This window comes from Amphiura filiformis, chromosome 7, assembly GCF_039555335.1.
Source record: "Amphiura filiformis chromosome 7, Afil_fr2py, whole genome shotgun sequence".
NCBI lineage: Eukaryota > Metazoa > Echinodermata > Ophiuroidea > Amphilepidida > Amphiuridae > Amphiura > Amphiura filiformis.
In genome coordinates, this window is record NC_092634.1 from 67,641,847 (window position 1) to 67,713,935 (window position 72,089).

Below are 72,089 nucleotides of genomic sequence, written 5' to 3' on the forward strand. Positions count from 1 at the left end.
GTGCTGTTTCTGGATCTTGTAGGTGTGTCCTCTTGTGCCAGTCTTGCTATCGTCCATCCTAAATAGGGTTTCTTTGTCTATGTCGTTGATACCGTGCATGATCTTGAAAACTTGTATCATGTCTCCTCTTATCCTTCTGTATGCTATAGAGTTGGTAGATTCAATTTCTTTAATCGCTCTTCATAAGTCATCTCCTTCAAACTTGGAACAATCTTGGTAGCTCTTCGTTGAACCTTCTCTATTAATTGGGCGTCCTTATTGTAAATTAGATTCCATATGCTATTGGCGTACTCAAGATGTGGTCTTACCAATGACTTGTAGAGTATCCTTAGAATCTCCTCATCCATGAAGTCAAAAGTTCGGCGGATGATTCCTACCATTCTATTGGCTTTATTTGCTACCATGGCTGCATGCTTACTGAAGGACAGAGAGGGATCAAATTTCACGCCAATGTCTTTCTCTTCCTTTATGACTTCAAGATCACGTTTTGTACCTTCCTCTGACATTGAATAAGTGTGATTCTCTGACTGGCTTCCATAGTGCATAACTCCGCACTTGGATACATTAAACTTGAGTTGCCAAGTATCCGACCATTCACTAAGTCTATCCAGGTCTTCTTGGAGCTGCTTCCAGTCATCATCTCTTAATATCTGGGTGAATACCTTAGTGTCATCTGCAAAAATCTTCACAAAACTTTCCACTACATCAGGCAGGTCATTTATAAAGATGATGAAGAGGATTGGGCCCAGCACACTTCCTTGAGGAATACCACTCTGTACATTAACCCATGTTGACTGTCTTCCATTTACATTTACTCTTTGCTTCCTGCCTGTTAGAAAACTTTCAACCCATTTCAGCAAATTGCCATCAATACCATATGCCTTAGCCTTTTTGAGCAGACGCTGGTGAGGTACACTATCAAAGGCTTTACTGAAGTCAAGGTAAACGACATCAATGCCTCCCCCTTCATCTAGCAGCCTTGTCCAAATTTCCATTATCTCCAAGAGCTGGGTGACACAAGATCTTCCAGATCTGAAACCATGCTGGTCATTACTAAGCAAGCGGTGGTCATTTAAGAACTTCATAACTTGATCTCTGATAATCGATTCCAACAGTTTGCATACAATTGATGTCAGGCTCACCGGCCTATAATTACCGGGACTGGTTACATTTCCCTTCTTGAAAATGGCAGTGACATTTGCAATTTTCCACTCATCTGGTACAACGCCTTCATTCAATGACTTATTGAATACAATGGAGAGGGGTGATGCAATAACATTAGCTGCTTCTTTCAAAATTCTGGGGTGTATTCCGTCTGGACCTGGAGACTTGGCAGCATTAAGTTTACTCAGCTTCTTCTTCACATCCTCTTCCGTAACGAATAGACTGTCTAGCTTACTCCCATGATACTTCTGCTCTGGTTCAGGAATCTCATCCTTATTTTCAGCAGTAAATACGCTGGCAAAAAACTTATTAAGTTCCTCTGCTTTCTCTTGGTCGCTGTGTGCGTAGGACCCATCTTCCCTCACCAGATCACTCACTCCTTGCTTCACCTTTGTTTTTGTCCTGACATACTTCCAGAAGCTTTTTGGATTTTCTTTAATTTCATTCGCCAACTTCTTCTCAAACATCTTCTTTGCCTTCCTCACTTCATTGGTTGCTTGGTTTCTGATTTTACAATACTGCTGATAGTCATGATATTGCTTGGTGTTTGTGTATCTCTTCCAGGCATGATACTTCTTTTTCACTTTCTGCATTGCTTCATTGTTCATCCACAGAGGCTTCTTCTTCTTCTTTGCTTTATCGTCTGATGCAGGCTTACTTTTTGGTATGTTTCTCCCCATAGCAGTCTGAAGTTTGTTCCATGAATCATTGGCATTTAAATTTCTCATTCCATCTTCCCAGTTTACTGAGTTTAATTCATCTCTCAAAGTCTCGTAGTCTCCTTTGTCGTACTTGAATTTCTCTGGTTGGTTGTCAATATCAACATCCATGTAGCACTGTAGTTTGAATGAAATTACCACATGATCGCTCTTGCCCAGCGGGTTCCGTGCTTCAACTTCACTAATCACCCCGTCTTCATTGACAAAGATGAGATCATCCCGGGTAGGTTTCTGCCCTTCTCTGAATCTGGTTTTGAAATCCACCATCTGATAAAGGAAGTTATCCTGGGCACAATCTATCAGTAGCCAGCTTGGATGTGATCCACTTCCTATACTCGAGCAAGAGAGCCAGTCAATTTCTGGGTAGTTAAAGTCTCCCATAATGAGCAAATGTGAATTACCACGGTTGCATGCTTCATTAACGAGATTACATAACCTGTTATTATTGTCACTAGTAGAGCTGGGGCTTCTATAAATACATCCCACCAGTAGTTTGTCATTAGGCCTATTCTTCAAGCGCAGCTCACACCATGTACTTTCCTTAAAAACATGTGTTGATAAGTCTGTAATAGGAATTGCCTTGAATTTCTTCCTTACATAGATACATAGGCCTACACCTCTGCCTCCGGAACTGGCAAAACAGTCAAAATCCTCCAGCTCTAGCTCCGACTTCTGCACTTCCACAAGTGTATGCTTCGGAAACACCTCTGTGATGCCTATAACATCTGGTTCTAAGACTGCAATGGTGGCTTCCAATTCTTTACTCTTATTCATAACACTATCGGCATTTGTAGGCCTATAGATGCACTTCAACTGAATCACCCCGGCTATTGTCAGTATAGCCTTATTCAGGTCACTTCGCTAATTATGCATCTCATAAGGTCCGAATAAAATGGCCATGGGTGGCTGTGGATTCAACCTACCATGGCGATTCCTACCATGAAGATATCGTGGCGATGACATGGGCCGGCGGCCGCGACGAAAAAAAAAAGCTGAAGTCGCGCAAATAAATTATTTGGTGGCGTGCGCCCTTCAATTAAACTTCACTGCACAGAGAGCTCGTAGCCCCAATATTACTTTTCACTATTTAGCAAATTTCAGTCCCCGATTTTAGTATAAATTGTGGTTCACACTCACTGTCACAACCCTTCTACTGAGTTGCACTTGTAGGAGTGCATAATATCAGAAACTGCACCCAATTCAAAATCGAATGGATGCCTGGAGCCTCACTATTAATGCACTGCAGTTATTTGGCTGAAATTAGTTGGCCCTAACACTACATGTGGACAGGTAAGCTTAAATGAGAAATATATTTACGATGCACTTGCTCGAGAATTCTACTTTTCTAGCCACGAATTTGCTCACCGAGCTCTTCACATTCGAGGCTAGAGACCATTAAATCTAGCCGGTTTCGCGAGCACCGTGTGTAAAAGCAATCACTGGCAATGGACGTTCAGAAGTACAGCCGATCACGATTAGTCGGGATTTTACGTTGTCAATATTACTTTCGCATGGACGGACATTTTTTGCGGGCTCGCTAGGATTCTAGCGAGTAGATTTCTTGCAATATTTGGCTTATTTACCATCCAATTCATATCCTTCAATGTGTATATCGTTAGCATATCAAGCGCAGAAAAAAAAAGTTTTTTGATGTTTCTGATCATCACGATGAAACATTTAAAAAAAAACACGACTTTCTCAGTTCTCCCAGCCATTTTGTTTACTCGTTGTTATCGACGTCACCAATTAGTCTCGACCTCACTTTTGCATGTGCATGTATCGCGAACACGACTTGACGACAGAAACCGGCTGTCAAAATGTCAACGCTGTCCGACCGAAAAATGACAGCAATGTACTCTAGCATCGAATGCGTAACTATCATGTACAAATTTGAAGCTAGAGTTCTCGAGTAACGAGTTGAAAATTAAATTCCCTACAGGCCTACCGTACTTTAACACATATCTCAACCGTAGGATCCTCCACCCCTGACTTCACATTGTTTGAATTGCAATCTCCATTCTCAAGAAGTAAATAAAGTGCGAAGATAAATAAGCAACAATATGAGACCAAGTCTATTTCAGCATCATCCCTCTTTAACAAAATGTTGTGAATTTTTTTTTAATGTAACGCCTCACAGTGTAATTTACCCATTACCAACTTCAAAGTAATGCGCCATATTGCCTTAGCTCCAAAGCTGCAGCACCTTTATCCAACAGTCCAATATGTTGTAAAATCACTCATGAACTTTCATGTTCATTTATTTTTCATATTCAAATTATTGTTAAATTATTCAAATACTTATATTTACCCCATAACGTATTTGAGATTAAACATTGACTTTGTTGTATATTTTACACCCTGCTACGATGGTACACTCAGTCAGCAGTACTAGTGTTTATGCATGCAGCGCGTGCATAGCTGAACCCCGTTCCCACACACACACACACACCCCCAGCGGCCATGCGAAAGATGGATTTTTAATGTCACAAAAAACAAAAGATCCGCCAAATTTGCAAAGGATCCGCCTCACAAGCTTCAGCGCATTCAACGCTACGATATTACACAATGTTAATTTGAGATAGACAGTGACATTCATACCTACAAAAATTAAATATTTGTAATCAAAAATTCGTGTTTTTGAACGATTCTGAATTTTATCAATGAAAATGCAGCGATGACGTCATTGGGTTAACGATTTTCCAACTGCTGATTGGTTGATTGCTTCAATGTCTGTGATCTGTGCACGGTACGGTCCGTACAGAATGATTTTTCGTATGAGTAAAATACACTGTGCGCCTCCACCCATTTCTATACATTTGTTTCATGAGACACGATCTTTTAGAATTATGGAAAAATTAAGGAAGGGATGCCCCCCCCCCCTGCACAGTGTCAACACAAGTTAATAATTATAATTTTGTACAGGCGGAAAACTAACCAAATACGCCCTGGAGCGAAATACATGGCTCTGCTATCTACACCACCAGACGCCAGTTACTAAATAAGCTGCATTTCCGCCGCTGAGTGATGAGCGATTGGTAGCCCGCTTTTTCCCAACGCAACAAAAGGAGCTCTAAAAACTAATTGCTCAGCGCTTGAGGGTACTCAAGTTTGGTTTGGGTAGGGGTATACTACTGAGCATTTGAAAGAGTACCCCCCGGGGAGTACCCATCAATATATAGAAATTTGGACCAATGCGTCGATATACCAAACTTCTAAACTTTCGGCAAATTTAACACAATTGTCTTAATTTTTACAAATTCTGGGCAAATTTCAATATATATTTTGACAAGAGGACGTGTCGAAACGTTTTGATAAAACAATTCAAATAAAGATAGGATTGCACAATCTAGGATGTTTTGTTACCTAGGTAACGTAGCAAAATAGGTAAAGTGCCATTAAGGCTATTGCAGGGATGCCAACTAGCACGATTTTGCCGTATTTTGTATACGATTTTGTTTAAAATACGATTTTACGTTTCCACCTCAAAAAAATCGAAAAAAATAAAAAAGATTTATTAACCACCTAATGCTATGTCTTCTGAAGGTATTTAGTTAACTATTTAGCTCTATTGGTGCAAAAGAATAAGCATACAAGGTTTCCGACCTCCTTTTACTTCCGACTTTCGCACCATGCATGCACATTAAAGAAATATTTAATAGGCCTACAAGATAGCTTCCGAAATAATTTTCTTCTGACTTGCAGATTTTTCATGCACATTAATATTTTTATTAACCACCGAATTCTATGTCTTCTTAAGGTATTTAGTTAACTATTTAGCTCTATTGGTGCAAAAGAATAACCCTACAAGAAGGTTTCCGACCTCCTTTTACTTCCGACTTTCGCACGATGCATGCACATTAAAGAAATATCTAATAGGCCTGCAAGCAGGGGTAGCGTTAACCCCCAATCGGGAGTGAATGACCCCCTAAATTTAAAAAATATTAATTTTCACCCTCCATATATTGGGAATGTGCAAGCTCGGGGGTGAACTCTGACCCTCTACTTTTGAACCTTACTCCTACGCCTGACTACACTGCAAAATATTTTTCACCCCCAAGATTTAATTTTCACCCCATGTATTTGGATTTTCTGCAAGCTCGGCAGTGAAAAACACAGGAAAACAACCTCCGACTTTCGGGCCTTAATGCTACCCCTGCCTGCAAGATGGTTTCGAAATAATTTTCTCCTGACTTATGGATTTTTCATGCACATTAATATTTTTTATTAAGCATCTTCATCTAACTGCTACACATGATACGTCTTCTGGAGGTATTTAGTTAACTATTTAGGTCTGCAAAATAATAAGCCTGCAAGATGCTTTCCGACACAGTGGCACATTAATATTTTTAATATTTTTAATATTTTTCTTTAACCATGCATAGACAATTACTATAAGCCTATACTCATCTTCTCTGGCCTACCCAGATACAGTCTTCTAATGGACATTGACATTACACTGTTTAATTTTTTTTGGAAAACATGTGAACAAAACCCGATGTTAGGCCTATGATACTATAATAATAATAATCAATGATGATGATGATGATGATGATGATGATGATGATTGATGATGATTGATATGATGATGATGATGATGATGATGATGATGATTTTCTGAGCTTGAAAGTTTTAACAAAGCATTCTTCTATACATTAGAAGTAACAAAACCCCATATTAAATATCTCAAATTGTTTTCTCTACATATTTTATCCAATTTCGTGAGGTCAAAGGTCACATACAAGGTCAAAGGTCGACTGAGGTCACCAAATAATTAGTTTTTAACTGTGCATCACATATCCGAAAAATCAGCTTGATCAGTCATGTGATTAAGGAAATATGACGACATTAAGATGGCCGCCTTCCATGTAAAGTATAGCAAAGTAGCACTTTCAATGAGTGATAACTCGTAAAGGAAGCATCTTTCTGTATTGATTTATTACTTTGATGGAATGGTTCTTTGGCATTGCCAAATTTGATTGCAAGTTCATAAGGCGGGCCCCTGGACCACCGGCCGTAGTCGCGAGCCCTACGCTCGCTACGCTTCACAAGTGTCCCTATTTCTAGTTTTCAAAAGTTGGCAGGTATGCAGCGGGTCATTTTAGCTGACAAACTTGAAAACAAGTTAGTTTTTAATGTTTATAGCTAGTTACAAGTAAAATTACACATGATCTCAAAAAATACAGTTTTGTATGGCAAAATACAGTTTTTGGGGTCTGTGAGTACAGTTTCTTGAGTTGCAAGGTTGGCATCTTGCTATTGACCTTGACCTGTTTTGATGCATTATATAGGCAACGAAACATCATAGATTGTGCAATTCTGATTGTATTATATTTTCTTTTTCATTTCAGAGCCATGAAGACTAGACTCAAATTTCAGCATTTACGGGACAGGACATATCAAGTACAACTTGAGTCAAATTATGCAAACAGTTTTCAACCATACAGATGTATCTACTGCAGACGGTTTTACAGTAGTTTGACATATTATGTAAAACATGTGATAAGACATAGAGCAAAATTATACAGGTATTGGTACAAAAGCAAACAGGCTATACATAAAAGGATTTGTAGAGTGAAACCATACCAACGTAAATATTACAACGAGAGTTTCTCCTTCCCAAATGCACAGAATACACATGAAAGGATTTGGACCAAAGAGAAACCATATCAATGTAAATTTTGTGAAAAGACATTCTCTCAGGCAGGAGAAAAGACTGCACATGAAAGGATTCACACCAAAGAGAAACCATACCAATGTAAATATTGTGAAAAGAGTTTCTCAAATGAAAGTAACAAGACTGCACATGAAAGGATACACACCAAAGAAAAACCGCACCATTGTAAATATACTGAAAAGACTTTCTCACACGCAGGATCCAAGACCAGACATGAAAGAAGGATTCACAGCAAAGAGAAGTCATACCAATGTAAATATTGTGAAAAGACTTTCTCTTATGCAAGAAGCAAGACTGCACATGAAAGGATTCATATCAAAGAAAACCCATACCGATGTAAATATTGTAAAAAGGGTTTCTCACAGGCAGGACATAAGATTGATCATGAAAGGATTCACACTAAAGAGAAACCATACCAATGTAAATATTGTGAAAAGAGTTTCTCAATTGCCAGTAACAAGACTAAACATGAAAGGATTCACACTAAAGAAAAACCATACCAATGTAAATATTGTGAAATGACTTTCTCACACGTAGGATCCAAGACTAGACATGAAAGAAGGATTCACACCAAAGAGAAGTCATACCAATGTAATTATTGTGAAAAGTCTTTCTCACATGCAAGTGACAAGACTGCACATAAAAGGATTCACACCAAAGAAAACCCATACCAATGTAAATATTGTGAAAAGACTTTCTTACAGGCAGAACACAAGACTGATCATGAACGGATTCACACCAAAGAGAAACCATACCAATGTAAATATTGTGAAAAGACTTTCTTACAGGCAGGACACAAGACTGCACATGAAAGGATTCATACAAAAGAGAAACCATACCAATGTAAATATTGTGATAAGAGTTTCTCAAATGCAGGTAACAAGAATGTACATGAAAGGATTCATACCAAAGAGAAACCATACCAATGTAAATATTGTGAAATGACTTTCTCACAGGCAGGACCCAAGACTAGACATGAAAGAAGGATTCACACCAAAGAGAAGTCATACCAATGTAAATATTGTGATAAGACTTTCTCACAGGCAAGTGACAAGACTGCACATGAAAGGATTCACACCAAAGAAAAACCATACCAATGTAAATATTGTCAAAAGAGTTTCTCACAGACAAGACACAAGATTGATCATGAACGGATTCACACAAAAGAGAAACCATACCAATGTAAATATTGTGATAAGAGTTTCTCAATTGCAAGTAACAAGAATGTACATGAAAGGATTCATACCAAAGAGAAACCATACCAATGTAAATATTGTGAAATGACTTTCTCACAGGCAGGACCCAAGACTAGACATGAAAGAAGGATTCACACCAAAGAGAAACCATACCAATGTAAATATTGTGAAATGACTTTCTCAGACGTAGGATCCAAGACTAGGCATGAAAGAAGGATTCACACCAAAGAGAAGTCATACCAATGTAATTATTGTGAAAAGTCTTTCTCACAGGCAAGTGACAAGACTGCACATGAAAGGATTCACACCAAAGAAAAACCATACCAATGTAAATATTGTCAAAAGAGTTTCTCACAGGCAAGACACAAGACTGATCATGAACGGATTCACACCAAAGAGAAACCATACCAATGTAAATATTGTGAAAAGACTTTCTCAAATGCAAGTAACAAGAATGTACATGAAAGGATTCATACCAAAGAAAAACCGTACCAATGTAAATATTGTGAAATGACTTTCTCACGGGCACGACGCAAGATTAAACATGAAAGAAGGATTCACACCAAAGAGAAGCCATACCAATGTAAATATTGTGAAAAGAGTTTCTTACAGGCAGGGCACAAGACTGCACACGAAAGGATTCACACAAAAGAGAAACCATACCAATGTAAATATTGTGAAAAGACTTTCTCAAATGCAAGTAACAAGAATGTACATGAAAGGATTCATACCAAAGAAAAACCGCACCATTGTAAATATTGTGAAATGACTTTCTCACAGGCAGGAACCAAGGCTAGACATGAAAGAAGGATTCACACCAAAGAGAAGTCATGCCAATGTAAATATTGTGAAAAGACTTTCTCACAGGCAAGTGACAAGACTGCACATGAAAGGATTCACACCAAAGAAAATCCATACCAATGTAAATATTGTTATAAGACTTTCTCACATGCAGGACACAAGACTGATCATGAACGGATTCACACCAAAGAGAAACCATACCAATGTAAATATTGTGATAAGAGTTTCTCAATTGCAGGTAACAAGTCTAAACATGAAAGGATTCACACCAAAGAGAAACCATACCAATGTAAATATTGTGAAATTACTTTCTCACAAGTAGGGTCCAAGACTAGACATGAAAGAAGGATTCACATCAAAGAGAAATCATACCAATGTAAATATTGTGACAAGAAGTTCTCAGATGCAAGTAACAAGGTTGCACATGAAAGGATTCACACCAAAGAAAACCCATACCAATGTACATATTGTGAAAAGAGTTTCTCAGATGCAAGTAACAAGACTGTACATGAAAGGGTTCATACCAAAGAAAAACCATACCAATGTAAATATTGTGAAAAGACTTTCTCACGGGCACGACCCAAGATTAAACATGAAAAGAGGATCCATGCTAAAGAGAAGTCATACCAATGTACACATTGTGAAAAGAGTTTCTCAAATGAAAGTAACAAAACTGTACATGAAAGGATTCACACCAAAGAAAAACCGCACCATTGTAAATATTGTGAAAAGACGTTCTCACAGGCAGGACGCAAGATTAAACATGAAAGCATTCACACCAAAGAGAAGCCATACCAATGTAAATATTGTGATAAGACTTTCTTACAGGCAGGACACAAGACTGATCATGAACGGATTCACACCAAAGAGAAACCATACCAATGTAAATATTGCGATAAGAGTTTCTCAATTGCAAGTAACAAGACTGCACATGAAAGGATTCATACAAAAGAAAAACCGTACCAATGTAAATATTGTGAAATGACTTTCTCACAGGCAGGACGCAAAATTAAACATGAAAGGATTCACACCAAAGAGAAGCCATACCAATGTAAATATTGTGATAAGTCTTTCTTACAGGCAGGACACAAGACTGATCATGAACGGATTCACACCAAAGAGAAACCACACCAATGTAAATTTTGCGATAAGAGTTTCTCAATTGCAAGTAACAAGAATGTACATGAAAGGATTCATACCAAAGAAAAACCGTAACAATGTAAATATTGTGAAAAGACTTTCTCGCAGGCAGGATCCAAGACTAAACATGAAAGAAGGATTCACACCAAAGAGATTTAGTCATACCGCGGTGTAAATATTGTGAAAAGACTTTCTCACAGGCAGGAGACTAGACTAAACATGAAAGAAGGATTCACACCAAAGAGAAATCACACCAATGTAACTAATTGTGAAAAGACTTTCTCACAGGTAAGTAGCAAGACTGTACATGAAAGAGAAAGCATACCAATGTAAATGTTGTGAAAAGAGTTTCGCAGATGCAAGTAACAAGACTCCCGGGACAAGACTACATGAAAGGATTCGCAGCAAAGAGAAACCACAAGCAATGTATAAAAATAGTGTACAAAGAGTTCTTAGATTCAACTAAATGAAAGGACTCACACCAAAGGGAACCCTTAATTACCAATGAATTAGACTTTCTGTAATGCAAGTAAAGGCTACAAGGAATCACCTTGTACACCACATTTCGTGATGAAAGCGTAACCTTTTGTGGAATACCCCTCCAAATGGGACAACTTAAATCACAATGATCCCAGCAAACACAAAACGTTTTCAAAACGTTTTAAATTGGTTTTAGTTTGGTTTCGGTTTTGTGAAACGTTTATAAAACGTTTTAAAAACGCTGCCATGTAACATGATATAACAGTTCAATTCTTGATTGCTGAATGTTTGCACCAAAACGTTTTAATAACGAAATAATAACGTATACAACGGCTCTTAAGACAATCATGATGGAACGCAATCATAGCGTTTATAAAACGTTCTAATACAACCAATTAGTATAAAGCATAATTTGTCATCATTAAATCGTGTGTCGTCTTCTTTAACATCATCATCTTCATATCAACATCATCATCATCATGCATCATTATCAGCATCATCATTCCATCATATCAAAGAACACATTTTCATAACATGTTTTATAAAAGTTCGGGGAACATGTTAAAATTAATTTCTGATGATATTTTTGGTAATTTGTAAAAATGTACAATTGAAAGTTATTTCCTCAACCACTATTTTTTAATGTTGTGTAAATATTTACATCACATGTAGGCCTATCTTGAAAAGACTTTCTTTTTAGCTCCTTTTATTAGGAAAACATACTGCATTATATTGTACTCCCTGCAAAATGAACTTTTGAACCTTTGGCCGTAAACGATCATAAATTTGAAATATTCAGCCTCATACCATGTTGCTTTGACCTCTGCCTATGACTGCGCAGTGCAAGGTGATACTATAGTATGCAGACAGTTCGCGTACTGGAAATGAGACTGCGTACTTGACCTGTGGTATATGCCAGGGCAGGTATTATTTTAACGGTCATTATACATCATGTACATGTTTTTGCCGAGCCGGACAATGTTGATTTTAGTATTAATACATGAATATAGCATTTTTAAAATCAACAAGCCGCCAATCCAATGCAGGTGTATGGAGAAATGACTATGCAGACCTACACCATGGGACCTACACATCAGCCAAGTATCGTTTTGGAATATAATTAATGTATACACTCTCATGACTGTAGGATAGCTGTTGGGATATTACTTCACTATTTTCCAAAAGGTGACATTTGCGGTTGAGTTTTCTTCCATCGGTAATTTGCTATAGGATTATATTGAACGGTGTCTTTACAAAATGCGAGTCTATGAATATGGATAGTATTCTATGCGGTCGCATAATCCAAACAGGTAGGCCTAGATGTTTGATACTGCAGCCAGTAAGAAGAAACATGGAAACTAACACAACGGCTAAAAGCTATAGCTTTCATAGTTTGGTTGATCCGAATCATTCCTGCCGGCAAGAAGAACCGCCAAGAGCATGAAGCACGGAAGCCTTTGAGATATGCATTATCTCATGATGTGAGCTTAATCAATCATAGTTAATGTACCTCTTTATCGGCCATGTCTTATACTACACAAGAGATCGAGAAGTTTTAACGTCATAATGATTCTATGGAAACGTTATTAAAACGGTTACGAAACGGTTTATGAAGGTGGGAAAAACGCTATGATAACGTTTTTAATACGTTTCATGCAAACGTTATTTAAACGTATAATTAAAACTCCACACAATTGCGTTTTTTAAACGTAATACTGAAACGTTTTTAAAACAAAACTGAAACGTATTATATCGTGAAAAAAACGTGAAATGGCTAGCTGGGATGGGTTCTATCTTCCCATTGCATTTTGTAATAAGCCTCCTGCCATATTACAGTATTATGTTAGTGTTTGTGTAGTGAAAGCCCAGGGGGCACTCGACTTTGGAAGTGACGGGGATGTGCAGACAGTACCCTTGTTCGAAACTAGGGGTCTTTCGGTGAGAGCCTAGACACTGTAAAAGGGTCTTTTAGTGAGAAGGCCCAAAAAGGGGGGTCTTTCCTTTAGACTGGGGAAAATCTTATTACAAAAGGGGTAATTCCCCTGGGTATTCAGTTAGACTGGGAAAACCTTTTGAAAAGTTTGAACAATTTTGAGAAATTGGAAGAAAAATAATGAAAAAACGGGGTCATTCAGTGAGAGATCAGAAATTTTCCCAAAAGTTTGGAAAAAAGGAGGTCTTTTGGTGACACTTCCGGTAGTGATGTTAGTCTTACTTGCAGTCTCCAAAAGTGGATCATAAACATGACTCAGATTGTAGACCCCTCGTCTCTGCTCATCACTCTTCGCCCCCTCCTGATCTGAATTGAATCTTTGAAAAGTTTCTTCACTGGTTTTGACAAATTAAAAACCTGTTTATTTCGTTATTACCTAACCTGATGAACCTAGCTGTTTTTACATCCATCATGTTTCATGAGTGCCAGTTCACCAAACCATCAATGATGAGAACATGCACCGTAAAACTGAAACAGCAAACCAACCATTATAATTTTCATAACTTCCTGACAACTCTAAATTCATTACTCCAAATTGTTCTTTTTGTCTTTTCTGCCTTTTACCCATACTTATTATTAATTCTAAGAACGCTGCAGTTTTTAGTTAATCGTGTCAAGTAAAATATAGAGTAGGCCTACAGCATACACTTCTACAACAATGGTGATTGAGTTCATTACTGCACAAATGGAGGAAGTTGTTTTTTAACTTCTTATAAAAGGGTGTCAAAAATTTTGTATGTTTAAGGGGGGTCAAAAAGTTTCATGTTCTGTGGAGGGGGGTCAAAAAGTTTTGACTCCAAAAAATGTCCAAGTCCCCCCCCCCACCAAAGTAGGCCTATTTATGAACACTCTCTAATGTCAGCTTTTCTTTTGATACCAAATTTATTCATATTAAGGGATGTATAGATTGGAGTGGAAGAAAATCTCAAAGGTTGCCGGTTGTCACTGACCATGAAGTGGTGGTACGGTTCAGTGAATAATACTAATTTAAGGGTATTGATTCCTAAATATTTGAATACTGTGCTGAGAATTGTCATACAATATTGGCAATATGTTTGTTATCTACAATAACATAAATGTTTTAAACAAAAAATAGCAGATTTTAATGATGAAATTATGCAAATTAATATGATAATTAACTAATTAATTGGTTTGGTGTTTCATTTACCCCACAACAAATCCACTTGAGGTAAATGGAACACGGTTGACTAACCTTAAATATAATAACATGTTAATACTTTTTTGCTAATTGCTTTAAATATTATAAAATTATATACTAGAAATAACAGATTAATGGTAGATTAGGTCCTGATTAGGCCACTTTTAAAATCTGAAAACCATTTTTTCTGTTATGTAGACCTACCAAGAGAGAGAGAGTGCATTTTTACGAGGTAGGCTTATTTTACCATGTTATAAAAATTCATGAAAACAAAATTATTGTTCTTATTCTTTTGTTTATCACAAAATATAATGTTAAATAAAATATTCTGATGTCTATGCAATGTAGATATAGCTATGAATATAGGCTCCCGGAGGGGGGTGGCACCTCAATTTGAAATGGAAATAGATGTAGGGCTGACACTTTCGCATGTACTAAGGGGCATTCGGTGAGAGCAAAATGTAAAAAATATGGGGTCATTGGGTGAGAGAATGATTTTTGGCATTCGGTGAGAGCAAAATATAAAATATACAGAAACCTCGAAAATCGAATTTCTAGTTCTAAATGGCTTCAAATTTCTTTGTTTTTTCAAAATAAGTAACAAAATCCGTGATAAATGAAAGTTGCTGTTTAAATTGAACTTGTAAGGGTCTTTGGGTGACAGGTCAAATGGAAAAATAGGGGGTCTTCGGGTGACTGAGCATGTGTTCGTAAAAAAAATATGGGGTCTTTGGGTGACAGCGATGCTGACAAAGGGGGTCTTAACAGCTAGCCCTACACCCGGGGTCTTAACAGCTAGCCCTACACCCGGCCCTGCATACGCTTCACCTCCAATGTTGGAGTACCCCCCCCCCCCGGGTAGGCTCCAAGTAATGTCCCTTGTTGACCCACGTTCCATTTACCCCAATTTGGTGATTTGGTGGGGTAACTGGCATACCACGACCATGTATGTTTTTGGACTGAGTACAAGAAACAAAGCATAAAATGGGACTTAATCTGTTAAAACAAGTTGTAAAACCATAATTATTATTTTCTTCCTGAAACAAAAAATATCCCGACCACAGAAATTGATTTATTGCTTAAGCGTTCCATTCCTATTAAACAAACATGTACGCCTATAAGGGACCGTTCACAAACACTTGTTGGGGGGGGGTTCAGATGCAAAAAAAATCATTGCGGATGATTTTTTTCGCGCCGGAGCCCCCCTTTACTGAGACCTCAACAATTTCAGGGCCCCCCCTCTCGTTCTGGTGCACCAGTTTCAAATTTCACGATATCTTTGCAAAACGAATTAATCTGCAAGAAATATTTTGTACATAAACATTTTGTAGCCAGAGGTTTCCAGTGATATAAAAATCTCAACTTTTTTTGAGAAAAGTGGGGGGATGAGGCTGTGGATCACGAAATGCCCCTTTAAAGTCCGGGCTGTTTCTGAGTAGCGGCAAGTGCCAAGTAGCCCAATTTAGGCACCTAAGGCGTGGGGCTAGCAACACTGTTCATGGGATTACACAACCATATTATTAACCACCGTGCATTTGATGATTGTTTACATCCAACTCGTAAACCAATATACACAGACAATACGACAATACAACAACGGATCGATCTGAGCGTTAAGAGTGAAAGTGGTGGTTGCTGTGGCAGCGATTATCGATGTAATGGGATTCCTGCTGTATCACTATCACATGTCCTTTTACTATGCTGGTAAACCCTGATTGGTAGCAACCGACCACACCTCACACAATTTTAGAACGTATTTGTGTATGACGTAGGACCTCGTCAATACAGTCGATTTTCTCTAGACTGTCAAGCTACGTTTGTTGTTATTTAGATACTACTTTGAAGCTGGCATTTGGTAAGTCTTATTTCTTTACCCAACCGCATGCAATTAAAAAAAAATTTCCATGTATTATTTATGTGGCTATAGCCTGCACGCATATTGTGTGTATCACTGACTCTGACTGTGTATAAGCAGCAGAGATCTAGGTTAACGTTGACAGCGCTCAAGGTCAGTCATTTATGCATAGCCAAGTACGATCGCTTTCATGCACATTTTACGCTGGTTTGACCAGATTTTAACAAAAATTATTCTGAAATGTCCCATCATCTAGTGGTGAATACTATGTAGAATATTTAACTTTATATTTTGTGAAAACAACAAACCAGTTTTAAAAATTTTAATTTACCAGGCACTGCTCCGGAAAATTGCTTAATTAACCTATATATATAAATATATTAATGATCTCATCATATCGTGTAAGAGTATTAAGTGGGTCGACAAAAAAGTCTACAAAAGCGTAGGCCTATGTTCAAATATTAATAGGCCTATAGAGCAAAGGTAAATTAATGTGTATACCACTGGCCTTTTTAGGCTACATATGTGCAATTGTGCATGCATACCGTATTGTATACACGGGATTGAATATTGTTGTTCGAAATATTTTAACAACATAATAAAGCTGCAATTTATAAGCGGCAATTTTTGTCAGGCCGAGGGAGGGGTGGGAAGCATATGGGAGGTGGCGGGTGGGAAGATTCTTCTGTGTTGCTTCAATGATTATGAAAGCAGCACAGTTGGTTTTAGGCTTTAATAATAGCTAATATTAAATAGCCCTCTGATTAATATAGTTCAGACCTACTTCTACTAAGGGGTGGGGGGGGGGTAATTCAGTTGTGAAATTTATAAAAAGTAGACCTATTTATTAAGACGGACTTTCGTGAGAGTAAAAAAACATGGGGGCCTCTGGATGGTAATTTGGGCTTGATTATTTATTTATTCCGTACAAGGACATAATAATAGAGTAAAAATAACTTGCAATTAGGACCAAGTTTTAGTTCAATTGCCAAGGGTCAAGTAAAAGGGAAAATATTTTCAGCAAAAGTGAAAATAGGCCTAAAAGCCTACAGGTAGAACATAGACAGTAAAGGAATGTATGGCTTTGTAGTTAAAAATGAGTAGGCCCTAATAGGCTTACTGGCTACGAATAGAATTGAAGTTGCCATTAGTCGAAAAAAATGGTGATAGATCCAGGGAGTAATTTCGGCTGAAATTGAAAAAAAATTGTCCACAATTCAGTCTTAAAAGGGCATTTCGTGATCCACAGCCTCATCCCCCCACTTTTCTCAAAAAAAATTGAAATTTTTATATCACTGGAATTCTCTGGCTACATAATGTTTATGTACAAAATATTTCTTGCAGATTAATTCGTTTAGCAAAGATATCGCGAAATTTGAATTTGAATAAACACCCCTGACATTTTATCAAAAAGTTATGAACTTAAATAAGGCCGTGTAAAATTAATATTTTGGTTCTCGTCCCCTCCCTCCTCAATTTCTGGGATTTGTCAGATTTTTTATTTTTTTTAAAGATTTTTCAATTTTTTAGACTTTGGAATGATTTATGAAATCTTCATACACATAAATAAGTTTATTAGAGAACAAGCATCACTTCCAAGTCTTTTGTGGTACTCTAGGGGTTTATCCTCAGAATCTCACATTTGAAAAAAAAAAAAAAAGGGCCATCGTTTCCTCGAGCACTGTTGGAGAAGACCGAAAACTACTGACAATGCTAATTTTACATTGAAAAAAAAAAACAAAAAAAAAACACCTCCCTCCCTCATCAATTCATGAAAATCCTCTGGACGAGAACCAAAACATTAATTTTATACGGCCTAATTATGAAACTAATTTATGGTAATCTCTTTTTTTTTTACTTTACATGATAAGTCGTTTGACCAAACTCGTGTAGTTTCATATCCGTGGTAATCTATATGCTAACTTTCGTATGTCTTAATTAATAAATAGTTAGTAAGAAATTGTCTAATTTATTTAAAAAGTCTTATATGGTTGAACTGAGAACTTGTGCACTCAACTATTGTATAATCCATGGGCTGGCATTTTCTTCGGAAAGGAGGGAAGGGGGAGGTCCAAAATTTACAAAAAGTCGCTGTCAATAAAATTGCGACCCCTTATTTCAGTAACAAAAATGTTATAACCCCCCTCCCCCACCACCGATACACCTTACCCCTATACACAAGCTAAAATTGTATTGAAATCAGGCTTTTTGAATAAAATTAACACACCATCTGTGGTCATCTTATGAATCCCTACATTTTGGTAATTAACATTTTTATGACCCTCAATATTTTTCTTCCCAAAAATTGATGACCCCGGTATATTTGGGTCCCCTTCCGAAGAAAATGTCAGCCCCCTTAAAGGGGCTGTGAAATTTATTCCTTTAAAGAGTGATAGAGAACGGAATCTGCTTTTTATGTACATGTATCTACTAGTAGGCCTATATGTTAAACCTTTTATAGAAACACGACGGATCTAGTTTTTGTTGTAGGCCTACCTGGTTGAAATAACGTTGGCCTATAGGGCATTAAAGGGCAATATCTCACATCACTTTTCATCTTTGCTTTTTGCAAAGCATAGCGCATAGATAGGGGCTATACACATTGATGTCTGATGCGATCAAAATTCAACCGTGGCAAAGTGGGAATATCAAATACACGTTGCACCCCGGTTCCCACAGTAAAAACCCAAAATAATGAAAATATCCACTTTTTGCATGCTGCAATTTTGCAAAAAAAATATGTTGGCCCCCCCCCGAAATTCACTTTTCCCCAATGCCCACCCCCCCCCCCCCGAAAAAAATTCCTCGCGCGCCACTGTAAAAATAATTTTTAAGAAACTATAATTGGAAGATATTGTTTGTTGTAGCTATTTTGGGAATAATATTGGTTAGCTGAGTGGAATTTTAAATAGCATGTCATACTCGGTATCAGGCCTCAACGTCAACGTGCATGTTTTGACGTGTGAAAGTGCACCAACATATTTACTTACTTAAAGGAGTATTTCTTGATCCTAGCATCCTCTTTTTATGACATTTATCCTTATTCCCAAAATTTCAGCCGATTCCGATTTTGCGTAACTTGCGAGTTATGCATGATTATGTTATTACACTGCTCCATAGACCATGGTCTATGCCCGGGGGCACTCCAACTTTGGAGGTGACGCGTATGTAGGGCTGTTAAGACCCCTTTTCAGCATCGCTGTCACCCAAAGACCCCATATTTTTTTACGAACACATGTTCTGTCACCCGAAGACCCCTTATTTTTTCATTTGATCTGTCACCCAAAGACCATTACTTGTTCAATTTTAACAGCAACTTTCATTTATCACTGATTTTGTCACTTATTTTGATAAAACAAAGAAATTTGAAGCCATTTAGAGCTAGAAATTCAATTTTCGAGGTTTCTTTTGCGCTGTTTCGGCTCTCACCCAAAGATTCCATTTAAAAAAAGGTCATGTTCTCACCCAATGACCCCATATTTTTTACATTTGCTCTCACCGAATGCCACAAATCATGCTCTCACCCAATGACCCCATATTTTTTACATTTTGCTCTCACCGAATGCCCCTTAGTGCGAAAGTGTCAGCCCTACACCTATATCCATTTCAAATTGAAGTGCCCCCCCGGGGGTCTATGCATAGACAATGTGTTGTAATTTCGTTCTGGTATACCAGAACGAAATTCCCCCACCCCTTGTACTTGGCTATACGGATACCGATTATTTTGGGAACTCATATTTGCAACCTCACACTAAAAACTACGGGGTTATATTTTCCATGGTCATTTTGAATTGACCACGTTTGAGGTTGTTTTGACCCTTCAAGGGGGGTTGTACTGTTTTAATTTGACCACATTCACGAGGTCATTTTAGCCACGACGAACGTGGTCAAAAACTTAGTGGTCATTTTGCCGATACCGTCGCGCATTGATATCAGTTTCAATCTTCCGCTTTGAAAATCTCAATTCATAAATGAGTTTAAACATGAGCTGCAATTAATGTTTGTTGATTAATAAATAAAACTAATTTTTTGACCGAAGTTACCCAATTTGTCAACTTTATAATGACTTGCATTTCGGAACTATTTGCACACATGTGTGCATCGGCTCACGTGGTCACATCAGCGCCATATTTGTTCTGATTGTGCAGCTCAGCGGATTGTCGTGTGTGCTTGTCTGCATGATGGAATATGAAAAGTTAGTTGAAAAGTGAGACTGCAAGGATGCATAGACCCTTGTCTATGCACGCAGATTCATTCCAATTTCATGCTGTCGTGGCTGGTGTCTTGGCTGCAGTTGTTATAAGCTTATATCATGTAAGCTTTAAATACGTGAACTGTCATATGCGATGACTGACTGTGTGTGAGTGTGATACACAGACGCATTTTGCAGTTTGCTGTTTATGTAATGCTTTCTCTGTGCAGAAACACACTTATGTCCTGGTGGGACCAGCATGACCATAGGCCTACTAAAAAATCCAAACAACCCCTAAATGTGGTTATTGAGTAACCCTATAAAACAACCCTTTCAAATGGGTCATTTCATTTGACCCCGAAATGAGGTCATTAAGTAATCCAATAAGGCAACCCTTTTGAAGGGGTCATTTCATTTGACCCCGAAATGTGGTAATATTTTGACCCCAATGGGGTTACTATTTGACCCAAATACGTAGTCATTGCAATGACCCCGACCAATGGGGTCAAAATAACCCCGTTAGTGGTATGGTGTTTAGTTGATAACTATGCTGGGGTCAAAAATGACCCCGTTTGGGTCATTTTTTGACCCCGTAGTTTTAAGTGTGCTGATGATCTTGAATGCCCCTCTATGATGCGAGCGTATAGCGAGCATGTTAAGTTTGCACTGTCTCCGCACTGTTTTCCTTTTTAGAGCGTTTTAGAAGGTATACGGATACCCCATGAATGTATATGCCAAAAATCCCAATTTTGTTGACTTGCGAAAAAATCTTTTCCCCCTTTCAACCGGCCAAAATTGCTTGCCCCATCATTTTCCCGTGCCAAAACTTGCTTGACACCTCTTTTTGCCGGGAGGCAGATTATTATTACATATAGCCCCTAAATCTTAGTCATCAACGATGTTTTAGGTGCGAGTTAATGTGGATGTGAAGCCTACATGAAATACTCCCTTCCGCAGCCAATATTTAAAAGGGCATTTCGTGATCCACAGCATCAATTGCATCATCCCCCACTTTTCAAAAAAAAGTTGAGATTTTTATATCACTGGAAACCTCTGGCTACATAATGTTTATGTACAAAATATTTCTTGCAGATTAATTCGTTTAGCAAAGATATCGTGAAATTTGAATTTCGTTCTGGTGCACCAGAACTAAATTACAACGCATTGTCTATGGAGCAGTGTAATACACAAAATCATGCATAACTCGCGAACGCAAAATCGGAATCAACTGAAATTTTGGGAATAGGTTTTTTTCGTATCTAATGAAAAATGACATAAATAGAGGATGCTAGGATCACGAAATACTCCTTTAAAGTGGGTTTTCGACTGTCATGACTTGGAAATGCTACTTTATTTCCTATTTGTGGGTAAAGAATTATTGGCACGTGATTTCAGCGTGTCCAAAATTTAACCTTGATTTTGATTCTTTACCGTTTTTTTTTATATAACGTTTTGGATTCAATAGATTTTTTTTTAATTTTCCACTTGGCTGAGTCAGTATTGTTCCGGGCATGTACGTCAACTTCATATTGCAAATCTGGGCTGCCAATAGACTGCTCTGTGGCAGTGCAAAAGGGTATATTTTCATTACACCATGTTTGAAAACCTTTTCCATAACTTTCCGCCCTTTTTCATTAATAGTTCTTCTTGCCGCCCATTCTGCCTCGCCCTTTTTTCTTTAATAATTCGTATTGCCGCTACTTCATCTTCCTCCGCCCTTCTTTTTGCCGCCCCTGATTTTACCCCGATCGCGCCCCCAAAGCCCCCCTCCCCTAAAATAAATACTCGCATGTTTCCAGTGGGGACTCGACTTTGGAAGTGACGAGGATGTCCGGACAGCAGTTCAAAACTAAGAGTCTTTCGGTGAGAGCCTAGACACTACTGTTCAAAAAACATAATAATAAGTGGTCGATAGAATGATAGAATCACACAATGATATTAGATTGAAAAGATTCAAATATATTCAAGGCTTAATAATTTTGACTTTCAAACCGCGGACGTCACGTTTTTTTTGATGACTTATTGCAATTATTTATGTAATTCATGGTATGTTTGGAATTTCTGTGGATGACTTATTTTTGGGTATTAGTACTGTTACCTTTAATCTACCTTCATGACCTTGTATAGCGTCACGTGAAGCATGTTGATATGACCATACCTATTGTTTGCTGACGTTTAATAATATGCATGTGATGTTAAAATCAATTTTCATCATAATCATAGGATTATAATGATGACGGTGGTACTGGTGATGATCTTGTTCTTTGTTGTAATTATGGAAATTTATGGAAAGAGTTTCATCGGGGGGGCACTTCAACTTTGGAGGTGGCGCGTATGTAGGGCTGTTAAGACCCCCTTTTCAGCATCGCTGTCACCCAAAGACCCCATATTTTTTAACGAACACATGCTCTGTCCCGGCTCTGTCACCCGAAGACCCCTATTTTTCCATTTGATCTGTCACCCAAAGACCCTTACAAGTTCAATTTGAACAGCAACTTTCATTTATCACTGATTTTGTTAATTGAAGCCATTTAGAACTAAAAATTCGATTTTCGAGGTTTCTGTGGGGCTGTTTCGGTTCTCACCCAAAGATTCCATTTCAAAAAAGGTCATGTTCTCACCCAATGACCCCATATTTTTTACATTTTGCTCTCAATGAATGCCAAAATCATGCTCTCACCCAATGACCCCATATTTTTTACATTTTGCTCTCACCGAATGCCCCTTAGTGCGGAAGTGCCAGCCCTACACCTATATCCATTTCAAATTGAAGTGCCCCCCGGAGTTTCATTACAGCGTCAACATTCACTCACTGTGCTAACAATAAGAAAAATGTCTATGTAAATTTTTGTCACTTTTGAAATGCTCTCTTTTCCATTTAAATTGGTATAAGATTGGCAAATAAAGTCGCATTGTGCCATGCCAAAATGTGCAGAATGAAATTATTGACTACTTCATTTGGTATTTTAGTTTAGATATTGCTTTTGTTTAGGCGACGAAAAACCATGGGAATTCTGTGAGCGGAAAGATCGATATTTGAAATAGGCCCTTATTAAAAAAATAACAATGTGTAAAATTTTTTATGTTTTATGTACTCGTTTTTAATCTACTTTTGCAAACAAGAAAACGCCGTTCATATAGCCAGAAAATCCCCCCCTTCAAAAAAAGAAGAAAAAAAACCCTGGAAAATGTTGTTCGGTCGGTCCCGTCCATACACACTGCAGGTACGGGTTTTTTTTTTTTAACTGGTCACAATATTTCGCGGATAAGGAGTTCCGTGTACTCAAAAATTGTTTTTTCTTTTTTCTGAGTACAAATATATCGCAAGGGCCGTCTTTGTTACCAATATAATTATTATACGGTCCTTATTAAAAGTAGTACCTTTGACTTCATCACATTGCCGATGAATGTTCTTGTCTTCTTTACATTTACAGCATTCCTCATCAGGTGAAAACACGAGAGGTTTACCATGGCTACCAATCCTGTTGTTGTAAGTATACTCTCGGGACCAGTGTTACCTGCTGATTGGTTAAAAGAAGCCTATTTATCATGATAATGATTTATTGTGCCATGATCAGCAACATAATAAGAATGTCGGTAGGGCTGATTCCGGCTGAAGAGGAGTTAGCTTACATATTTAGAAGCCGCATTTTAATTGGTCATTCAGATGAATAGTATCATGTCATTAACCAATCAGAAACACTGTTCAAGACACGTTCTCAGGAGATCAATTTGAGCTAGTTCCGGATTATGCATGACCTTTTCATATTCCCGATCAACATTTATTTTGAGTCACAATTTCACACAGAATAATATAATTTGGGTTTTGATTTTGATAAACACGAAAGAACTTTAAATGTCGGGTTACATAAAGGTCATGAAAAAACACTGCAGCAACATTTCTAAAATTTTGTCAAAATGTTACGTAAAAATATTTGTTGCAAACATTTTTGTCAAATATTTCGTCCACACTTAAAATAAAATTGTTAGAATATTGTTTCTGAACGTTGTGAAAACGTGGTAAACCCTTTATGGCCTACCCTTATAAACCAGATATTTGGATGTGTTCAAGTAACCTTTTCTAACCCTTCGCGAATAATGTCAAAAACGATCTGCATTTGCTGGGTATGACTCTGTTTGACCGGTTGAGATAAATATTGAGTTCCAGGGCTCCAGATAATATAAAATGATCCAAATTAATCAATCAATTTATCAAACGTAGGCCTATATCCAATAAATCAATCAATCAACCGTTCATTCAATTAATAATTGGTTGATCAATTAATTAATATCTCAATTAATCAAACATCCAATCCATCAATTAATTAACTATTTTGATCCGGATCAGTTTGACACTATGCTCAATGTGAGTATTTTTATTAGAATTTTCTCATATAAAATCGTAGACCGTGACATTATATGCACGACATGTCTGCAGTGATTAAAACATCGTTCCTTCATCAGAGTCAATATTAATTTCTTGTTTCTTTCAATAGGGTTTCGCACCTGGTACCCAGGTGATGTCCAAGCCTGCCAGTGGAGCCCCAAACTGCCCACCAGGTCTAGAGTATCTCACTCAACTGGACCAGTTAATAGTACATCAACAACTTGAAGTCATGGAGAGTAAGTATTGAATAAGCATGATGAGTATGAACAAGGGAAGAGGTACATACGCATCATACACTGGAACATGGAAACATTACAACTAGCGCACGAGATCAAATTAATGATGCTTAATCTGAATATATTAGAGACCATTCACAAACACTAAGGGGGGGGGGGCTGATGTAAAAAAAAAATTATCACAAACATTTTTCGGGGCCCCCTTTACAGACCTCGAAAATTTCAGGGCCCCTTTTTGACATGAAAATTATGGGTCAACCCCATAGAAAAGCATATAGGCCCTAAACTCAATTTTTCCAGGAAAATTTGTGGTCATTTTTTTCAGGCCCCCCCTTAGGATGGTCAAAAATTTCTGCCCCCCCCCCTTTTTGCATCAGGCCCCCCCTTACAAGTGTTTGTGAACGGTCCCTTAACACACAGGGGAAAGAAGAATTAGGCATCGCACATTAGCACAATTAATTATGAATGTACAAATAGAAACATGGCATGCATAAGCAGATATACAGCAGAGTAAAAACTCCGGACATAACTGCCAGTGCGGGGACTTGAACCCCAGACCTCTCGCTTGTAGGGCGAGCGCTCTAACCACTGAGCTACACAGACTGGCCCTGATAAACAGGACTCAAGTCTGGTACTTATATGAGCAGTCAGGGTAAACAGTACAAACAACACATTACATACCATTGTAGAGATCAATTAATGATGCTTACCCGCCAGCCTAATATTATAATCATACAAACAATTAAGGGAAGAGGCTTACACACCGGAACATGGAAACATGATGAGTACATCTACATGTAAAGTTCACTTATTTGAGTGGTCATAATTCACAACATGATACTGAGGTATCGCAAGAACCTCTGAACTAAAACTAGACTTGTTTCTACTCATTTGAATGCATTTTTCATGCTGATTCCAAATATGGTCATTCAAATGTATATTCTGAAATTTCTGAATTTTTAAAGAAAACTTCGAAGTTGTTAAGCTGCTAAGCTCCCAAACTGAGAACTATTGTGCACTTCATTTAAGAAGCATGATAATTTCCACAAGTTTCCATAAAGTACAAGGTCCAGTGTTGATTTTAAGGTGTGCTCATTTTGGATTCGACCCTTGGTGACCTCTAGTGGTCACTACAGGTCGTAAAGGGATAAAAAAAATGTTCCGATCTTGTTGACAGGCATACCCAATTACTTATCTGATCACAATGACTAAAACAAGGTATAGTTTGCTATCTACGACCTATCGTTATGGAGTTATCGTACAAAAAAACACATTTTAGGAACATGTTGCTTTTTTTGGATGTAGGCCTACAGGGTAAAAATGTCGGTTGCTCCCATTTTGAAAAAAAAAATGGTGGTATTAAAGTTATTCATGTATATTAACTGTGTTCCTGTGCTGAGATAGAGGGCAAACAAGGTCAAATGTCATTGACCATTGCATATAACAAGTCAAGTAAACAGAAGGAACAGTGTAAAAGGAAAGTTCTGTACCATTTCTTGATTCTTATGTCAAGACGAGCAATTACGTTAGACACCATTTTTTATTTGCTAAAATTGGAGTAAGTTGACATTTGTACCCCTGTACAACCAAAAACATGGTAATTTTTTTGGTCACAAAAATGAGTGGTGAAATGAATAATAAAAACTAAATTGTTGATAATTTTATATTCACAGTTTTGACTGGTTTTGACTTCAAAAATCGCTACCAAATCAAGAACTCGTTGGGGCAGCAGGTGTATTTTGCTTATGAAGGTAAGTTGTCATGGTTGTCGATTGGGCTATTCCAGTTGACATGACCTTAATCTCCCACACACAGGTGGTGCTGATTTCAAATGGATTCACCCATTCAAATAAACCCACTTGAATGCCTGTGTGGAAGATTAAGGGGTTGTTTTCCCAGGGGGTATATGGATTTCAACTAGAATACAAATGTAGCCCATTTGTCAAGACTTTTTCAAATCATACCAAGAACAGGGTGAGTTAACATGGTTAATATGATCTGTACTCAACTTTGCAGTATTGTAAAACAAAATACATTTGCATGATATGCTAGATTGGTAATGGTATGTGTTTTCTATTGTTTGTGTAGAAAAAAAAGTTATTTATTTTAGTTTGCGAATGAGTCATTTAAAAAAGACAACCGTAAACTAAGTTGCACACGGATGTTAATACAATCCCACTGTCTTTTTATGCCTTAGTTTATTTTTCTTTAAAAGGTCGTTCCGTGTGATAGGTTATTGCAGTGTACTTCAGAAGAATTTAAATAATAATAGCTTGGCCATTTATATCAATTGCAAATGTATTTGTTCTAGTACCAGTCTTGTCGGCCATAATAGGTATGTCAAAGTAATCATAGGAACCACAAAGAATTTCACAACAAATACAGTTCCGTGTGCTGAACGTTCCGATTTTTGAGGTCAAAGGTCACAAAAATCGGAAAAATCCGATTTTTGAAAATGCAAAAAAAAAAAAATCTTGGCGTTTTACCACTGGACCTATTCTGAAGCGCTAAGATCATAAGGATCGTTCACAATTAATTTTTAAAAAAATTGGAAAAAAATTACGAAAACATTACAGTTTGTTATTTTTAATGAGCAAACCATTAACCAATATTTACCTCTTCATGTAGCAAATATTATAAATGCATGGAAAACCAATGCATCTATAATATGTGATACATGAAGAGGTAATGGTTTACATATTAAGGATAACAAACTGTAATTTTTTCGTAATTTTTTTTCAAATTACCTGTGAATAATCCTAGCACTTCAGAATAGGTCCAGTGGTTCTCTATATAAAGTTGCCAAAAACTTTGATTAAAAATTTTTTTTTTAAATTAAAAAAAAAAAAAAAAATTAAAAAAAACAAACATTAAATTTTTTTTCCCAACCTTGAATAACAAGTAATTTAGGGTCTATAACTTCTTCTTTTTTTCCAAAGTTTTGTTTCGCTTCTCGCTTCGCTCTAATTAAACACTGACCTTAGTTCCAAAGGTAGGCAAGTATGCGCCGTTACCGTGAGCGCGTGCTTCGCGCACACCCTGTACAGATTTTTATTTTTACAATGTTGGCAGGTATGCATTGGTAGTACTATCTTAAAATAGTCTCATACGTTTTTTTTTTCATTAAAATTAATTTATAAAGGATACAATAACTCTCTATTTTAAGAATATGTCAATTTACCAGGTAAAAATTACCCGGTATAGTAACCATATATACCCTTTATAATAATAAATATGGCAGAAGCAACAATAATTGCACCAGTTATGCCTTGTATTAGTCTTACTTATCCCCCCCAATTGATAGTAGAGCTCTATCGAATTAGTTTGTTAATTGTTTGTTATTCATTTTTTTCATTTCTTACATTTAGAGTCTTCATTCTGCTGTCGTTGTTGGTGTCAAAGTCATCGTGAATTCAATATGACCATTACTGATAACACAGGTCTGGTAAGCTATAAATCATGTATAATGGTATTAAAATACAGCTGATCCTTGCTGCGATGGTTTTTTTTATTTATATATATAAAGGCTGATTAGGGTACTGCGTTTGTATAAAGCAGCATCCCGGAATGATGTTTAGTGATTGATAAGGTGTATCTTGGGATATCGAAGTGGTTAACGGCTTTCTGTAACGCGCAATGGTCTTATGTAATTAATTGTGCTATATAAATCTGTGTTTTTTAATGAGACTTGCAGAAATTTAGAAAATTATACTCCTGATAATACTCATCACAAATATTTAAAACAACACCAAATTTTGAAGTCGAACGAAGACAGTAGGTTCAATACAATTTGTAGCAAATAGTGAGAACATTAGATTCAATCACACACTCTTCATGCTCCAAGAAAAAGTTTATAACTTGAAAAGCTCCTTCGGCCTCTTCTCGAGGCTTCTGCATACCGTAAAATTTTGATAATAAGCATGCGCCTATTAACGAGTTGCTCGGACAAGAACAAATTTTTACGGTAGTTTTTAGACTTTTTCATTTATTTTTATTTTCTTCTAATATGTAAATATTATGTTATACAGATATTTATAAATTACAAGAAAAAAAAATGAAAAAGTTATTTAATAAACTATCCTAAAAATCATGTTCTGGTTCAAGGAACTCGTTAATAGGCACATGCTTACGGTATTGACAGTCTTGAACTCTTTTCTAAGAGTGCACTGTCTGAAGTTGTATTGTGATTTTAACATGAACTATGCACACAAATTCGTGATATCAGACGATGATAATATAGCATTCTAGTTAACTGTTGGGAAATACGTTAGAATTGTATTGTCCCCGCTGATCACAAGGAGCGTCGTGGGTGGGATGTGTGTATGTTGTGTGTGACAAAAATTTTAAAGCGACATCTTCTGATTTCAATAGGGCTTGTACGCAACAACCCTTGGGTATAATGATATGTGGTAAAATTTCATTCATGGGTCATTTGTTGAGGTCATTTTACAGACAATTTTCATTTTTTGAACTTGCTTTGTCTGATCTGGCAATTTGACACACTTCGTAATTTATTAGTTGTTTCTACTATACTGCATACTAACCCCATGTCATTTTATATGCATAATGTCTTTGTGTCATGTAGCAAGTGATTAAAATACACCGACCATGGAAATGCTGTTCAAGTGCTGGATCATGTTGGTGTGCTGATTCAGCTGATTGCTGCTCCGATGAAGTCATCGTGGAATCCCCACCTGGACAAGTTGTTGCCAAAATACGTCACGCGTAAGTAGCCTATATAGCCCAATGAACAGTTCATGTTTCGACATCATGGATACAGTTAATGTCACACAATGCAAATTATCAATTTATTTGGAATCACTCTTGTTTAACTATTGTTGACACATGCACTCAATATTCATCATTATATAATATTTCATGTTTCAACGGCCCTTAAAGCAATGGTTTATACTTTTTGTTCGACGTTGAATAGTCGATTTAAGAGTGGTCTTAACCCTGGAATTATGGAAACTTTTGGGCCTCATAACTGCTTAATTGTTGGTCTAAAGTATATTAAAGTATACACATTTAGAATGGCAAAGACTTGATTAATTCATCTGTGAGGTCAAATTTGGGCCAAAATGCTCATTTGTGGAGAAAATCCCCCCAAAACGTTTTTTTGTTGGCCCAACTGGAACAAAAAAATTAATTTTTAAAAACTAGATAACATTTTGACTAACTTCACCAAAAATGTTTAAAATCAGGCTTTTTTATGTTTCCTTTTTTGTGAAAATTGAGCATTTTTTACCATTTTTGGTTCAAATTGCTCAAAGTTGGTTAAAATAAAAATAATAATAATAATAATTAAAAAAAAACCGGTTCCCAGATATTTTTATCTAGTATTTAAAAATTAATTTAAAAAAAAAACCGTTTTGGGGGATTTTCTCCAAAAATTAGCATTATGGCCCAAATTTGACTTCACAGATGAATTCATCAAGTATTTGCCATTCTAAAAAATGTATACTTTAATATTCTTTAGACCAACAATTTAGCAGTTATGAGGCCCCAAAGTTTCCATAATTCCAGGGTTCAGACCACTCTTTAAGAAGTTCGATCTATGTCCATTCAATATGTGGTAATTCTTTACCTGGTAAGATCGATATTAAATTCCCACAAGATATTTGATATGAAATAAAATTTATCTTGCACAAATAAACATTCTTTAGAACTAGAGGATAAAAATGTGTTGGAACAGAGATTGAGGAACGAATATGTTTCTTGTCGAATAGGCTTTTATGGAGGAGTATTTTAGGCCTAACATATGATCTTCCGGGTGATCTTCCATCCAGCACATGAGTATCTATGCTTTCAGCTTTCACAATACAAATATATACACAATTACGCATATAGCAACCCAATAATATAGTTACATAGGCACAGATGTAGTTGTCAAATATTGATAAGGAGGGCTCAAGAGGTCATCCAATAATATGTTTTATTTTTCATGTTTTTTCCATCAGAGGAAGCAAGTGGTTGCCTCACTTGGAGGTTAAAGACGCTACAGATCAAGTGGTATTCCATATTTGGGGGCCGTCGTGTTGTCTTTGTCAGACAATTTGTTGTACTGAAGATTTGGACTTCAAGGTAATAGTATATATTCCCTAAAGACTGCTTGTATATGACAAGAGGTGTGGTGTGGGGGTATTAGAGAGGGGGGGGTGTATGGGGATGACAGATATGTCTACTGGCATATGCTGATGAGTCATCCATGAGCGTGTCTTTGCATTTTCTTTTAAGAACTCCACCGCACTTTTAAAATAGGACATGTAATTATAGTAGAATATCTTCTTCCGTGCTGTTGGTCTATTCTATAATTATGTGTATGTTTAGACGTGTAGGAGACTAAGGTCCGTATGCACAAAAAAGTTAGACCTGGTCTAAGGGGTTGTCATTTTCTTTGGAAGGGGGTAGGTCATGAATATACTGGGGGGGGGGGTCATAGAATTTTTAGACCAAAAAATAGGTGGGGGGGGTTATAATTTTTACATCAAAATTAGGGGGTTATAGAATTATTAAGGGCTGGTGACCCAAAATGTTTGCGCGCTCTGCGCACACAATCTTTCAACTTGCAATCAAAATGTACACACAATCTTTAGTTACATGATTCAAAATTTTAGCGCCCTCCACGTGCCTTCGTTACACTAACGATCAAAGTTTTAACGCGCTCTGCACACTTTCTTCACAGTTTTTGTGCGCTTCGCGTCTTAGTTCCAGCGATGAAGAATTTGTAGTCAGTCTGTGTAAGCGGAAGGGGGGTCGCAAACCTTTTGACCCCAGATAGGGGGGTCGTAAAAAAATTTAGCTCACGATAGGGGGGTCATAAAAATTTTTACTCCGGTCACCGACATATTCATGACCCACCCCTTCCGAAGAAAATGACATCCCCCTAAAGTTAGACCTGGTCTACATGGAATTTAGTTCCATCAGGAATGGTCCTTCTTAGAGTACAAAATAACTTTAGAAAATGTAAAGGAAAATGTCCTTTCTCCTGGGACTAAATTCCACTTAGATCAGGTCTAACTTTAGACCCCGTCTAACACTTTTGTGCATACGGGCCTAAAGCAGTATTCAGACTTTTTATTGTACGTACAATATTGTATGCACCATATCTACGTTGTTTAATCTATTGCCATTCTATTTGCAGTAATGTTTAAGTTCTAACGAATGTTTGATGACGTAAAATCGATAATATATTTCTACTAGATATTACATGTAACATATTATCGATTTTTCGTCATCAAACATTCGTTAGAACTTAAACATTACTGGAAATAGAATGGCAATAGATAAAATAACGTAGATATGTTGCATACAATATTGTACGTACAATACTCGGAGTCTGTGGAGCGCTTAAGAGTTTGGATGTGTTTACTGTGGGTTTAATTGTAGATGTGAATGTGCGATGACCATATTAAATGATATGACAATACATCTATTAACAACGGTTCTCCTTGATACTGATGACATTTTGTAATAATTTCACTTCCCGAGGCTACTTAATATGCACACGACTAACCCCAATTATAATAATTAATTTCAGGTTTATTCTAAAGACGGAGAAACAGAGGTAGGCAACATCGCCAAGCAATGGGCTGGAGCAGTCAGGGAATGCTTCACCAAGGTGTCACACTTTGGAATTCAATGTAAGCACGTTTCTGTCAACGAATGTATAGGAAATAAATTGTGTTGTTTAGTGATAATTATGTACTTCGCTGTCTTTCATATATTATATAATAGTCCGGGATAATAGCTCCGTATTTCCTGCTCTCATAATTGGTTTTAAATACCATTTAGTAGTTACATATCCGAGTCCATTATACCCGGCAGAGAAAAAGCATTACAGGTATAATTAGTATTAAGATGGATAATTTACATCAACTGTGGTACAGTACATATATTGTAGTAGGAGCTGATGGGAGGACGGGACTGAGGATGTTGAAAAGTCACTGAGATGAGGACATTGAAGAAGACATAGAAGTTTAGTGAGTCTTAATTATTAGGTAGAGGAGATTAGGGAGGAGTTGGGAGGCAGACAAAATATGTGGTGCTTTGATATGGCGTAAGTGGGATTGGGTTAATGCAGAATAGCATCACTCTTTCAAGAAGCATTAAAATGTCTTGTTTCTCACCCCCACTCACACAACTTTGTACTATATATCGTCCCTTTCTTGGTCTCATATACGGTATTTATTTATTTATTTATTTATTTATTTATTTATTATTTATTTATTTATTTATGTTTTTATTTATTTATTTATTTATTTATTTATGTATTTTTTTAATGTTTATGTTTTTGTTTATTTATCTTATTTATTTATTTACTCCATATAGTTCCTATCGATTTGGACGTCAAGATGAAAGCTGCGTTGGTTGGAGCAACCATGTTGATTGTAAGTATAACTCATTATGCATTAGCATTTTCATTATCATATGATATCTTTAAAAGGAAAATTCATTATCATATGATATCTTTAAAAGGAAAACAAAGTTGATCAGGTCAACTCTTGTGGAAACATCTGTTTTTTGTTTATAGCATTAGTTACACGTGTTTGGACTGGAATCTGTGCCAGCTGACAAGTCAATGTTACCTTATACCCATTTTGACTGCTCAGTGCCAGAAGTGGGTAATTACAAAAGCTGCCCTGTGAACATTTGACAATTTACACACAGTGTATTGCACTCATCTACATGGCAGCTACACATGGCAGCTATTACACTTACCCACTTCTGGCACTAAGCATTCGATATGTACACAGCTCAGATAGATGCATTCCCTATGATTTCAGCATGCTCATCTGTAAGTACACAGTTCTTTAACCCCACTAGACTTCTACATACATAGAATGACCTAGTGTATTTTGGGTACAAAACCTCATACCCCACAACTTCAGGTTAATTGTGAGGTATGGTTCTTGAATGGAGGTGATTGAGCTGAGAGTGAGGTCATCATGGTTAATAGTGATTGGGCAGTATGGATCATGTTGTGGAATATGGCATAATAAGAAATGAGCTTCTTTAAAACTTCATTAACCATAATGCCCCCACATGCTTTTTTGGAAATGGAAAGGAAAGAAGGAAGGAATATAAGCTGTTGTGATGCTCAATAGCATTGACCATTGACAATGAAATAAAAATATTGAAAACATCGACTACATTGGATGTTTGTGACACGCTCTAACATAATGAGCACAAAGTCAACAAAACAATTTTTTGGAGTTATATAATATATTGCAAATATTTTATACTTCCAACCTTTAAGTTTCAGTTTCAGTTTTTTAAATCATAATTATACTGATCACTTGTAGCAATGACATATACTGTGATTTCACTGATTTGGTTATAATTTTGTCCGCTTTATTAATCAAGGAAGTATAGTGTTAGAAAAGTACTACTGAATTTCCTTTTCATGTCAGAATCATTGACACTTTGATGATTTCAATGTTGTCAATGTTGGAAAACTTTGATATTTTTTCAATACAGTGAAACATTGCAACACCATAGGAATAAAGAGAGAAGCTGAACAAAGAAGTAGGTCGGCGACTGGTAGCCACAGGTGTTTCGCTGCCCAGTCCAAAAACAAAACAAAACAAAAAAAAAAAAACATGTGTGTACACATGGTAACTGCATCATCGCATCACGTGTGGATATATCAAAGTAGTATTTATAGTAACCGGGAGTGTAGGGGTTACTAAATGCAGACTGCCCTGTTCCACTTTACGGATGCCCTGTTCCACTTTACGGAAAATGCAAAATGCCCTGAACAAATTGAGATGCAGTATGATTTCAACTAATGTGCTGACAAATTGAACTTTTGAATCAAATTGAAGCATTTGGCATGTTTAGTGAGGCGTGAATTTATTAATACACAATATTGTCAAAATCACCTAATTAGTGAAAAGACACTACTAAATTAGGGATATACCACAGGGCGGATTTAGGGGGCGAGCCGCGCGCGCCTCTATTTTTTGCTCTAGCAAAGGGCGCCGCCCAACTTAAAATACAAAAAATGAAAGAAATTAAAAAAAATGAACAAATTTGGCCATGAGCAGCAAACAATGGGCCAAAACCGTTGAGTTTTCGAGGGGGGTAACCCCCTTAACACCATTTTTTCGTCGTTGACCAAAAGGCGCCCCCTCTATCAAAAATTCCTGGATCCGCCCCTGTACCAACCTGAATATCAAAAGCAGAAAAAAGAGACAGCATCTGAAACACGCAAACAAAAGCAGAAGGGTGCGAGATGCAAAATGACGTTTACGAAGCATTAACATTTATAGAGATGGTGAATGACAGTAGATACAGTTAACATATTGCTAATTTCTTGGTTTTTCTTTTCTTTACTTTCAGGAATACCTGTACATAGAATCACAAAACGACAACAACAACAACGGTTAATGAATAAGATGATGAGACTCCGTGTTGTAACCTTGGAGATGATAATGAATCCCTTACCCACAATGCAGTGCAACAGTATGTAATAAAATAAGACAGTGTATGAATGAATATTGTATAAGATTAGTGTAGTCTGGGACAAATGTAAAATTTTTTAGCTCCATGCAACTCTACTTTAATTTTAAATGTGCCAGGGACTGTCTTTTGGAATTTGCAGGAGAGCATTAAATAGCTCTTCTGGAGTCTTCAAGGAGAGCTTTTTAGAGCATTCCCTTCAAGGAGAGCTGTTGAGAGCATTTACAATAGAATGTAAGGAGATAATGGTAAACAAAGGAGAGCTAAAATTCACTCTCCTATATCCGATATAAGGAGAGCAGTAGAGTGAAATGCTCTTGCTCTCCATAAAAGGCACTCCCTGATGTGTAGGTATCATTTCACCCATTGGGACATTCCTGTTGAAATCAATACACCCCATGTGGAAGTCTTTATCTTAATCTCTCACATAGGGAGTGTGGAAGTTTAAGGTCATGTATTCCATATGGGGTGTATGGATTTCAACCGAAATAACCCATTGTTCTCCTTAATTTTGTTTTAATTGTAAATATATTGATTTTACATTAATGAGAATCTGTAATTGGTAGTACATTGCATCACATTTAGTGTACATGTTGATGCAGTTTGGTCATAGGTATAGGTGTGATTTGAGTAGAATTTTAAAAAGAAAACTCAGGAAGATGCGTTATTGACATAAAATGCTATTTATTTTGTTGGAATTGTAAGCTTTGACGCCAAATAGGCCATTACCTGTATTGTGTTATCTTGTCACTTCATGTAACGTATTGAGATAAGAGGAACAAGGTGAAATACAACACTGCCCATATCATCAATTTCAAAACAATGTGCCTTCCCTATACCTTGTGAACTTTACTTTTCCTATTTCAATACCGGTACCGTTTACCCATGAATTGGATATGGTATGATTGGACGGATTTTATCACATTTCGTCTTGTTTGGACAATACTGTTTAATGTAACTTGATTGTAACTTTTAAAAAATGACCATTTTGTCGTGATATATAATAATATTATTATTAGTATATATATATAGCAATGTATAGTGTGCAAAATAAATCAGGGATACCAGTTCCTTTAAAAGAATTACATATTCGACTATAAAAACTGAAAATGTCAAATTGCGCACTTGTTTTCTTATTTTCAATTCAAGACATCATTGACTGCAGATGATTTAAAAGTCAAACTTGAACCCGGAATTGGAGACATGATTAAAGAACTCCTGAAAGTGCAAGTTTAATGTTCTATAAAGATGACACTAGTATTTCATTCATGGCTCCATTATTGCTTCAACAATAATCATTCTGCAATGATGTCTCAAATTAAAGATACAAGACTATTGCTCATTTTTACTTATTTCAGTTTTATGAGTATTTGTAAAGGAACTGGAGATGCATTTATTTTGAGCAATGTAGATTTGTTTTTGAAATTTTTTAACAATTAACCGAAACTCTATAATCTCTATTTATCTGATGGGTCATTTGTTGCAGTGCTTTGTGGGATGAGATATTAAACACAACCAATGATGGGTTACACAACAAAATAATAGTAATTATAATTGAAGACTAAATTAAAAAGACTAGTTTGCATCTGACGTCAGGGCAAAGGCGCAGTGTGATTGGTTGCTGACCTGCGCATTACGGCATTTTTGGTCTGGTTGACAGAACGTCATACGCAAACTAGTCTTTTTAATTCGGTCTTCAATTATAAACCAATGCATTTTACTTGTATGTATATTTGTTGAAACTTTTAACACTTTTCTAGATACTGAGGGTTTAAGGCAATAATGCCCTATTTGCAATAGCGGCCGGGTGCAATATGTTGAGATGTATACAATGTAGAATAGGCTACAATAGAGCAGCTATTGCAGATCTGGCCTTCTTGAATTAATCCTTGATAGATAGTTTGATGGTGATGATTATACTATTATATATTTCGTAATATTTTGTAATATAACTGGTTTATAATATTTTACACGCATAGAACATTTAAAGGGTGTGACCTGATCGGCTGCTGCATCCTCCATTTTCCCTCATCAAAACTGAGATTTTTGGTATCAGAAGAAAGCTCGTTAAAATGTCTTATTACCCTAGTAAAATTTAACGCCAGCGATACATCAAAACCACTGGAGCAATTCTACAACTCATAGTTTTAAATTGGGTTGTGTTTAATGGCATGCAAGATAGAAAACAGAATATATAAAAAAAAAAACTTTCAATTTTTTTAATTGAACTGCATTAATGCTATCTTAGGAAGAAAGGCCATTTTTGTTTTATAGGGAAGATTAAATTGATTTTTAAGCGTAAGGGCCGCTACAGACTTTAGTGAATGTAGAATATTTGATGCGATACATCACCGTTCTATTTCCAGTAAAGTTTAACTGGTATGGAATGTTTGATGGTGTAAAGTCCATTTCCACCAGACATCTGACATAACATATAATATGTGGGGTTTTTTTTGTCAATATATATTTGTTAAAGATAAAATTGAATTGAAATAGATTGAATTAGGAGTTGTTGAACGAATATTCAAAATATTTGACGAATATTCTATTTGGAGTCTGTATGGCCCTTAATCATGTTAATCAACATTGGATATGTGACACAAACGTTTCATTGTGGCTTTGCGTGGTTGCTTTAACATCAAAGTCACAATCCTGAGATACTTTTTCAAAATATCAAGAGATATTTTGAGAACCACTTAAACAACAGGGCTTGTTTGTATTCATTTTAATGTATTTTTTAAATTCCAAATATGGTCCTTAAGTGTACAATTCTGGAATTCATCTACATGCAGTCGACACGGTGTAGAGAGGTTCAATATCTTAGCACAACGTATAATGCATGTAACACGTTCTCAATGTTTTATATTTAGTCAAAGTAAAGAGCACTTTACACAAACACGTAACATTTAAAAGTGTATGAAAATATTTATTTCTGATTTGTAATTATAGGGCCAATTATAGCATGTTCCGGTGAATGTTTGAATATATAAATTGTGTTAGAATGGATTGGTATGGGACGATACACGAGTTTGTATTATCCGTTCTAAATCCAGTGACACCTCATGCATTATTATCCTGGTTAAGATTAGGCTAGTTTTCACTGGCGGGGCAAATAGCTAGCACTACAGCCCACCCAGCAAACACAAAACGTTTTTAACATCATTCGCAAAAGGTTAGAAAGGGTTGCCAGAAAACGTTTAAATTTCGGGTTATAGAAATGACATATAAAGGGTATAAAATGTTCTCATAACATTCAAAACATTTGTTAATAACCTATTGCAACAATTAAAGTGTTGACAAAATATTTGGTAAAAAAAAATTAAAAACATATTTTAAATATTGTTGTAGTGTGTTTTCATGCAAAACGTTTGAAAACGTTTCCATGACCCTTATATAACCCGACATTTGATGTTATTAAAACGTTTTTATTTAAACCAAAGCCCAAACTTGTATAAAACGTTTTAACAACTTCGTTGTGTTTGCTGGGTAGTTATATAAAAGTAAAATGCTAATAGCTATTTCAATGCATGCAAAGACACTGTGAAATTAATGAGGTGTCACTGGAGCTGAAATAGATAAGTAGACTGCAAAAACAGTATTTAGAAAGTGATGGCAAGAATGTTTTTAGAAACATGTTTAGAATATGGATGTCAGATGTTTAGAAATTAAACACCATCACTGACCAATGTTCAGAAATTTGACACATGATGTTTAGCTTCTAAAAGTGTTTACAAAGTGATGACAACGTTGTGTTTAGAAAAATGTTTAATCGCTTAACACTGTTTTTGCAGTGTACTTTACATTTTTATACAGTTAACTAAGGCATGGCTAAACTTGCTCACAAATCTTGCCTACCCGTCATTCCTTTATTAAGTGTTTCTATGGTAACCAGCACATAACATGTGATTTCCAAAAGTCAATGCAATTGCCCATGAGAACTACCTGCCAATTGGCCAAAAAGAAGTGTTCATTTTCAATTGGACCAATCAAAAAAATTTGGGTGAATTGTTTGCAAAGCTCCATTCTGATTGGTGTTAAAGTGAAGATATCATGTAATTGACCTATCAGAAGCAATGTTAGATCGACAGGTAGTGCTCAGGGGGTTAACTGAAGTTTGAGGTAAGGCGACAAAAAAAACCCCTGTTTTACGGGTGGATGGACTTTTCAAGTGGGGTCGGTCGGTCGGGATTTTGTTTCTGAAGGCAAAAATGACCTTAAAATATCACGGAAAGCTTTAAAATTTCGTTGATTTTTTTCCAAACATATTTTGAAAATTCTGAATATTTTTGAAAAATGTTTAGTCAAAATCGATAAATTTATAATGCTCATGAGTAATGACAATCCTTTTCAATGAAGTATTTATATCAAGGTATCTTGTCTGATTTCACATATTATGGAAGGCATGATTCTTAACGAATTTTGGTCACACCCAGCTTCTTGTGATATTTTTAACTAAAGAGTTATATTTTATAATATCATACTTTTTATAACATATAGACAGGGTATTTTGTAGATTTTGTAAAATGTAATCCCCAGTACGGAACCTGAGTACGGGTAGAATGAGAATGGTTATTAGAGAAATGAATCTTCCAATCTTTAGGTTGACGTAATTAGTTGACTTCTTTATTACCCGGTAGTCATATCGTAGGCCATGTCTCTATTTCTGGCATGTGGAATACATACCGGTACATTTGTCTTTCGTTACACATACGGTACATACATTATTTTAAGTATTTCTTTAACGCTGCGCTACATTTAAAACGAAGCATTCTGTTTATAGGTGACGGAGTTGTTTTAATCAGTGACAAAATTGGCAAGACCAACGCACGTAGGCCTATATACAACTATACATTGGTTTGCTTCAAGTTCGTGACGTTTTCACGGCTACGGGTGTGTGTATACGCTTTATACGCAATTAATTTTACCCGCATGATTTGATACTGCAGCCAGCGAAATGTTGAATACGCACGTACGTCCTAAGTTGAATTGTTGTTCATACAATACCCAAGACTTTCACATACAAACGGGGCTGAAAAACTATATTTTATATTACTTTTTTTTTCTTATAAAAGAATGTTACATACACAGCATAATTATATTGTCTTGTTGTCAATCATTATACTGAAGTTTAAGATATACTTTGTAATGCTGTATATTTTGTTTTAAATAAGATTGTAAAATTAGCTAGCATTAATACATGGTGAATAAAATTGTATATTTGCTGTTAAAAAATATAATATTGGGTATTTTCCCGTGTTTAAAATTATTTGATATCAGAAGGACATTCTTCGTATTCAGAATGCAATTCGATATATGTCTGATGTGCATGCTCTCATGTCCCCACAAAAAATACTGTCCAAACGTTCATACCCCAGCCCTTAATGTTTTTAAAGCGTTTTAAAGTGAAAATATGATTTAATTTTCTTAAAATAGTTCACCTGATGAAAAAGTAATTCGGCGCGGCGTTCATAGTTGTGGTAAATTTAATATGATGTTTAAAACTTAGCACGTTTCCTTAAAACGATTCAAATGTCAGTACATGGAGGGGGGGGGGGGCAAATGGAATTTAATATAAAAATTTGAATGTATAGAAAACATTAACTTACTTTTTATTACGTTTAAATAAATAAATATGTAAATATACCATTCGAAAGACGCTGTTGCGAATGATATTTTTGAAGAAAATGGAAAAGACTGCCAGAATGGTCAAATTCACAAAAACTGTATATGTGACCGTCCACCACAAACTGCTCGTAAAGTCAGCAAATTGTATTCGGAGTTACAGCGCAAAATGTGAAAACATAAACTTACTTTTTATTACGTTTAAATAAATAAATAAATATACCATTCGAAAGACGCTGTTGCGAATGATATTTTTGAAGAAAATAGAAAAGACTGCTAGAATGGTCAAATTCACAAAAACTGTATATGTGACCGTCCACCACAAAAGTCGGCAAATTGTATTCGGAGTTGAGCGCAAAATGTGCATAAAGGATGCATTAATATGTAGGGCCTACCTCAAGTTGGTGCTACATGTTTCTCATTTTGCTAGTGCCAGTCAAACACCTTTTAAACTATTCATTAATCTTATTGTTGAAGAGGATAATAAGCTTTTATTTATATATGAAATTCGTAAATAGCTCTAGTCTTTGATTGCTTTGGATAAAACCTGTTCAAGTGGTGGGTTTAACCAAAATTTAACAATGAGAGGACATTCCTGAACCTCATTGTAAACCAAACGCGTATGATGTATATTTTCTAAACACGGAAGAAAACAAAATTGACCAGGGGCTTACTTTACGAGCGTTTTGTGTTGGACGGTCACATATTTTCTGCATCGGATACATGATTTGAAACGCATTTTTTTCTACGGGCTGTGCAATAATTATGAGCCCTGGGGGGGGCAAGAATTTTTTTGGCGAGCCGAAAGGAGAGGGGGGCAAGCAATTTTTGGCAAGCCCATATAAGTCGGACGGCTACCCATACATTGAAACATAATTATAAAATCGAGCTAAATTGCGCGACATACATGTCTTTCAGGGGACGCTCCCTCGATCTATTGGTGGTGTGCACCCCTATTTTGCAACAATAACTATACCGTGCGCTTGATGAATATTGACATCTTCCCACCTCCCTACAAGCGTGATCGATCTTACTATCACTTTCACTGTTAATGCTCAAGTGTATACAGTGATAGTGGTGGTGGTTGTAGCAGCGATTATTGACGTCACATGCCTCAAAGGTCGTTTCATTCACGTTACGTAATAAATTAAATAGAAGGACTTTCCTCAAATACCTATATTGTTAATGGTCATAGCAACATTACTGGTCACGGGATTCTTTAGTCACGGGACTGTCTTTCAGGCTTGAATGCTGCATGTGCTGTTGTTTCTACTATTTTGAATCTGGTAGGTCACATTTCTTTATCCTATATAGGCCTACACTATAAAATTAAATTATTTTGACAGTGAAACGTACTATATTAAAACTGATTAAAAGGATGTTCACTTAAATTTTATGGCACGGTCAGTCCCATGTCTGACATTGGATGCTGATCCAGCTATTAACACCCAATGACGGGTCATTTAAACTATGAAAAAAGCTGAATGGGTCTGATCTAAATTCAGTTTTCAATGTCTTTTATGAGCCATTCTTATACTACAAGTAGGGCTTTATATTTTAATTTTATATTGGGGGTCGGGGGGGGGGGCACTCACTAAAAATGACTGACGGGGATGTGCGGCCACATTGACCCCCATTTTTCAACTCCCTCTCATCTCACACAATAACCCCTTTTTTGTTTTACTGAACACCCTCTCACCCAATGACCCCTTTTGTTGTTTTCCTGTCACCTATTTAGGCCTAAAAGACCCTTTTTTCAAACATTTTGGGAAAATTCTGACAAAAGGGATAGGCCTATAGTAGGCTATATTGATAATAGTGTGCTTTGCTCGAAACACATGCTATAGAGCATGCTTCCATTATCCCGTCCATTATATGTGACCGTACAGCACGAATGAGCCGTAAATGTCCTCAATTGTATTCGAGTTACAGTGTAAAATGGGCATGAAGGTCATATTCATAGGTATTTCAATTTGGTGCTACGTGTATCTCATTAAATGAGGTACACGTAGCACCCAATTGAGGTACCTATGAATACGACCTTCATGCCCATTTTACACTGTAACTCAGAATACAATTGAGGACATTTACGGCTCATTCGTGCTGTACGGTCACATATTGTGCCTCAAATACCAGTAAGAATGCATTTCAAAGTAGCCAATTAATTGGTCTGCGACTTCTTGTACTAGCTTGCGATGATTAAAAGGAGATTAAAGCAATATACGTATATGGTCAATTCCAGCGAAAGCGGGACAAAATTCTCTCTATGTTAACTTCCCACTTTAAAATGTCATTAATAAAGGAAATCACGTTATTGATGGAGCATATCATGTCACGTCCAATGTGCTCTCTTTGTGCATATAGGCTTTTACTAGCAAGTCATACCAGGGGACAAGTTATGATAGCTTAAATGATTTGGCGTTACCCACGAATTCAAAGATAAAGCACCATATATGTCATTGAATGTCCTTCAATCAAAATGAAATTATTACCATTAGAAAGACGTTTGCATGATCTCTCATCATATGTAAAACGATTGAATTCCACCAAAGTTTGTGGACTCTAGAGGCCATTAAGTCAATTTGGCTAATAATTTTGTTACCCGCGTATCAAAAATAAAATGATCGTTCTGAAAAATGTTAAGTGAATATGCCATAAATGACTATATCATGAAACGAAGTTTCGTTCTGTAATTCTGAGGTCCAAGTGATTATTTTATGCAAATACGTTTGACCCATAAAATTCCATAAAATCAAATTTGACGTTACCCACGTATCAACTGTTACCCACGAGTCCAGCAAATATAATCGCCATAACTTAAATTAACATTTAATGACTTTGGACACTGAATTTAGTTTGACAAGCGCTTAAAATTGTAAATCGTAAAAATACGTTCACCGCAAAAAAAAACAATCTACGACGGTTTAAACTTTTGTTACCCACGAATCCCGAATAGATGCTAACCTTGAAAAATAAGGAGATTGTTTATTTTAAGTTTAAATCAGCACATATTCAAGCCATGGGTATGCTATAATTTTGACAGTACTTACAGTTTATACACCTAAGAAACGCAAACCCCAAACGGTACTATAGTACTTATAGCTTTACCCACGAATTCGGCGTTACCCACGAATCCAAGGATTTACTCGTAAATTATATGTTTCTTATGCATCTTAACATTTTGAAAACATGCGAAATAGGTTCCAAAACAGTCCTGTTTAATAGCGTCCTCTTGAAGGTATACTGAAGCTGCATCATGAAGTTTTGATTGATTATCCTAAATTACCATTTTTTGGGTAAATGCAATTAGTTAGAGAAACGGGAATCATTGAAACACAATGGAGGAATAACCGCATGGTGGTTTCCAACCTTCTGTAATAGTTTCTATTTTGCCGCTTACCAATACATACCTTCAAATATGTGTTACCCACGAACATTTTGGTTACCCACGAATCCCTACTTAAATTATAGTTAACAATGTATTGATAGTGTTTTAGTTCATAGGAACTGTCAAACACGAGTTAATAGAATATTGCTGCATGAAAATATGGAATGATTTTACTAAAATAATAATATAAAACTGTTTGCTCTGTCTATTTGAATTTGGCAACTTCATTATTCTCAAAACTTTTATACCCAAAATGCCATAATGATCCATTCTAAATATTCCATGTAGTCTGTATTTTGATTAAAATTCATTTTAGTGCCATTGCAGCCTGAATTATTGACATACGGAAAAGTATTTTTTATTTTTATTTAAAAAAATTAATAGGAATTGCTATTTTCCAGACGCTGTTACCCACGAATCCATCCGAGATCCTCATCCTGCGACGAGATACAAAATCTAACTTTATATTTATATGAAGCATTTATTCTAATCTTTCGAAATAATACAGTAATGTTAAATGACAGCCACTTTGGAAAGAGTTCGAAGAATTGACACAATCTTAACTGTACACCTGGTTCTTTCTTAAAATTTGTAATAACCAAAATACTTCTTTGTAGATATATGTAATAAAATTCTATTTTACGTTCAAAGTCTTCACCGGTTTCTAGTGTATATGAGTCACACATAAAATATTGAAAGATATTAAAGAAAGTGAAATTTTATGGCGTACAACAGGTGAAAAATGCTTGAATTCGTGGGTAACATGCATATGTGCATTTAACACTTTATTTGGTCTAGCAAGAAAAGTTATTTTTCAATCCGATGGCACTTCCACCTGATGATTCACTAAACATGATCGTCTCATTTGATAAGTCTAGAATTGAAAAGGAAAACATTTTCAAAATGGCCCCCAGAGAGAATTTTGACCCGCTTTGGCTGGAATTGACCATATATGTCAGTCGAACCCAAAACGGGATGAGGCCCCGTACGTACGGTATAAGAAGTTAAGAACTATTCGCGATAAATCTGCACGATACATGCTAACAATGATAAGTTTTTTGTAACTAGGCCCTAAAGGCTTTTTAGAAAACAGTACGAAAACGCTTAATATGCAAATTCCCGGGGCAAATTCTGCTAGCTATGCTCGCAATTAATTTTTTTTTTTTTTTTTTTGGCAATTGGGATCCCAAAAATTTGGCATGCGCAAAGGGGAGGGGGTGGGGATGTGTTTGGAAGGCCGGGGGAGGGGAAACGATTTTTGGCGCGGCTGAGAAGGGGGGGGGGGGGGGTTGGCAGAACGTTTGAAAAATTTGGCGATGGCGTAAATAAAAAAAAAAATAGGGTAGGTAGGTAGGTTTTTTTATATTTTTTTTTTAAAGCTGTATGCCTATTTTGATAATGGCCTGGCAACCTTTTTTTATTTATTTATTTTTTCAATTAATTTTTTTTATTTATAATTATATTTATTAATTTTTTTTTAGCAAAAAAAAAAAATCAGGGTCGGTCGGGTTACGCCAATCAAACATATTTTTAGGTCTAAATTACGCCATATGCATGGGGTTATGTCTATATAAGAGAGTTGTGTACATGTGGTGTAGTATAAATATTTATTTGGAGATTTAAAAACTGCATGACAATGCTTAACAATAACATTATCATCACGTTTTTCCGATAACTTGCATAATTTTATGTCATTCATTCACGGTATTGATATTTTATTAGTCATAGGGATGCACCATTAGATATCAAGGGGTGCTGGGCAACGTTCACTAATAGCGCCAGTCTGTCGGCTATGGCATCCATAGCTGGGTCCCCGTCGGCTCCATCTCACCTAAAATATGAAATGATGCGGCCGGCTTGGTATTTTATTTATTAAACTGCATTCTATCACCCGTGTTACACGTAGACAAAAGAATGATGACAGTTTACAACACAAAAGCATCTAACATCGAATGTTAAGCGGCTTTAATCCATCCAATTGGGCAGTCACAAAATTTTCGGCCTGCGGTCCAAGAAAAAAGTTCGCTTTTGTACAAATCACGGCATCCAATGGAGTAATCTGCAACTTCTGAATTTGGATCGTCCTTGAGATTTTATATTTAAGGACAGATTTCAACGAATGAGGTCTTAAACACTAGATGCAGCTATTGGCTTCTGGTTCTAATTATATGCATTTTTGTCTTTAGGATATAACAGGGGTGAACATACACTCTAAGAAATAAAAATTCTAAATAGAACCTTTTTTGTCCTCTCAGGAGAACCCATCCCTCCTGAACCTCTCAAAAATGTTCTTTAATTTAGGAGAACCCTTAAATGTTAAAGGTTCTTTAAAGAACCGAAAACGGTTCTGTATCAAATTTTTGGGCCATTTTCGACGAATTTGGAACCATTTTTTGTTCTTTAGAGAACCTCTGATGAGAGGACAACTTTAGAACCTGTTTAGAACTTTTATTTCGTAGAGTAGACCTATAACTGGTACCGAATGATTCTTTTCCTGTTCAGAAGACCTGAGCGCAAGAAGACCGTAAGTCCACTTGGCCCTTCAACATGTATACACTAAAGTTACGTATAGTTTCTTAGGGTTTTATAATGTTTAAATACATGTTCCGGGGTAAAACATCATGAAAGGTTGTGAAAAATTTGTTTTGGCCCCTGAACATGTATAAAACATTACCAAACTATACGAAATTATACGCAACTTTAGTGTATACATGTTGAGGGGCCAAGTGGACTTACGGTCTTCTTGCGCTCAGGTCTTCAGTTGCTTTTTCCCCAATACTAGAACACAACATTGCAGAAGTGTACATTTGGCTTGATCACATTGCCGATGATATTTCTTGTCCTCTTTACATTTGCAGCATTCCTAAATTAGTTGAAAACACCGGAGGTTTACCATGGCTACCAAACCTATCATTGTAAGTATATACTCTCTGGATCAATGTATACCTGCTGATTGGGTTAAGAATTATAGGAAAACAGTGGCATGATCGACGGGATTTATATAAATAAACATGATTTTGCACTAGGTTCGTCGACGCAAATAATAAAGGAGATAAACGGAAAAAGTGGTCCCGCCAAAACCTGAATTTTGATGCATTTTACGATTCTTCTGATGAGGATCACTGAATGGGGCCGTAATTTATTAATTGATGTTTATGAGGATTGATTGGATCGCGCGCCAAATGTTTCATTTCAAACATACCTATTGGCAATTTGAATGACGCAGGGATGTAAATAGCTCTGTAAATCTTCAGGAGATTTTGCTTGGATCTTTCTTGTACAAAGTATAGGGAAATACACACATTTTCAAGAAATGTTAAAGCATGCAGTTTCAGAAAATGCTTGTTTTCATCCCTACTAATTGATCCTGATGACGTCATCGATGCGCACATGCATTCTCACGGCGTGCAGCGTATGATTTCAAAGTATGGACAGTGATACATCGTCATCAGGGGTTCCAATGACATAGCAAGGGCTTCCGGGATTTTCCAAAAAGATATATCAACTAACTGTTCATTCAATCCATTAACTAATCAACCAATCAATGCTATCAATGAATCAAGCATACAATCAATCAACAACCGCTTAAAGGCTCGGGTAGCGACGTTTTCACCCATTTTCACGTATTTTTGTGGGACCTGAGAGCACATCAGACATATCGAATTGCATTCGGATAACGAAGAATGTTCTTCTGATATCAAATAATTTAGGATTTTTGAAATTCGCGAAATAATACAAATTTTAAGACAAATTATTAAAATGTATTTTATTTTTTTATTTTTTTGATATATAACAGTCCTCGAAGTAAACTTTATAAATCTAATGATTATGTACTTTTAAAATGTATGTAGCTGGGATGAAACCCCGACAATCAATTGAAAATTTTGACATTTCATATTGAAGATATACATTTTTTTTTCCAAAAAGACCTTAATTTTTGTGGGTGTTGGTGAACAAATCCATATCTTCGATACGAAAGGTCAACATTTTCAATTGATCGTCGGCTTTTCATCCCAGCTAAATACACTTTAAGTACATACAGGGTGTCCCCAAAAAAAGAGGCCCCACATTGCGCCCCCTTTTTCTCCTATTTCTGAAACGTTGATCAAATATATTTTGGTATGTAAACAAACCCTAAATCGTTAGCTTTAATAAACCAAAACAATTCTTTCAATCGGCTCACAATTTTTGAAGATATTCCCTCTTTAAGAAATGTACCCGTTTTTCACTCTGTCCACGGATGAGGTTTGGCTACATCAAAGATTTAAACGAAACACACATGGATAGATAATAGCATTAGTCTTGGGAAAGTATTCACTATAAGCGAGGATCACCAGCTAGCTTCAAACATCTTCGCAACCCCGTATTACTGCTGCATTCGCAAGTATCCGGGGCACAAGGCCTTAAGGATGGTACGCAACGCAATTAATGCAATGAGAACTAAGGCTGAAACCTGTATTCGTCACGGAGGCAACAGGTAGAGGGCAGAGCAGCACAGTAAAAAGAACCAAAGAACTTTTATTCCAAAAAGAGAAATGACTTATGTTGTCAATAAAAAGAAAGCAAGAAACGAGAAAAACATAAGTAATTGCAAGTATAGCAAAAGAAGTCCCATCCCACATCAATTTCGCCCAAATTAATGACACCAAACAAAATCCATAACCCATAAGCCCACCGTATTATTTCGCGAATTTCAAAAAGTCAAAATTATTTGATATCAGCAGGACATTTTTCATAATTCAGAATGCAATTCGATATGTCTAATGTGCTCTTATATCCCACAAAAATACTGTCCAAACGCACATACCCCCCCCCCCTTAAACGCCAAATTAATTCGATCCCGATACAGATTAGTTTGATATGATTATTTTTTAGAATGTAAATCATGTAATCATCAATGTGACGATGTGGCTGCACGTATCTGCAGTGATGAAAACGATGTACCTTCATCAAAGTCTGTCTGTTTCTTCCAATAGGGTTTCTCAGCTGGTACGGAGGTGATGTCAAAGCCTGCCGGTGGATCCCCAAGCTGCCCACCAGGTCTAGAATATCTCACTCAACTGGACCAGTTAATAGTACATCAACAACTTGAACTGATGGAGGGTAAGTAATAATAATGTAGAGGGCACTCCCTGAGACAGACGAAGGATGTGTCCTAGGAAACTCAGCTGGCGATTCCTAGGACTTTTATATGAATGGCGCCAACACATCGCTCTGAAGTACTGTTGCGATCTACCATTACCGCACTTTTTGAGTTGTTAATGTTGTAAAGTGCTTTTTGGCGTTGACCATTCACAGCCTCCGATATCCCATAATTTATTTATAACATTTTGGCACAAAGCCAGGCAGATCCAATATTTAAAAGACAATAAATTGAAGGATTGTCCTTACATTAAAATCAAAACATTACTATAAAATGTCGCAGCACTGTGAACATAACCCTCCTGTTTATAGAATCAAAGGCTTTCTTAAAATCTCTGAATGGTACTGCAAGAGGAAGCTGGTGTTCTTGGATCTGCTGATCTCCATTTAACCTTCCATTTAACGATTTTGTGAAAATTGGTGCCATTATGTTGCAAATTCGTCAATGTGTGTCGATGTCATGGATCAGGTAGAACCTTTTTATACTTGCATGACCGCGGTCTTTTCAATTTGGTGAACATTGTGTGTGGTTGATTCTTTCTGCACACTATAGGCACTGCAAATTTTCAAATCGTACCAATTTTCACAAAATTGTACGAATTCGTATTTTCCGCACAAAAACGAGTGGTGAAGTGAATAATAAAGACTAAATGTTGATAATTTTTTGTTCACAGTGATTACTGGTTTTGACTTCAAAAATCGCTACCAAATCAAGAACTCTTTGGGTCAGCAGGTGTATTTTGCTTATGAAGGTAAGTTGTCATGGTTGTCGATCAGAGGATGTTTTAAGGAAGCCCCATCATGCACTGTAAAAGTGTTATCACAAGAGTTTCAACTGCCACGTAACTTTTCAAATCCCACTGAATTCTGTTCAAAAGATGTTGTTTTAGAATTGTGCGTGTGTCATTATTACTTGGTCGATTTCAGAACAAAAGTGATGTATGCACAAAGAATAATTCACACCTTCTGCAGATAACATAAAATGTGAAATCGACCAACATTTTGAATGTGTTTTTATTGTAAATATATCAGTCCAAATTCAAATTTAACCATGCACGTCTGTGCAGTGGGCACGCAGTGGTGTCATGTTCACTCACACAGCTGTGCTAACCGCACGTTGACCCCAGTAGAGTGCTGGGTAGTGCCTAAATCATCCTCTGGTTGTCGATTGACAAGACGTTTTCAAGTCATACCACTCGTTCTAATGCATTTGATAAATAAAGCAGTAAGTTCGTACTCGAGTATGGAGGTGCTCATTTCAGTATAAGGGCCCTCACTTGAAACAAACTCCAATAATTCTATCACACTTTTCCTAGAGATCTAATTACCTCTAAACTTAGTAATCATGTTTATTTTAGTACCATATGAAAAGGTTTGACTACAAAAAACGATTCTCTTATAAAATAATGCATCTACACACAGTTTCTACCTCGATACACCCGAACACACAGATATATATTTCCAGCACAGCGAGTCTAACCTAGTACGCAGTCTGTGTTATACTGCACGGTTGAGTGAATAGCATCATAAGAGCTGTGTGAGATCTAGTGGAAAATAGGCATCTGTGATTGGTTTTTCTCAAAACCTCAAGTGTTTCCTTCATCCAATCAGAATTTTTTTTATATCGAACACTTCCCCTAAAAACATTTTTTCTCATTAGGTCAACAGATATCTCAATTCAATGATATAGCAAAGCGATTTGGTAATCTGTTGAAAACTACCTATCCAAAGCAGATTTTTTGACCAAAATGGAGGTTTTAAAAGTGAAAACCTCAAGTGTTCCTTACAATATTTTTCAAATTTTATGTCATTAAGAGCACACTTATATTGTCCATATACTAGCCTCATTTTAATGAGCAATGGCCAATTCTCTTTAAAAAATTGAGAATATATTGTGGAAAAAGTTACTATTTTCGCCTGTTTTGTAATACGGTTGTAAATTCAATGAACTATGACTTTACTAAAGAGCGCTTATAAATTGATATGAGGCCCCAATGTACAATATCACATTATAGGTTCAATGCCTGAACAGAATTGATCATGTCTCACCTCATTTTTCAACCAAATCGATGGTAATAACTCTTGTAGTGAGGGATCAACATTTAACCACAAATTGCCTCAGGCAAAACTCACTTCCTGGGAACTAAATACCACACAAGGTCATTTTTATGTAACTCATTGACCCATCTTTGTCATTTTACTGCCTCATAATGACAGCCTGGTGATCTAGTCACCTCATTGACAGATTCTATTACCCACCTAGGAGTGAATTCAAGTTGTGTTCAATTTTCTTCAGGCAGTGAAACCTAATGAATAAATCTGACGAGATCCCTCTAATTGTTTCATTCGTTTGTTTTCATTTCTTACATTTAGAGTCTACATTCTGTTGTCGTTGTTGGTGTCAAAGTCATCGTGAATTTAGTATGACCGTTACTGATAACACTGGCCTGGTAAGTACGATACAATGCTCAGGGTTTACTTAAAACGCACAAATCACGCGTATTTACGCGTTAACGCACTTTCCGTACCCCTTCGAATGTATTGTGAAAAGTACAACACGTACAAAATCTTGGAAAATGTACGTGTTCATTATATGATTTGATATAGAAACCCGATATATTTTATCTGTGTTAGACGACAAAAATATATCCTTCTTATTAGGCAAAAAAAACCCGGTTTGTCTCAGGACCCCGCCCGCATAGCTTTTTAAATGAGATTTAGCGCGTAGCGCTACGCCTCATATTTGTCACATCTTAAATATCGATATTAATGTTTTTCAACCTGGCTCCGGCAGCCATCTTGGATGTAGGGGTGAAGATGACCCCCAAACACTTTAAATATGACATAAAAAGGTTTGCGATGCCAGAAATAGTGGAAAACGACACATTGTTTGTCAGTTTTATAGTCTATCCACTTCATGATATATCATGATAGATTTTCATGTTTTTGTCAATATGGCGTTGGCGGCCATCTTGGATGTAGGGGTTAAGGTAACCCCAAACTCTTGGAATATGATTTTAAATGGTTTTGCGTGCTAAAAATAGTTGAAAACAACATATAGTTTGTTATTATAGCCTATCCACTTCATGATACATCGATTTTCATATTTTTCAATATGGCGCTGGCGGCCATCTTGGATTTAGGGGTCTAGATGACCCCAAACACTTTGGATATGACAAAAAAAGATTTGGCATGCCAAAAATAGTGGAAAACGACTCAAAAAATGAGCTATAAATAGATTTTCCCGCCATTTTTGGGAGGGACATAGGAGCCATTTTTTTCTTAAAATATGTCCATCTAGTCAAATCCACAGAGAAACAAAGGTGTACTATGAATGGTCACGGATCGTAAGAAAATCATTCTACTATTAGGGTTAGGGTTTTAGGTTAAGGGTCTTTAGGAGGTGACGGTTAGAATAGGTAAACCGGGAGTAAGAACTACGTTTGCGTATGGCATGTTATTTGGGGTGGCGTTCTTGTTAAAAAAAACCCAAAACATCGCATAGGACATGTTTTTCAAAAAAAAAAAAGCATAGCATTTAGCTTTTTAGCCAAAAGGTCCAGAGACAAACCCTTTTTTTGGCCTTATGAGAATGCATGGCTGTAGCTAATGGGGCACGAGTCATGCAGTAGGCCCTAGTATTCTAGCGAAAAAGTCTGTTAGAACGTTATAAACGTGATATAAACATGTTTTGGTTTTGGTCAAAACGTTTTAATAACATTTAAATGTCTGATTAGGCCTATATGAAGGTCATGGAAACGTTTTTAGGCCTGTATGAAAACAACAACAACACTGCAACAACATTTTTGTCAAAAATTTTTTTTTGTGGGACCTGGGAGCACATCAGACATATCGAATTGCATTTTGAGTATGAGGAATGTCCTTAATATCAAATAATTTAGATTTTTTGAAATTTGCGATATAATACACATTTCATGGGAAATGATTAAAAATTGATATTTTTTTGAAATTTAACAATCCTCGAAGTGAATTGTATAAATCTAATGATATGTACTTAAAATGAAATCAGAAGGACATTTCTCGTATTCAGAATTCAATTCAATATGTCTGATGTGCTCTCAGGTCCCACAAAAATATTTTGCAAACGTTGCTATCCGATTCCTTAACAAATATTCGTCTCAGTTAACACGTTTTATATCCTATACAAAACCTCGGCGACATTAAACCATGTTAACGTCTTCTGTAAAACGTTTTGTGTTTGCTGAATATCCATACAAGTTTCTGATTAGAAATATATGCCGGTCAGATGATCACCATTCAAACACTCTGGATGACTAGTTTATAGTTCATTTAAAATCACACAATATAATTTTCAGGCCATGAACTCTTTAAAAAAAAGGCATTTCATAGATCATTCTCATACCATGTATTTATCTATTTATGTAGGAAGTGATCAGAATGCACCGACCATGGAAATACTGTTCATCTGCTGGATCATGTTGTTGCGCTGATGCAGCTGATTGCTGCTCAGATGAAATAACCGTGGAATCTCCACCTGGACAAGTGATTGCCAAAATACGTCACGCGTAAGTATATAAAATGAATTAATAAGAAATAAAATTCGGATTTATATAGCGCCTTTTTCCAGATCAAAGCGCTGTAATTTCGCTGCCATGGTGAATCATCAAGCTATCATCACAATCAGACCGCATCAACTAGGCCAGTTGCAGCCGAACCTGGCGCAAACCTATCCGCAGTTAGATTGTAACATCCACTAATTTTCTGCGCAGCTCCCCAAATTCCATTGGATGAAGGAAGTTTTTGATAACAAAACAACTAATCACCGGACCTTTTGTGATTTAAGGGTTTATTTTCAACGTTTTTACAGAAAAAGTGGACCTTTTCATTCGGATTGGCATTTTGTCATATTAATGTGAATCAATTTAACATCAAAGACGAGAGGGCGCTAGACCATTAAAAACACCGGTGTTCCAGCCTTTATTGACACAGGCATCCACCTCTATTGAAATAAGCCGACTGGTACTTCGAAGTTAACAATGAATTCAAGTTACAGATCAACTTCATCCTTTGCGTTTTCGTTTCTGTACAATAGAAAACACACAATTCAGCATTAACAACATATATCCTAATATGGACCCAGGCGTATTTTGTCAAGTAAGGATAAGCATGATAAGGATAAACGATCAGGATTATCAAAAAAAATATTTTAATTTTTTTTCGCCTTTTACATCATATCAGAGGAAGCAAGTGGTTGCCTCACTTGGAGGTTAAAGATGCTACGGATCAAGTGGTATTCCATATTTGGGGAACATCGTGTTGTCTTTGTCATACAATTTGTTATACTGAAGATGTGGACTTCAAGGTCATATATTGTACCTAAAGGAGGGCTCAAAAGGTCATCCAATAAATACGTTTTATTTATCATCTTTTTCCATCAGAGGAAGCAAGTGGTTGCCTCACTTGGAGGTTAAAGATGCAACAGATCAAGTGGTATTCCATATTTGGGGGCCATCGTGTTGTCTTTGTCAGACAGTCTGTTGTACTGAAGATTTGGACTTCAAGGTAAGTAAAAACAAATCGTATGTCTTGAACCGTGCTTCCAAAGATTTTAAAATCCGATGCTGAATGCTACCCCTCCCCCCCCTTTCCCCCCCCCCCCCCCCTCTGACTTAAACTCTGTCAAACTTGAGCAAAATATTGAGACGGCGGAACTTTCAAAACTTACATTCTTAAAAACACAATTAAATATTTTCAATAATTGAAAGTGTTATTTACACAATTCTTCCAACAAATGCCTTTGAAACGTATTTTAGCAACATTAAATCCCCCCCCCAAAAAAAACCCACAAAAACTGGGGAAAAGTTAAAAAAAAATGTTCATGGCAGCATTGAGACACGTCAGATATTTTGGCATTATACCCATTATACCTGCAGAATGCAGATTGTGTTTGTAGGTAATGGTTGTGTGCATATTGCGCTGGTTAGGTTGGGGAGTTAGTAGGGTAAGGATATTTTTGTTTGTTGTTTGTTTAAACGGTCGCTCCGTGTGGAGACACGCTTGGGTCCTGATGGGACCAGGCTCAAACAAAACGCTCAAGCCAGTCTAAAAAGCCTATCTAAAGCATGCTGGCCTATATCACCAGTATATGGAAAGAGAAGTGAGAAACAGATTTGAAGATAGAGAACAGGGAAAAAAAGGCCACTCCCAACAATCAAATTAACAATTTTACTGTCAGCCTTTGGGTCAAGAGAAAGGGAATTCTTAATCCAATCTCAACTACCACTGAGGCTGTGGTTTAGTGAGGATGAGAGGAACAGAGATGGTGATGCCGAGGAGTGTATATTTGCACGCAAACAACTAATTCGAATTGTAATAATTAATTTCAGATTTATACAAAAGACGGAGAAACAGAGGTAGGCAACATCGCCAAGCAATGGGCCGGAGCAGTCAGGGAATGCTTCACCAAGGTGTCACACTTTGGGATTCAGTGTAAGGACCTTTCTAATTATTTTAGGGATAAATAAATCGTGTTCGCTCATGATAATATACTTCGTTGTCGTTATATGGACCTATTTTATAGTTCTGTATTATATATTACTAGTCTTCTCTTGTCTTACTTCATTCACGTATAGTATACGTACGATTCCAAATACCTCACTGAGAACAAACGTTTTGGATAATCTGCATAAAAAGTAACGTATAAATGTGGTAGAATGATGAGTGGAGAGTGGGGGGGGGGGGCTGATGATGTTGAAAAGAAAAGGAAAATGATTAGTAGGCATATGTGCAGGGCAGGCTGGGATGAGTATTGAAGAAAACATGAAAGACTGTATTAGGCTTATAGGCTAAGATAATTATGTGGTATAATTATGCATAATTAAGCATAATTATGTGGTACTTTGATATGACGTTAGTGATTGGGTGAATGTAGAAAAGCGGCGAGCTTTCAAAAACCTTAAAACTTTGATATTTATTTTCTTATTTATTTATTTATTTATTTATTTATTTATTTATTTATTTATTTATTTGGAGAAAGATGACTATCTTCGCGCAGAGTGCTCGATGCATTAAAGCAGAGTTAATAATACGAGTAGAACTTGTGGAACGAAAGTTGTAACTCTGAGTTAATATTTATTTATTTATTTATTGAATTTCTTATTTATATTTACTTCAAATAGTTCCTATCGATTTGGACGTCAAGATGAAAGCTGCTTTGATCGGGGCAACCATGTTAATTGTAAGTACAACTTTTATTATTTGAAATCTATGTTAAGGGGGTACTACACCCATTGCATTTGTTTCTGCGTTTTTTGCATTCTGTGAAGAAATGACATTACGTTTCACTACCTGGAGAGAATTGATCAAAAATTGAATTCCCTCCTGAGGTTCGTATCTGTCAATGAGTTGACCGGATCTCAAGGATGTCATTATAGCTAGAGGCAGTATATAACACAAATGGGTCAATGAGTTACATAAAAATGACCTTATGTGGTATTTGGTTCCCAGAAAATGAGTTTTGCCTGAGACAATTTGTGGTTACATGTTGATCCCTCACTACAAGAGTTATTACCGTCGATTTGGAGGTGAGAAATGATCAAAATCTCTCCAGGTAACAAAACGTAATGAGAAAAAAAAATGGACAAAGTGGTATGCAAAATGAAGGGGCAAATCTGCTCGTTCTATTGGTGGCATCGGTATCAATATAGCTTACATGCTTTTAAAGGTAGAAGCCAAAAAGTGGTACATTACTGATGTACCACTTTTTGACGTTTTGACACTTTGATTTGAAATACTTTCGTTGGGGTCACTGAACGGGAGTATAAGTACCGGTACATAATGCTAATATTGTAATAATATCCTGTATTATTGTTTCACTTTCAGGAATATCTGTATATAGAGTCACAACACGACGGCGAGAACCAATGAGAACAGTTAAGATGACGAATCTTGTATCCATAATAATCCTGGAGGGAGACTTAATGACAAAAGGACAATGTAATGTAATATGATAATGTGTGTGAATATAGTGTAATCTGGGACAAATATACATTTTTAACGCCATGCTACTCTGCGTTCCAAAAACGTATTTTGCAGGGGGAAGAGCTGAAATGTTCAATTATAAATTTGCAAGGATCATCCCGCCCCTGCCATTGTTATCCATCATTTTGTTTGAATCGGAAATGATTATCTTGATTTTGATAATAATGGGTAAGAGCTGAAATGTTCAATTATAAATTTGCAAGTATCATATCCTACCCCATTCCATTGTCCTCCATCATTTTGTTTTAATCGCAAATGATTATCTTTAAAACTTTTAGTGTTGCTGCGAATTAAAGTTCGGTGTGCGTGTGGCTATAAGCACAGGTAGCCAGGTTTTCGGGGGGGGCTCAAACTTTTAACCACATAAAACACGATTTCACCGACGAGTGTGCTTGTCAAGCATGTTATGTTAGTGACCACTAGCGCACCGGTCATCCGTCAAATTTTCAGAAAGACTTAACTGGGGCAAATGCTTAGATTTGCCATACATTTAGTTAATTTTGGATTGAAAGAGTCCGAAAGAATGAAACACATCGCAGATTTCACTAAAATTTTGGTCTTGTTATGCAAAATCTTGGGAAAGTAAGGGAAGGTACACCAATACCTTGTTTTAATCAAACGGTAGATTAAATTAAATTAAATTAAATTAACTGGAACTCAATTTGAATATGTTGGGTCATTTGTTGCAGTGCTTTGTGGGATAAGATATTAAAGTCGACCAATGATGGGTTACACAACAAAATACCGTATAGTATTAAGCATATGCATTTTATATACATATTTGCCCTAATAGACACCGAGGTTTTAGGTCAAAAACGCCCTAATTGCAATAGCTGCCAGGTGTAATATTGTGAGATAATATATATAATATAGAATAGCAGATATATGACTTTAGGGCAGCTATTGCAGTGTTTCTTGGAACTAGCCCCTCGATAGATACTTTGATGGTGATTATGGTGATGAGTAATATTTTATATTACGTAATGGAAGTATTACGTCATATTTAATAAGATGTCATTGATTATTTTTAGTACATATTTGACTAAGACCATTTTTGTTTTAATTATGGTCATGCGTCATGAGTTGGGACACCTAATTTGGAGGGGGGGGGGTAACACTTTTCCACTTTCAGTGATGTTTATGATGTCACATTTTCCATTATACTTGTACAGTGATAAATTTATCAAACGTTCTTTCATATAATGAAATTGCATGAAGTTTCTCAAATATTTAAAAATTGTTAAGCACGATTATAATACCCGACTCTTTCACATGGAAAATAGGCTGAATACTCTATTTTTTATTACTTTTTTTGTATTTGTTTTCTTATTTCTATCATAATACTTTTTAATTAATTTTAACATGTACTTAGAAATCATGGTAAAAGTAATATTGTATTTGTCTGTATTAACTTTGAAATAGAAGTGCAAGCATAGAAATAGAATTGGGAGCACGGTGGCCGAACGGAAGGGGCTCCGACTCATAATCGGAAGGTTGTGGGTTCGAGCCCCGGTGACGCCATCGTATTGTACCCTTGAATAAGGCTCTTTATCTCGATTACTCCTCTCCACCCAGGTGTATTAATGGGTACCGGCATTCTTAAATGCTGGGAAGATAACAGACTCACTGTGGAGGAGGTGTAGCGATCCCCCTACAGCAACATTACATGGTGGAGTCTGGCCCAATCGCCAATGAAAGAGAGATGGGCACTCCGATTAGCTGTTTATACAGGATCGTCTCCTTTACCTTACCTTTACCTTAAAATAGAAGTGTAAAATTGCTAGCTTTTAACACATGTTGAAATAATTGTATATTTGTTGTTTTAAGATTAAAGTTTATATCTCTTAAGCAGTGAGTTGAGTATGTTATTTATTTATTTATTTATTTATTTATTTATTTGTTTATTATGCGTTACAACGGGGTAGTAGCTTGGCATACTGGTAAGGTCTTTGCAATTGGTCCCCGGTTTACAAAAAATCGTTTAAATCAAATCATCAAATCCGCTCTCCAAGATGCCCATCTAGAGGCGGGGCAGATGGCCAACAATAAAGGCCTCGTTTTTATATTGTTTTTTTCCAGGACATTGTTGACTTGTTGATTGCATCTTTAAACTTTTCTATTGAACATGGCATTTTGTCATCATCCCAACGAAACGGTACCGTATTATTACTTTGCTGCCCAAAAAAGATAGGGATCCAAATTATGTTAAAAGTTACCGTCCCATTTCTCTACTGACAACTGATTATAAGCTTATTGCAAAAACCATGGCTAATAGGCTTAAAGTTGTTCTTAATGGTCTTATTCATGAAGATCAAAATGGTTTCTTGAAAGGTCGGAATATTGGTAGTAATATTCATAATATTATTGATCTGATTGAATATGCTGACGAGAACGAAATTCCAGGCTCAATTGTTTTGTTGGATATGGAAAAGGCCTTTGATAGAGTTGAACATGGTTTCTTGTTTGAGGTTTTATCCAGGTTCAATCTTGGGGATAACTTTATTCAGTGGATGAAGACTTGTTATAATGGGAGGAAAAGTTACATTATTAATAAAGGATTTCTTAGTAGTCCTTTAAGGGATCTGGAATGAGCGTTTTGAGCGTTTCGACAGTATTTTTTTGTGGGACATGAGAGCACATCAAACATATCGAATTGAATTCTGAATACGAAGAATGTCTTTCTGATATCAAATAATTTTTTGAAATTCATGATATAAAACAAATTTTATGACAAATTATTAAAATTTGATATTTTTCACATTTTGATATATAACAGTCCTCGAAGTAAATTTTATAAATCTAATGATATATTCTTAAAGTGTATGTAGCTGGGAGGAAAAAGCCGACGATCAATTGAAAATTTTGACCTTTCATGGAAAGGATTTCATGGATATGGATTTTTTTTTTTTATATACCTAATTTTTTTTGGTGTTTTGGGAAAAAAATCCATATCTTCAATACGAAAGGTCAAAATTTTCAATTGATCGTCGGCTTTTCATCCCACCTACATACACTTTAAGTATAAATCATCAGATTTATAAAGTTTACTTCGAGTACTGTTAAATATCAAAAATATCAATTTTAATGATTTGCCATAAAATATGTATTACATTGCGAATTTCAAAAAATTAAAATTATTTGATATCAGAAGGATATTCTTCGTATTCAGAATGCAATTCGATATGTCTGATGTGCTTCTAATGTCCCACAATAAATACTGTCCAAACGTTCATACCCCACCCCTTAATTGCTCATAGCAAAGTTATGAAGAGTGAAAATGAGTGCCCTTTTTGATTATAACAAAATCATTTTCTTGGCTTTTTTTTAAGCTTTCAAGCTTAAAAGGATCTAGAAAGAACATTTGTTTAGGGTGCTGTGACAAAAAAAGGTCCAAAGTTGCACATTTTCCCTTCCCTTTCCCACTTTCCCTTTTCGTCAGTTCCCTTCTCCCGTCTCCCAAAGATGATTTGTACACTCTCGCAAACATTACGTAAACCTTGATGTCCGTGTGTTTGTATTTTGGATTATCATACAGAATGCGTGAAAGCAGAGATGCCTATATTACACTCATTCCACAATGCAATTCCCCCAGTTGTCTGTACTTGTGGGCTATATCCAGTTCAGCATGAAAAATAAAATGTACCTTAATGCACAGAGCATCACTTGATCTGGCAAATATTATAGTTTATTGACTAACAGTCTATTACATAAATAAAACTTCCTTTTTTTGTTGTTGAAAAATCACAATAATGAATTCAAGTGAGGGCCAGAAAATGAAGTGAGGGCGGGTGACGGGAAACTCATTATGGACTTTCATTGGCCTTTAATAACCATTGTTAACAGTGAGCCTGTGAAAACAAAATAGCGGTGTCATCAGCTGGTCATGGGATTAAACATGTTGCAAAGGATTCTGGGAAGGGTAAAATATCTTCTGCGGAGAGATAGGGGCTAGAGCAACACTGGTCATGCTGGTAAATAGTGAAAGTGGGTGGTTTTTGAAAATATTTGTATCCCTGTTGTAAAAACTGTAACTGTTTAAACAGCAAGCGCCTTGCCTTGACTCATTGAGAAAACAATCACAGTCGCACAAGAGTACATTTTATTGACTCGAATCTTCAAATCTTGTAGTCATATGCGTGATTTCACCGTGGAATATACGTCGATCGGGAGTCATTGGAGTAAATCCGGAACCCGGGATCCGGTAGTCTTGAGTGAGTCTTGAGTGATGAACTCCTGTTAAGCGAGGCTTTTCCTAGGAGAGCTGTGCTGTGCATACGTGCCAAATTCGGTGCTCAAAAAAACATCAACAAAAGTGCGAGTAAAAAGGGGCGAAGCCCCGAAGACTACAAGGATTGGTGGGTTGGTGTAGTAGCCATATCCCGGAGAAGTGGTAACGCCAGGGCCTGGAAATGGCTAACTGTCAAAGATGATACGACTGGAGATGGCAATCTGTTCCAAACTGGTATTGTACGAACGAAGAAGGAGTAGCGGTAGGTGTTGACCCTCGGTTGTATGGCCTGGTAGCTATAGATGTTGGATGCTCTACCCTGACGAACAGATGGTAGTACCGTCGAGGGAAAGGAATATTAACCAGCCCATGATGTAGCTTGAAGAACATTGTATTCTGGTTGAGCAGACGTCTGGTAGCTAGGGAGTCCCACTCAAGGCGTTGCAGCATCTGTGTAACACTAGCCTGTCTTTCATAGTTGTTGTAAACAAATCTAGCTGCTTGACGCTGCACTGCCTCCAATGCGTTCACCTGCTGTTTGACGTACGGGCTCCACGCAGCCGAGGCGTACTCCAACTTTGGTCGTACCAATGCCTGGTATGCTCTACTTTTAACTTGGGATGGACAAGATGAAAGATTACGTCTAAGGACTCCTAAGGTGCTTCGTGCGCTAGCAGTGACATTTTGAACATGGTCTTTCCAATCCAGTTGGTTGGTGATAGTGACGCCAAGGTATTTATGCTTAGATGATTTCTGGATGCGTTGCCCGTCAACCTCATAGGTGTAATTGAATGGTTTTGTTTTACGGGTGATGGATAGAGCTTCACACTTCCCAGCATTAAAACACATCTGCCACTGGTCGGCCCATCTAAACACCTTGTTCAGATCTTCTTGAAGGAGATTATAATCATCGGCACATGTTATTTCTTTATACAGGATGCTGTCATCTGCGAAAAGCCGCAGGGTGCAACTGATGTCACTAACTATGTCATTTATGTATAACAAGAAGAGGGTGGGACCGAGGACCGAGCCCTGGGGTACTCCCGATGTCACTGGTGACCACTTAGAGTGCGTGCCATTAACAACGACGCATTGGTCTCGCCCTACAAGGAAGTCTTGAATCCAACTTAACATCTTCCCTCTAATGCCATAGTAGTTGAGCTTGGCAGCAAGGCGCAGATGTGGTACCTTGTCGAATGCCTTGCTAAAGTCTAATAGCAAGACATCCGTCTGCCCTCTACGGTTGGGTCTCACGTGACATCATCTGCCGAAACCCATGTTGCTCATCGATTATGATGTTGTTTCTAGCCAGATGTTTTGCTGTATGCGATAAGACGATGTGCTCCATGATCTTGCAAGTTATACATGTGAGACTAACCGGGCGGTAGTTTTCGGGTGAAGATTTTGAACCCTTTTCATATATGCCGGTAACCAGAGCCTTTTTCCAATCGTTAGGAAGTGTGCCAGTGTCAAAAGACTGTTGAAAAATAAAATGAAGAAATGGACCCAGTTCGGTTGCATAATCGTGAAGGAATCTAGCGGGTATGTTGTCAGGGCCGCTTGCCTTACTGGTGTTAAGTTGGCCAAGTTGTTTTACCACTCCTGCCAGATCAATGTGGAGGTCAGGAATATCCTCAAAAGGAGAGATACCCTTGACTGGTAGCTGATCAACATTCTCCTTGGTGAAAACAGAAGTAAATTGCTGATTTAAAGCTTCAGCAATGCCTTTGTCAGTGGAGTAGAACTTGTTGTTGACAACCTGCGGTGGAATTCCAAGGATTCTCTCCTCAGCGAGCGGATGTAATTCCAAAACTTTTTGGGTTTGATTCCAAGCTAGGACCAATGACTTCGGTCTTGTAATTTTCATGACTCTCTCGTATGAGTTCTGTAACTTTGTTCCTTTGTTTTTTGTAGGCGTTTATAAGTTTGACTTTTGTTGTAGGACTTGCTCTTTTAGCCCTCTGGTATAATTTGTCTCTTTTCCTCATTTGGCGAACAATGAATGGACTAATCCATGGGTGAGCTTGTTTTGCCTTTTGACATTTTGTAGGAATAAACTTCTCCATATGTGTGTGAACTAAAGACTTGAAACTCTGCCAGTTTTCCTCCACAGAACAACTTTCAGGTTGATTACTCAAAAAGAATGCACTTCTGATGATAGTGACTCCTTCAGAGAATCTACATCTGATTTCTGGTATTGAAAAATTTGTCTGGGTGGTTTACGTTTAACAGATGGTGAAATATTGATATCACATAATACAATATCATGATCTGAGATACCTGGATAAGTCTTCACATTTGATATCATGTTGCAGTTGTTGGTAAATATCAAATCCAGTGTGTTTTGAGATGCTGGTCTTGTCACCTGGGTCACTAACTGAATAAGGCCAATTTCACTGAAAATCTCCAATGCATTGTCATGCAACCCTTTACGTTTACTATCTGGTTTTGTGATTACATTTTTCCAGTCAATATCCGGCAGGTTAAAATCCCCGCATAGTAGGATATTGCTCAACTTTGGGTTGCGTTTGCTCTTTGTGAGAATTTTGTTCACACTGTCCTGGAGATGCTGTAATGGTTCAATTCCTGCATTTGGAGTGCGATAATAACTACCCAGGAATAACACTCCAGACCCCTTAAACTCAATTGTTGACCAAACCATTTCGCACGGAGTGTCAAGGTCTGGTTTATCGGTAACAATAAGATTATTTTTGCATGCAACAAAAACTCCACCTCCACCTTCAGTTCTGTCTTTCCTGATCACATTATATTCATCTGGAAAGACTGAATATGTGGGTATCGTTGGGTCAAGCTTGGATTCACATCCAAAGATGATATCAGGTTTGAGTTCATTAACAGAAACATGAAATTGGGCCTTTCTTTTTGGCCAATGAAGCCCATCACAATTTACAATCATAGCTTTGAGCTTTGGTGGATTTGCCCTTTTCTTATGCTTACTTGAAGTACTGACAAATGGGGTGCTTTCTTTGTTTGGTGTTGAAGTTTGAATTGGAATGAAGCTTTCGCTTTCAATATTGGATATGTCGCTCTCATCACTATCAAGGATTTGAAAGGAATTTGAGGTATCAAATAAGGTACTATTGAATATACCGGGTGATGTGTTGGGAAAACCACATGCGATACATAGCCATGACAAATTTGAGTTGGCACAGTACACATTATACATATGGTTTGACAGACCAGTGCAATTTATATGATACCATGTAGAGCAGCAATCACAGAAGATGCCTTTATCCTCATCACAAACCTCGTTCTCACAAATCCCACATGGGTAAGAGGAAAGCACATCTTGGGCGGGGCCGGGATTTAATTCGACCTGACCGCTCATAAACAGAACTAGCAAAATAAGTTGCCTGGGTGCTGAACTGTGTTTATGAAGTAAACCATGATAATAAAATCTGTTTGGTTTAGATTTCAGGGAGCAAGCAAGGCCCAGCCAATTTTGCAAGGCTTTGAAATTGGTGCTATATTGCGTTGGGTGTGGCTGTTTATTGACGTAATATGAAGCGTCATTACTGAAACAATTTAAATTGAGTGTGCCGTTGTTGTATTCATACTTTGGCACATGATTTCCCTGGTCACGGTATCTAGGGATCAACTTGCTTGGATCACATGACCTATAAATGTATAAGGCTATAAGGAACTGTAGTACGAGTCTGAGAAGTTTTGTTGACTCCATGTTAAAATTGTGCCATAAAATGTTTTCACCTGTATGAAACTGATCTTCTGTAAACTATCCAGTGCAGTGTATAGCAACACGCAATAGTATACAATCTTAAAACAAGCAAGTTTAGTAAGAATGTTATTGTGTAAGGAGGCTTAGATATTGAATATAAGACCCATAAACTATTGGGCATCACTTCAAAAGAGAGTAAGCTGACACATCAATTTGGGATGTAGTACCAGCTACAGGGCCGCCATTTTGAAAAGGCGGGAAAGTTTCCACATCTGATAAAACACATTTAGAAAGTAGCCATAAATCTTTGCACATCTAAATATAATAGCCTATAGGCCTACTGAAATTTGCTCCTATTTTCCATAGGATTCATATGCTCCTCAGAAGGTAGGTGGTTGCTTTTAGATTATTTTGTGAATCACTTTAATTGTCCACAATCCACGACATCGACAGAGTCGATAAGAATTCTGAGCAGAATGGGATGAAAGTGATGAACTTATGAACATTCGTCACAACTAAACAAGAGAACAGATACGAGTTACATAATTTTAATTGCAAAAATATAATTGTAAATGGTTGCTTGCGGTAGTAATTTTCAAATTAATAAGTGAGTTCCAAAATATTGTTGGGCAACAAAAATTATTGGGTTCTAAGATGGAATATCTGTACAGTTCTTTCATAGACACGTTAACCATACGTGCCTATACATTATGTATGAATATTAAACTCAAGGCTCTTCATCTATTATTCCCAAGAAAGATAAACATTGTCAAGTGATCTTTTGAAAAATGCAATGCATGCATGCATGTATAAAGTTTCTGCGCAAAGTTTCTGAGGAGTGAGGGCTACGGCCGGCCCTTACGAAACAGTTCTGTAAAACTAATATAGCAGGGTCGTCTTCATGTATTAAGCTCCCTTCTTGGTTGAGCGCTTTACCATGTCCGTGGTTTCAACCTTTCTTGGATTATTATTATTACTATTTTTTTTTTGCATGCATGCATGTATATATATGCATAATATTCATAAAGACATTCTGGTACGGACACTGTAAAAGGTTGAAATTTTAGATAAAAATATTGTAAAATAGTAGGAAGCAGAGGATGATTTAAGCACTTCCCAGCAAGTCTTGCGGTTAGCACAGCTGTGTGAGTGAACATGACACCACTGGGACCACTGCCCGCCCACTGCATACACACGTGCATGGTGAAATTTGAATTTTGACAGATATATTTACAATAAAAACACCTTCAAAAGGTCGGTCGATTTCACATTTTATGTTATCTACAGAAGGTGTGAATTATCCTTCATGCATACATCACTTTAGATCTGAAATCGACCAACTAATAATGACACACGGGCAATTCTAAAACAACATCTTTTGCACAGAGTTCAATGGGGTTTGAAAAGTAAAGTGGCAGTTGAAACTCTAGTGATACACTTTTACAGTGCATGATGGGGCTTCCTTAAATCATCCTCTGAGTAGGAAGATGGCCACTGATTTTTTTTTAAACCGCAAACAAATTTTGACTTTTTAAAATAAACCTATATATATATACGCCCAAGTTGGCTGAAGACTGATTGTACATGTACAACCGCAATTTATTGTTCGATATCTTAGTTACTGTGTTCGTTTTCTTTTATTCTCCATTTTCAGACAATAATATCCATCATGGCATTTAATGTAAGTATTATTATTTTATCATAAAAACTTTGTTAACAGTTAAAGAAGGAAATATAAAGAATTCAAGAAGGAGTGAAGGAAGGAAAGAAAGAAGGCAAAACTTATCATCTGACACACAATTTTGGCAGAAAAGAAATGAATTTAAGGAAAGAAAAACGAAAAGAACGAATGAAAGAAACAGAAAGGAGAAAAAATAGAAAATGAAAGAAGTACACAAAATTTACGAAACAGAGAGAAAGAAAGAAAGAAAGAAAGAAAGAACGACTAAGAAAGAAAGAAAGAACGAAAGAACGAACGAACGAACGAACGAAAGAAAGAAAGAAAGAAAGAACGACTAAGAAAAAGCGACTAAGAAAGAACGAAAGAAAGAACGAAAGAAAGAAAGGATCAAGAAAAAAGTAATGAATGTGTGAAATGAGTCAATGGGTGACGAAGGGAATAATGCATGAAACAAAGAATGGATAGATGAAAACCCGATGAACGAGCTAACGAATGATACGGAGACCCCGAAGTGACATGAAAGAAAAATCTCGGGGTCCGACTTAGTCGGGGCCCCGAGTTACTATCTCGGACCACTAGTTACTATAAGTCGGGGCCCGAGTTATACTATCTCGAACCCCGAGTTACTAAGTCAGGGCCCCGAGTTACCGAGGTTTTTTTTCCTTTCATGCCACTTCGGGCCGGGGCTCCGTAGAATGAAGAGTGAGTGTATCAATTAAACAAATAAATGAACATGATTACCGAACGAATTAAAAAATGAATATTTTTGTTTCCTTATTTTTGTGTCTCCTTTTTAGATACCGAAACCCATCGAATTGATGCCCAAACCAGAAAGCGGAGTACCTGGTTGTCCACCGGGTCTTGAGTACCTGACTCAACTTGATCAGTTGTTGATACATCAACAACTTGAATTACTGGAAGGTGTATCACAAGGATCCACGAAATGCTCATCTATCCGGGTAAAATTTATTGACCCCAATACATTTTGCACATTCATTGAATGACCCTTGACAATTTCGGTACAAAAACTCACACTCTGCAATTGAGGTCAAATTTTGCACTTTGATTGTGTGATATAGGTTACTGAGCTACGCCATTGGGATGAGTCCATTGTGGTCCATAGTGTATGTGCTAAACACGAGATCTTTTATGCTACATTATGCAGTTACTGTACGTTTTTCCTATTCAGTGCACACACAGCGCTCCAATTGATGATTGACCTTTAGCTCACTCACTGTACTTTAGGTATAAGCAATAGACTAGTTAGTGGGCTGGAGGGAAAACCCTTCACCCAATAATAGCCATAGAGGCTCACATGTGAATTATAATGTTCATCCTTAACATACTACAATTTGAAGTAAAAAATGTCACGGGAAAGCTGTTGCCGAGCTGTTTTTCCCGAAGAGAGTTTTCCAAAATTTCATAACAGTCGGACGTGTAATTTTAATGGCAAATTCGTGTGATCGGTTTGATCAATTTTCGCCATAGAAGCTGTAAAAAAACTTCAATTCTTTCCCTCTATGGTCATCTAAAATGATTAAAATGCGATTTTGGGAAGATTGTTGTCGAGCCCTCCCAAATATGGAGTTCTGACTGCCCGATAGAGAGCTAAAAAATGGAAAAACTTTTTCCAAACCGTGTTTAGTCTAAAACGACATGTTTCTCATTTACTTGTGTGATACGATCACAATAAATGTGACAAGTTTGACATGAGTTGTACCATCAACATGGCTGGATAACAATATGCAGACTTTTGTTCTCATTTCGGAAACAAAGGCCACACTCAGTATTGTAAATGTGCGTTTGCTTTGTAATGGTGCATCCAACTGAAATTATAATACCTATTGACCATCACAGCACATTGCGATATCGCACAGGAAATCAGAAACATATGTTTATGGATTTAACTAGGGATATGAGACACATCCCTGATTTAACATAGTTGAGCTGTTTTGAATGAGGTTTATCTTGGTGTAATGGGGTTTAAGTCCTGCAAAGGTCGTGGTGAATTCTGCTGTAGACATGACTGCATAATGAAGTGTCTATGTTACATTTTTTTTCATTTAACCATAACGTTTAGCGTTAGGGTTAAATAAATAACAAAGCTAACATGCATTTTTCTGGATATCGGAAAGAAAAGAAGGAAAGAAAAAGGAGAGAAAATGAACAAAGAAGTTACTTGGTAACCCCGGGACTCGAACCTTAGACCCCTGTGTGCCAAGCACAAGATCACCGACCGGTAGATATTGAAAGGGCAAATTTGAGCACACGGGTTCGGGTGAAAGAATTCTCATTTTAAATTTTCCACTAGTGCGTATAGATTCTCGCCGATAATTATACCAAGTTTTATCGATAAAGGGGGCACACATCTAAATAATCGTCCCATTGAAATACACGTGAAAGTACAAGAAAGTAAATTCGTTTTTCTACCCTTTCGTATGGATTTTCTTAAAGTATAAAGTCTGAAATTTAATAAAAATTTATTTTTTGTGACTAATCTAGTCGAACTTTTGAGCTACGGGCACCTGAACAGCGCCCTCGCGAATTTCAGCAGTACAAATTTCAGGAAATTTGTGCTCTGTCCTTCCTACTGTACAAAAGGATAGAGAAAAGTGCATTTTCAGGAAATTTTGACAACACCAAGTGGCATCTGTGAATATATCTGAAAGGAGTTTTCTCGCCTGATATAATTATTTTACAATTTAGCCCAATTTTCTTTTTGTTCACACAGTGGTGACTGGCTTTGATTTTCAGAACCGTTATGTTATCAAGAATACAATGGGTCAACAAGTTTACTTCGCTATGGAGCGTAAGTTATTTCTTAAACTCAAGTTTGCTTCGCTATGGAGCGCAAGTTATTTCTTAAATTCAAGTTTGCTTCGCTATGGAACGTAAGTTATTTCTTAAACTCAAGTCTATTTTGCTATGGAGAGTAAGTTATTTCTTAAATTCAAGTTTACTTCCCTATGGAGGGTAAGTTATATTTGAAACTCAAGTTTGCTTCACCATGGAGCGTAAGTTATTTCTTAAACTCAAGTTTACTTCGCCATGGAGCGTAATTTATTTTTTAAACTCAAGTTTGCTTCGCTATGGAGCGTAAGGGGCTGAGCAATAATTATGAGCCCTGGGGAAGGTTTTTGGGGGGGGTGGGCAAGAACATTTTGACGAGCCGAAAGGGGGGGAAGTAATTTTGGCAAGCCCAGAGGGGGGGATTTTGGCAAACATTCATGGGGCGGCTTTTATGAAACGCTCTAAAAAGGCTTAGGAAAACAGTACGGAAACGCTTACATATGCAAATTTTCCAGCTCGCTGCGCTCGCAACATGTATCTAGACCATTTAAGGTTTGCAAATTGGGATCACAAAAATTTGGCATGTACAAGGGGGGGGGCAAAGATTTTTTTGGCAGGCCGAGAGGGGAGGGGGGCAAGCGATTGGAGAGCCGTTTGGAAATTTTACCCCAGGGGCCTCATAATTATTGCACAGCCCTAAGGTATTTCTTAAACTCAAGTTTGCTTCGCTATGGAGCGCAAGTTATTTCTTCAATTCAAGTTTGCTTCGCTATGGCGCATAAGTTATTTCTTAAACTCAAGTTTACTTCCCTATAAAATGTAAGTTATTTTTCAAACTCAAGTTTGCTTCGCCAAGGAGCGTAATATATTCAACCACGACATACCGGTATTTTTGCTCCTCTTTAAAAGTATTGCTAGTTATAGAATTGGGTGCTAAGATGTACGAGTAAGAATCCAATGTTTGATCCACAGAGTCGTCATTCTGCTGGCGTTGTGCTTGTAAAAGTCGGAGGCAGTTCACCATGACTATCACTGATAACAATGGGCAGGTATGTTTGTAGCAGTGAAATCGCTTTAAAATGAGAAGACTGATGGCGACACTAAGAATTTTTCCGGGGGGGAGGACAATGAGAGGACAAAGTGAAATATGTGACGGTGCACATCGGGAAACTATAACTGTACAGAGCCAGGCTGTAGAGGATAGAGTATGAATGTAATGGGAAGCACCGACCATGATTGGGGGACATAAACATATAAATCAACTTGCAATTCGACGTAAAGCCAATGCCTACGTTTGTTAGGGTAGAAGATAGACCCCTGTGGTACACCCTTGGTGTGTAAACAGTCTGTCCGGTGAGCGTCCGCTATAAAGAGCAAGGGCATAGCGTGAGTCATCCTGGGGGCATCGACCATGATTGGGGCACACAGAGCCTGATTGGGAAGGGACACAAGCAGTTTTTCGGCAATTTTCGTATGGGATTTTCTAAATTTTTCCAATCGATTCGGGCACGTGCCCCTCCCCCGTGCACCTATGACGCTACGCCATTGATAAAGAGTGTTTACTACTACCATGTCTATTGCACCCCTCACTTGAATTTATTGCTACCTATGTTTTGAAGTGCTAATGGTGTCAACTACCCGAATTGACAGGTTCCCAAAATTAAGAATTGGCTAGAATCCGTGAAAGGGTCAAGTTTTCACAGGATAAGCAATTTGAGGCCATTTTCATTGAAATCGGCCTGCGTGGCTAAAAAAACTGACCATCCCCAGCTTTGACCATTTTGCTCAAGAATGGTAAGTCGCAGGTAGGTCAAACTGTTTTTTTTTTTGAGTCCCCAAGACGAGATGAATATAGTTTCTAATCAAATTTGAGTAAGTTTCAAATTTGACCCATGTGCTGACCTTTACTTGAGCCTTACACGGCTTCGAGCCACATTTTAATTTTGGAAACCTGTCAATTCTATAGTAATAGACACCCTTAGCACTTTATAGGTGTCATTGTATCCCACAGGGGTGCAAACTAGGCCCTCTTACATCACGTACATCCCCAACTAATTGT

The 72,089-nt window shown here is 36.9% G+C and overlaps 4 protein-coding genes and 1 non-coding gene across 5 annotated transcripts in view; 4 read left to right on the forward strand and 1 right to left on the reverse strand.

Moving 5' to 3' along the window:
• Nucleotides 1-2,961: 2,961 nt before the first annotated feature.
• Nucleotides 2,962-11,702, forward strand: LOC140157513 (uncharacterized). Its single transcript, XM_072180732.1, has 2 exons — nucleotides 2,962-3,173; nucleotides 7,232-11,702. The coding sequence occupies exon 2, from the start codon at nucleotides 7,236-7,238 to the stop codon at nucleotides 10,767-10,769; it is 3,534 nt and encodes a 1,177-aa protein (XP_072036833.1). The 5' UTR covers nucleotides 2,962-3,173; nucleotides 7,232-7,235; the 3' UTR covers nucleotides 10,770-11,702.
• A 4,279-nt stretch (nucleotides 11,703-15,981) lies between these two features.
• On the forward strand, nucleotides 15,982-40,697 carry LOC140157528 (phospholipid scramblase 2-like). The gene is made up of 10 exons (XM_072180749.1): nucleotides 15,982-16,181; nucleotides 23,808-23,863; nucleotides 24,870-24,996; nucleotides 26,670-26,747; nucleotides 28,365-28,441; nucleotides 29,582-29,721; nucleotides 30,957-31,080; nucleotides 32,537-32,639; nucleotides 33,328-33,386; nucleotides 35,341-40,697. Exons 2-10 carry the CDS (start codon nucleotides 23,843-23,845, stop codon nucleotides 35,386-35,388), a joined length of 777 nt encoding a protein of 258 aa, XP_072036850.1. The 5' UTR covers nucleotides 15,982-16,181; nucleotides 23,808-23,842; the 3' UTR covers nucleotides 35,389-40,697.
• Nucleotides 25,527-25,603, reverse strand: Trnav-uac (transfer RNA valine (anticodon UAC)). Its single transcript has one exon. It is a non-coding gene; the product is annotated as a tRNA-Val (tRNA).
• Nucleotides 40,698-42,233: 1,536 nt separating the features above from the next.
• On the forward strand, nucleotides 42,234-57,575 carry LOC140157529 (phospholipid scramblase 1-like). The gene is made up of 10 exons (XM_072180750.1): nucleotides 42,234-42,368; nucleotides 47,329-47,385; nucleotides 49,447-49,573; nucleotides 50,287-50,364; nucleotides 51,986-52,062; nucleotides 54,020-54,159; nucleotides 55,033-55,156; nucleotides 55,981-56,083; nucleotides 56,773-56,831; nucleotides 57,476-57,575. The coding sequence occupies exons 2-10, from the start codon at nucleotides 47,365-47,367 to the stop codon at nucleotides 57,518-57,520; spliced, it is 774 nt and encodes a 257-aa protein (XP_072036851.1). The 5' UTR covers nucleotides 42,234-42,368; nucleotides 47,329-47,364; the 3' UTR covers nucleotides 57,521-57,575.
• A 10,472-nt stretch (nucleotides 57,576-68,047) lies between these two features.
• Nucleotides 68,048-72,089, forward strand: part of LOC140156440 (phospholipid scramblase 2-like) — an 8,986-nt gene continuing 4,944 nt past the window's right edge. Inside the window, exons 1-3 of the mRNA XM_072179389.1 lie at nucleotides 68,048-68,161; nucleotides 69,972-70,049; nucleotides 71,003-71,079. Coding sequence (XP_072035490.1) covers nucleotides 68,059-68,161; nucleotides 69,972-70,049; nucleotides 71,003-71,079 — 258 coding nt within the window. The 5' untranslated portion in view covers nucleotides 68,048-68,058. The remainder of the gene's footprint in view (nucleotides 68,162-69,971; nucleotides 70,050-71,002; nucleotides 71,080-72,089) is intronic.

Bases quoted from the DNA above. Each gene is read 5' to 3' on its own strand.
- LOC140157513 (XM_072180732.1), top strand. From the start codon at position 7,236: ATGAAGACTAGACTCAAATTTCAGCATTTACGGGACAGGACATATCAA.
- LOC140157528 (XM_072180749.1), top strand. From the start codon at position 23,843: ATGGCTACCAATCCTGTTGTT. The intron at 31,081-32,536 runs GTAATAGTATAT...AATTAATTTCAG, and splicing joins CTGAAGATTTGGACTTCAAG to GTTTATTCTAAAGACGGAGA. The intron at 33,387-35,340 runs GTAAGTATAACT...CTTTACTTTCAG, and splicing joins TTGGAGCAACCATGTTGATT to GAATACCTGTACATAGAATC.
- LOC140157529 (XM_072180750.1), top strand. From the start codon at position 47,365: ATGGCTACCAAACCTATCATT. The intron at 49,574-50,286 runs GTAAGTAATAAT...TTTTGTTCACAG, and splicing joins ACAACTTGAACTGATGGAGG to TGATTACTGGTTTTGACTTC. The intron at 52,063-54,019 runs GTAAGTACGATA...CTATTTATGTAG, and splicing joins TTACTGATAACACTGGCCTG to GAAGTGATCAGAATGCACCG.